The sequence below is a fragment of the Barbus barbus genome, assembly GCF_936440315.1.
Source record: "Barbus barbus genome assembly, chromosome: 19".
NCBI classification, from domain to species: domain Eukaryota; kingdom Metazoa; phylum Chordata; class Actinopteri; order Cypriniformes; family Cyprinidae; genus Barbus; species Barbus barbus.
Genome location: NC_136747.1, coordinates 19185332 through 19246279, shown reverse-complemented (window position 1 = coordinate 19246279; position 60948 = coordinate 19185332). Strand labels below are relative to the sequence as shown.

Below are 60948 nucleotides of genomic sequence, written 5' to 3'. Positions count from 1 at the left end.
TTACTTGATAAGTAAAGGGAAAAAATGCTGGAAAAAATGTCTAAAATGCTGAAAGTAGAAATAAACACTTAATGTGTTTAAATATGAGTCGTGTTTTCCGTAGATCATATGCTATAGTTCACTCCATCATCATTTGCTCATGCTTCTGTCACTTGAAACTCTCATGACTGAGATGTTATGGAAAATGCCCTGCTCTTTTCCATACAACAAAGTGCATTGTGATCACTGGCTGTTAAACTCAATTAAACATAAGTAAAAATTATACACAAGTGACAAAAACAAGTGCATGACATCCCTGAAACAGAGGTTGGAAGTGGCTGGTTTGGTATTGTCATACTGGCAATCAGTTGTTTGTCTTTTCATATGGGAAAAGAACAGGCCTACTTCCTATTTTGCTAAATGTTTTCTCCAAGGTCCATTAAATAATCAATTGTAAATAGCAAATGACACTGCAGTTTGAGAAACATGACATGACCGTTGCACCACTTAGTCACGAGAATTTGATTGGCAAAAGAAGTGTGAATATTTGAACAAGTCGATGACTAAATGGTGTGTGAAAAACAGAACGATGTTGCCCATTTGACATACCAGGGCAAGTCCAGAACATAAAGATCAAACAATAAATGTAATGCAGGTACGATTATTGTTTCATGGTCCAGTTATTAAAACTTCCTGGTCACACTACAGATCACTGACATTACCAACATCATTTCCAACGATGGAGGCAACTGGATTAAAAGGGTACACAGATACACAGAAATGTCTGTTACGTGGAAGTCTTGTTACAAGGTAAAACCCTTTCGCTGGAAAAGTAGGAGTGGTATGTGTGAATCTTTGTTGTTTGTGTATACCTGGTCTAGGAGTCGCATCATGTCTTCGTTTACAGTATTTTACAGTCTGTATTTGTTATGACAAAATATAGGATTAGTTGATTTATGCCAGTTGTGATGAGACGCAACAATTAGCGGGTACCACCTGCAATACTTAATTCATTAAATAATTTATTCAAAATGATTTTTTTTTTAACAAATTTAAATTGAGAAAAAGTGCTTTATTGTTGCATAAAATGCAAGTTTTTTTTTGTTTTTTTTTACATTGTAGCAAGGAAAATGAGATTGTGAAAGTACCCATTCACACTTATTGAAGTACTTTGTTGTTTTGCATGCTGAGGAGGAATAGAAACAGAAAAAAAAAAAAAACGTTTGTAGTTGGAGGTGATGCATCAAACTGAAATAAACCAGGACGCACAGCACAAAAATTCTTGATCTTGTTTGTGCATTTGAGTGCGTCCAGTTGTACAAAGCTGATTAGATTACACAGAAGGAAACAAATTCTTGTACTACCTAAAATAAAAAGAAAGTAGAAAGGTCAGTTACGCAGATAACCTGTCAGTCATTCCACCTTTTTAATGTTGCTGTAAACAAAACAGGTTAAGCAGTCAATCCATGCACAGTTATCTGGAAGTAAACCTGTAGTCTTTTTGATCCACATTAGGTGTGAAATATTTCTAGTGAAGATTGTTGTTGAAATGTATGACAAGGAACTTGTGATCATATGATATAGTTACAGTGAAATTCTAGTTTTATCTCAGCCATACATTTGATTTAGTTAAAAGTGAGGCACATTATCTAAAGTGTCATCAGCTTTTTACTGTGCGACCGTGTGCATATTTGGAATTCACTTGTGACTTTTAATCATGCTTGGGGTTTTGAGTCAGAGCTGAAGAAGAAAAAGCGAAAATGCATTGAAGCGTAAAACTGGCTGTTGAGTATAATAGATAGCACGCAATATTTACGTGTTTATTTATGGCAACAGTCTCTACTGCCCTTTGGACACTCACCCACACATGTATTAGTAATGTGACCTGCCAGTTTCTTGTTTTTTCTTCTTTTCCCCCCTCATTTTTCTTACCCTTTTTTGCTTAGGACATTTAAATGTGTAAAATGAGATATCAATATTTGATGTACTATGTTTCCATGTATTAAATGTACAAATATTAATTGAATACAAATCAAATACTTCCTAAAAGAGACTTGGAATCTTTTTACAAAAAACATTAAATTTTCTTATCATCTTAATTATGCAGCCTTAAATGTTTAAAAACATAAAGAGTAACAGGATATGTGTCGCCTTGGTCCTGTGTGATAACCATTGAATGTTGCTTTTCCAGACCTCTCAGGTTCACTGGAAAAGATGGTGCCGGTTGTACTTTCAATTCTCTTGTAGTCAGAGATACAAAATGACAGCACTTCAAAGTGATTTATGGATAAGAAGTCAGATTGAAAGCAGCCAATCTGGCAATAGCCCAGGAATTTCAATAGTATTCAAATTACACACAAGTCTTTTTGTAAGAGCGCAGTAAATCACATTACTAGAGCATAATGATCATGAAACATCAAACAATTTTTTTAATTTTTATTTGAACTATTTCCTTTAAGGCTTGTGGGTGGAACCAGTTATCTTTGCTGCACTTTTTAAAACGACGTTTCGCGCAATTGACAGGTGTGGCAAATTTTTATTTTAAAACCTTTCCACGTGTGAGCAACGCTGAATTACCTGAGGGGATACTGCAGAATTAGATCATCCATCACATTCCATTACCAAATAACTACCAATATATTTTATTTGGTGTAGGATTAAAGCCACCTTAACACTAATCACATGGAAAAACGGATTGATTTATAGGTTTCATGATGTACCTGGAATCTTCCTTTAGAAAAAAGAAAAGAAAAAAGTATTTACTTTGAAACCATTTCCACTTATTAACAAATAATTACAAAGAAATGACAAGTAATACATTGAATTAAACATGACATTTGAAGTAGAAAGACTAAAATGTGAAAAGGTGTTTGATAATCTTTGTTTTTTTTAGTGTACTTAGTACACTTATCAACTATTTTGTGAACAAAATTAAAATAAATGTTGCATGCCTTCATGGTTATGTAGGTTTTTGAGATATCAACACTAGGTTTTATGCATTTAAACTACTTTAGCACCAGTGCTGCGCTGGCCACTGTTGACAGGAACTAAGCTTCTGGGTTTCAGAGAATGACTTACTAGCAATTACTGAATGCATGAAGTTTTAAGTCTGTGCAGGAAGGCAATGCAAGCACTCTGTACATGTCACACACACACACCCACAGTGACACACACACATACACACTCCTCATGTCATTTACAGCAAGTCAAGTTCCACTCTTTCTTTCTCGGTGGTGTGTTTTCACATGCTTCTCTCTGTTTCTTTCTCCATAAAAGGGCCTCTTGCAACTTCTCCTAAAATGTATTCAAAGTGGTGGTTTGACATGCTGTCAATGACAGATGTAGTCTTTCTCTCACTTGTTGTCTGTCATTCCTTCATACATACCCTGCTGAGGTGTGTTTGTTCTGGTCTGAGGTGTGTATGGCGTGGGGCTCTCCCTTCATGTGTGCACCCTTGAGGGGAGAAGAGGGGAGGCTGTGACAAAAGGAAACAGATAAGTGTCGAACTCAGAGAAGACAGAGAAGCCGTGAGGCATTACTTACTGTAACTGCTTTGTCTTCCGTTCCTGACATTTGTGTTGATCATACCACAGTTATACCTGCTTATAGAGACTAGAATAGCGGTTTGATAAAAGTACAGGTCAGCATTGTGCGGGAATAGTGACTGAGCGCAATGTAAACTGCCAGATAAGTTTCTCAAATCAGTGCTTTGCTTCATATTAACCTCCAGTTTCACAAAGAGAAGAACTGTTACTTTTACATATAATTGCAAGCTCTTTTGAACACAACTCTATTTTTAAGGCTATTTCAACAAAATTTGGCATGTTTTGTTTGGAGCGGTGCAAACCATCATTTAAATGTTTCAGAATGTCCAGATTTAACTTGAACTGATGTCAAAGTTTCTTCAGTAATAAAACAAGAGATATTGTTATCATCTTTTATTATATAATAGCTAAGAGGAGTTCGTTTGAAACCAAAACTATGTTCTTACTGTAAATTCCACTGTAAAGTAAGAGTAGGTAAAGGTTGAAGATGGCTTTATTTTATTATTTTTTTCATGTCAAAATGAAAAACAGTGTTGCATGTGATGGTGGGCATTTTTGATCAGTCCTAGCTGATGAGCAACAATTTCAGTTCCTCTACTTTCTAGAAATACGACCACAGAGATCAACTTTCGTGTGGGACTTTCAAACGAAGAAGGCTGATGGGTGTTGTATGAGTGTGTGGGTGTGGAAACTTGATTCTATTGACATAGTAAAGTCATTAACACCATAAGACAGAAAGAGCGTGGTCTTAGACAAGTAATGTTTAATGTGCTACATTATAAAAGTTTGTCAAAAATAGGTTCTCACATATAAAGTATCAACATCTTTTGGGAGTCAAAAATAAACTAGGATAACAAAAGAACTGTACAAAAAGTCACTAAGTAATGGAACCGTCTTGTTTCTAAACCCTGCTTGTAGCTAACAATCAAATATCCTGCACTTGGATCTAGTTCCTGCTTTTTCCAGTGCTGACATCAAATAAATTAAAACAGCATAAAATATGAACCTAACAATTTAACTTTTTAGTATGAGGTACTGTTGTGTCTGTAGTTCCGTAGTCTATAAAAAAGTATCGCAATCTTCATGATTGGCAAAATCAGTTCCAGCTACATCGATTTGATCATTTTCATAGTGCTAACAATACTTGTTTGGATTAAAGAGACAACAGTAAACATTGGTAGACACAACCAAGTAACAATAAAACTAAGAAAACAGAATATTTATCTTATTTAAAATATTAAATTAAAAGTGAGGCATGTTCTCTTTCCAATGTCAAAAGGGTTTGTCTTCTGCTATATTATACTTAAAAGCTACAGTGAATCATCCTTTGAAAAGATTCTGACAGTACATTTTTATATCTTTTCATGAAGGATCGCATCCAAAAAAATTTAACACCATACACACACACACTCATACTGTACACAATGAATGGAATGGACGGTAAAATCCAGTCCTTTTGGGACTGTCACATAGTGTCCACAGTGGGATTAACACATCATTCCTGAGAATCCCAATATTTTTTTTTTTTTAAACATTAAGTCTCATACACAAAAAAACAGAAGTACACATATATGATACAGTGCTCAAGTAAGAAAAAAACTCAATAAGTTAAGACAAACTCACACAAATAGACTTTCACATCGTTTTGAAAACCAGATGAAGTATGAGGACATTATAATCACATCTTCATTCTATAACAGGTCAGAGGGTAGAAGTGCAATCACGTGACACAAACTTCAAGTCTTTGGAAACACTATTTGTTTGGTGTGGCTTGCATTGGCTTGGCATATGCATCTTCTCTCTAATTTATCTCTCAAACTACCAGGGAAGAGAGGATTTTTGGTGTCAACTAGGGAATGCTCTGTGCATAGATAGCAAAATGTTGTGTTTCTGGAAGACCCGAACAAGCTATATTCTCCCTCATCTACTCCTCTTCAGTCTTTATAGAGGGCCGGTGGCTGAAGTGTACCACGCTGGCTCTCTCTTGGTGATGACCCATGGTGGTTACCCCATGAGGTACTGCAGCAACAGCGTTAAGGAATCCAATGTCCTCCTTCCCCTCGCCGCTCTCCAAACTTCTAGCCAACCACTTTTCTAAGGCAGCGTCCACCTGAGCCTCTCCAGCACTCTCAGGCAGAGCCTCGGCCTCCTGACTGGCATCAAAGCGCTCTACCAGCTCTGCTGCACGCCTCAGCTCTGGGATTTCAGGTCGGGCGGTGGGGCAGAAGCCGGAACGCTGATGGAGGTTCAGTGAGAAGCGATGGATGAAGCCCCTAGTGCAGGCTTGGCAGGAGTGGGGCCGGTCACGAGAGCTGTGCAGTCGACGGTGGAGTTTGAGGTGAATGTACTGGGTGAACTTCACCCCACACAGCTTACACTGATACGGCTTCTCCCCTGAGTGCAGGCGTAGGTGGGTTTTCAGGTTGCTGGTGCTGCTGAAGCGTTTGTGGCACACCTGTAGACATTCAAAGACAACATTAAAAGATCCTGTAATTCAAAAGCAAACAAGAGGCAGCAGACAACAAGAACGGAAGACAGCGTGTCTCTGCTGCCTTACGTAATTGCCTCGTTGTTGCTTTGGTATGCAGACAGCAAGCCAGACGTGTTTTTACACTAAAGGACTGCATTTATTTTCAGTGGTCAAGATGAATGAGTAGCACAGGCTGACGCCACTGTCACACCCTCTCTAGTTACAGTATAACAAAGCGTTTCTCTTAAAGGAAACAGGAGTGACAAGGTAAAGGTTCTGTCAGAGATAAGCAATATTGTGTGTGTGCGTCATCGCATGTTAACAGAGTATAACTGTCATCTGATGCCATTTATCTTGAGTTCCTTTCACAGCATACACACTCACCTGGCACTCATGTGGTTTCTCTCCTGTGTGGACCAAATGATGTTTCTGTAGGTGGGCGAGTTGGGTGAAACTCTTTTTGCACAAGTTGCACTGGAATGGCCTCTCTCCGCTGTGGACCCTCAAGTGCACCTTTAAAATGAACGTACAGCCTTTAGTCTTACTCAGATAATTCCATATCTTTCAAAAACAAGACTCAAGCACAGTCTACTCACTTTGAGGTTGGACAGTTGTCCGAATGTTTTGAGACAGACGTTGCATTCATACTTGATTTTGCCGTTCTGCTTCTTGAGCGGGTACGGGAGAGACTTGTACCCAGGTGCCGGTGGAGAGGACGAGGATGAAGGTGACATGCTCTTGGGTGTAGCCAGGCTGAGGTTGATGGCCTCTTCACATTCAAAGAGAGGCTTCTGGAACGTTTGCTGAGGGGATTGCTTTGGCTGAGGGGAGAGTTCGGGTGTTGCAGGGGCTCCTCGGGGTGGAGTATTTGGGATTCTTTCCTTCAGACCTCCATGAAGTGGGGTAGGATAGGGCAGTGTGACTGGTAACAGACCTGGTTGGGGTATGGAAGGGTAGGGCAAGCCATCTCTACCCAGCAATCCATTGTACCGGAGACCCCCTTTTGAGGGTAACATGGAAGGGAAGGGAGGGGAGTATGGAGGCAGGAGCAGACGTGAATAATGAGGGCTGTATGGTGGTAATAAGGGATATGGAGCTTGCAGGGGTCTAGGTGAGGGCAATGAAGGGTATGAGATAAGACCTTCTCGATGACCATAGAGGCCATGTAAGTGGAGTGGAAGGTCTTGCGGTGGGGACAGGGTGGGATATGGGTGAATGCTTATGCTCATCTCTTTCTGGTTGGGATGTGGAGAATGGACAGGTTCTGGCGAAGCAGCTTCGTGGATCTTCTTGCTGAAATCCACAACCTGTTCATCTGGTGTGTCAGGTGGCGTGTCCCTCTCAATAACCTCTACGTCGATCTTTTCGTCCACCTCATCTTCCTGTCCCTCACTGTGAAGTTTGTTTGGGCTTGAGGGCTGTTTAGGGTAGTAGGTGTACTGAGGTAGGGGCTGCTTCTGATACTCAATATCAGGTATGTACTCTGGAGAAAGAGAGAGCGAGAAGGTCACACAGTGCAAGGTGAACTGTGAACGCTGACAGACAGCAAAGGTGAGAACCCAATTATGAAACTTATGTGTGAAGTCTTGTTTGAGACTTGTTCAACAAATCTCCTATAGCTGAAATTGACTGAGTAGGTCAGAGTCTTCGCAGAGCAACATTGGTCATGTCTGTATGCCTGTATGTCATACACCTACTCATAACCTTCCTCCTCAAACGCTCACTTATGGTAAATGGCAGCTCTTTCAGTTTAAAGCTGACAGGCAGAAGGTATCTGCTGGTTTCTGTTTGACAAAGAGATAGTACTGCTTTCACGCAGCACCTAGATTACAACCGTGTGGGTGTTCGCAGTGTGGGTGTGTGTATGTTTGGGAGGTGGAGGGGCATATGTATGTATCGGAAGAAAGTGGCCTTGTGTGACGGCGATACTTCTTACTCAGAAACTACTCTGACTCACCATAACAGCAGATGTCCTCAACCATGGGAAAAATCCTACGATAACACTTCAGCACTAACTGTTAATTACTGTTATACAGGGAATCGAGATAAGGTCAAATTATTACTGTCCTTTCACTCTAGAGATTGTAAAAAGAAAGCCACAACAGCTAGCTTCTTTCAGTAAACTCTGCAGTGACTCAGACAAAACCTGCTAAATCATGGAGAGTGGTACAAGGCTCAATTGTGTTACACAGCAGTGGGAAGATTACACAAACACATTATAACCCTTGTGGTCAAAGCTTGGTTCCTCAAACCTGATGTAAACCAATCTGGTGCAACATTTACAGGCATCGTCTAGGCATTTCCTAACTACTGCGAGGAAAGTGAAAATGGATATTTGAAACTCTGAAGAGCACAACAGCACAAAACATAATGCAACTAACAAAAATGAATTAATATACGTTTCCAAATTCTAAACGATTGAGGAATACAGATGAACACAAACAACAGGCATTTACTATGTTTTAAGTTAGACTAAATATGAGCATACATATTCTTAGAAATAATCAATATTTATGCCAAAGTCCATAACAAATTTAAATGATGTAATATCACGCTTTCTAAAACTGAAAATACAGATTTCTTTAAACCTCACACAGGAAGCAGAACTTGTTAAAGCAGACTGAATGATACAAAATGAAAAAATTGGCTCTAAAAAGGCTAATGTGCTTCGCACCGCCTAACTTTCTAAAGAGAGATATTTAATAATCAGGTGTACTGTAATTATTCAGTGAAAGCATCACCGGTGACAGGAGTGTACGTGTCAACATGACTCAGGTAATGGTCCTTAACAACAGCACACACAAAATGAACAGACATACATGCATTCTGAGGAGTGAATAAGACAGGAAATAGCACAGTGTCTGTGTGAGATTGAATCAATGTGACATAGGTAGTATCGCATGACATCTCCTTAGAAAGAAAATCCAGATGGTCCATCATTTTGTCAAAAACATACATATGCTCACAGACTGTACACAGTTTCACTTTCATTGCTTACCATCTCTAAAATATCAAATGACATTCAAAGAAAGTGTGTGTGTGTGTGTAGTGTTACATTATATATTAGATCAACCTTAATTTACATAAAATGTTTTTTAGAACAGACTTATCAATGAATAAAAGCCTGGTACCACTTTAACTGTGTGATGAATGCTGCTGTTGGTGGCATAATATAACAATTGTCAAACCTATATAAGACGCTGCCACAAAAAAACAACAACAAAAACTAAAACAACATCAACATCCTCCCTTTATATGCTGTATATCAACACAACTAATATACACAGAAAAACCGATGGTGTCCATTATTTACTGAAAAAAAGTCACCTGATTCAGAAACAGAGGAAAAGACAGAGACCGGCACAGAATAAACACTGTCTTGGTTGAGAGTGCACAGGAGGGGCAAAATACAGTACAAAGGTAGCTGAGGTGACTAATAATTCCATAGTTTCAAGAAAGCCAGGGAGAAATCAATAAAGATATAAAATGAATAGGAAAAGAAGTCAAAGGGAAAAAAAAAAAAAATCACACTTCAATCATATACATAAAAAACACCATTTTATCCAGTTTTTCCCTCCCCAGTGCCAAATAATGTGGGATAATTCTGGAGCTCATGACTCACTTGGCTTTAGGGTGTCTGGTTGCTCTTGCTGGCCGCACAGTCTCTGGGAGAACTCCGGGCTGTACCACACCAACAGCTCCTGCTTGGGCTCCACGGGCCGGATGGTGTAGAAGAAGATCTCCTGGCCGTTTTGACAGGCCACCAGGTTCTGTTCGGCCAGCGATCGTGCTGGGTTGACGTACCGCATCCAGTTGCTGCGGTGGACATCGTAGCCATCAATGAAGTGGTGTAGGTGGCCACCACTGTAGATCTGGATGGAGAGAAAGGAAACCGTGTTAATGTTTCCTGCTAGTCTGCAGAAAATAGATTAACAATTAAACATTACAACTTTAAAAATGGTATCTTTTAAAAAATCTTCAATTAAATTCAGTTAAAATTTTTATTTACATTCATTTCATTGAAAATCTGTAAATATGTAAAAATAAATAAATAAATGTTTCAAATGATTCTTCACCTCTGCCATGAACAGAACGCTCTTCAAACAGCTGTTTATATAAACTCCTCTGTGCCTTCTAACCTGTAAAAGTGTGTGTGTGTGTGTGTGTGGCTTGTCCCGCAGAAGATGTGTAACTAACTTGTGTCAATGATGTCAAGCGCTTTATAAAGCGCTGGGCATCAAAACGATCTACACATGCTGCTAGTCACACGCACTTCTCCACCCCTTTCTCCTCCCACTTTCATTCTCAATTGTAAGTGGGGGAATTCACTGCTGAGACGTGCCAGGGCATGCTAGCTCCCATATCTCTGACACTCCTTTTACTAGTTACACCCTTGAAGACTCAAACACAAACACACTTTCACCCACACGAACAGCCTTCATTTTTACATCCGTCCACCTGCCTTTGGTCATGTGACATGCTGCGTCATTTCATTGCTTTATGGCAACAGGAAACCAGTATGGATTTACAGGAAACGGAGAAAGGAAAGGACAGCTCAGACTAGGAAAACCCACAGTGACACATGAATCGCTCGTGCGTGTGTGCATGTATGCCTTTACTTGCACACTGCTATACATATAAACAAACACACACACATAGATATATCGAGTGCACTTGGCAGGGAGATAAAGAGACTGAAGTTCACTTGTGTGCTGATATAAAAACAGAACCATAAGAACTGAAAAGAAAGTGTGTGTGTGTATGTATGTGTGCATCTGCCACTTTGTCTCAGTCTGTGCAGGAATCCCGACTTCTCTAAAACCTGGCCACAAACCAGAGAATTGCGCTATCCTTTGCGATTTTGATGAAAGGTTTCGAAATGGTTATACATGGTAACTTCTGCTGAGTAAACCATTGTATGAGAACAAAGCAGGAATCTACAACAAACAGGATAAAATCTCTCAGAGCTTCCTCTGTGTTTTCCAAGTAAGCTCCCAAGTGTTCAGCAAACTAAGCCTAATAGAAATAACTACACTGAGTAATTGTGTGCGTCTGAACATATGCAAGTATTTGAAAGAAAGACAATCGTGTTGATGAAGCCAATACATATTTGGATGTATTCAAGCATGAATGAATATGCTTCCGGCTCCTTTCTGCTAAAATTCTGTGGAAAGTCAGTCATGACCGGTTTGGCAGCTTTTCACTCAGTAAAATTAGCGTCCCTGAAAAATTAGATCAACAATGAAGTCACTTACCCTCCAAAAATATTTCCTGTTGGTCTGAAGAGGCACATTTTCTTTGGTGTAAATGACTCCTTGAAGAGGTCCGAATCGTGTACCTTGAGGTATGTACTCTTTGCTGAAAACGCCAGTCACCTGCAAGAATCAAGAGTGGCACTTAGTGAGGGGAGGAATTAAAATAAATGATTATTGATCTGTCTATTTTGAACAGGAAACTGCATTGCATGAGGCGTGCTTGGTTGGTGAGCATCATAGGTGACCTAAAGCAGTACACTAACCTTGCAGGTTAACGAGTAAAGTAAATAGACTTATACTTTCCCTGCTCTACTTGGATCCTGACCTAGAAATATACAGCTGTCCTCAATAATGCTTGACCCCTTTGACCCTGCTGGCAAAAGTTGTGTGGTATTGACAAACTGAGGTCTGAGGTCCTAAAAAGACAAAAAAAGGAAAGCAGAGGGAAAAGAGAAGACAAAGTGGAGCAGGTGGTCCACTCTCAATGCTCTGTAGAAACCAGAAACTAGGCCTGTAAATAGGTCACACTGTGGCGTGGGGATCAGTGGCCCCATTTATACTAGCAAGCCACTCCTGCACTTCTTGAACTATTACGCTAAGTTTACATGCTAAAATTTTAGATCGAAAGTCCACTTAAAGCAATGTTATGATGGTTGAAACCTGATTTGAGGCAATAGAAAGGAATGCTGGATTCCAAGAAGTACGAAGAGGAAGGATGGGTTGGGAGGCACAGTTATTGGCTGGAGACGAGAGCTGCAGTGACAGTAGAATTGTGCATCGTTAGCGTTGCATGACTAATTGGTAAGTCTTTAGTGATTAACTGCTCAGAATAGGTTTAGGGAGTAAGAGGAGGGGGCAGGGGCGTGAGTGTCACCCTTTGACAAGACCAACGGCATCACGCTGCCCCAACGTACACGCTGGAGAACTCAACCCTCCATCCAAACAAGACCCCCCCCCCCCCCCCCCCCCCCCCAAGCTTTCCAAGGATCTTCGGTCCAAACGAAAGTTAATCAGTCAAGCTTAACCTACTTCCTTTGGCTGAGATTCTGTGAGTGTGTGTGTTTGCGCGTTTGTGTCCTTCCCTACCCCATCACAGATCACCCCATCTGCCACGTGCCCCCCTTAGTTAGGCACACTTCTCAAGCTAAGGGTCAGGGAGCATTGCTTATACACCCCCTTTGATTGAGTAAATTTGTACCATTGCCTGCTTACACCTTCTATAAACTTGTTAGTTCTAATTTAGTTAGCAGTTTGAAATTAAAGAGAAAAGTAAAGTAGCAGTGTTTCATGCTCACTGTTTTAGCATGTGCTAGCAGCGCTGCTATCTACTAAAATCAGATAATAGTCGAGAGATAGCAGTCTCTTTCTGTTCTCCCCCACAAAATGTGCATTCGTAATGCATTAAAGACACTAAAGCAGCGATACGCAGACTTTCACAAATACAGAGACTTTGGAATGTGTGCGTATGCATCACAGAAACTATGTAGCGTATGACTAGCAGCCTAGTCACCATGAGACTAGCTTTCTGATATCCCAAAAGTCTTTCATCTCTTCCTTCCAAAAAAAAAAAAAAAAAGTGTTGTCTGCTACAGAGGCCCTCTGGGAACTGACACACTGAAAATGGGGTTTCCTGTCCATAGCTAACGCCATTGCCAACATAAGAGCAATGCTTTTTACAGAATCAGCAGAGATAAGAGGAATAGCTTGCGCAGAAATGGGAAGTGTGTAATGGCTCTCGAAGTATTTGTAAATTTCAACTAGTGCGAGTACAGAGATCTGTTGTTAGTAAAAGTTTTTTTAACGCGTCTGACAGCAATTCTAGTTGTGTCTCAGTCTATCACGACAGGACATATACTGTTGTATGTTTGTTTTTATCTCCATGCTTAAAAAAGGAGAGTCAGCGTGGGAGAAGAATATGAGGGCGAGAATATGAACCAAAGACATAAAAGAATGTGTGAAAGAAAAGGGGAAGAGAAAGAAACAATTTAGTGCAGACCAAATAGTCCATTAGGCGGTCAATGAGAATAAAAAAATAGGGTAACACTTTAGTACTATGAACTAGTTGCTTATTATTAGCATGCCTATTACTAACATACTAGCTATTTATTAATACTTATAAAATCACATATTCTGCATGACTATATTCTACATCCATAATTCAACATCCCAATACCCAAACTTAACATCTACCTTACTAACTATTAAGTCCTAATTAATGGTTTATAAATAGCCAGAAATGCACCTTAAAATAAAGTGTGACCAAAAATGGGTTTATATATATATATATATATATATTATACAAAATCACTCCTTCAATGTTTAACAGTGTTCAGTGTTTTTAAGAAAATCAGGCTTAAAAGGACATGTGGGTAAATAAAGAACAGAACTTTGGCTAACCTTGAGGTCTTAACACAAACTGAAAATTTTTCACACATTTTTCTGTTTTAGCACATTTTTTTTTTTTAGATAGACCAGTGTATATGCATGTGTGCATATGCATCCTCCCTGAGCTGATGACCGCAATTTCACACCTTTAGCGTGAACTTAAAAAGAGCAGGGGCAATAGAAAGAGGAACTGACTTTCACCTGCGAAGGAGGGGAATTGGATCATGCAGAAGACAAACAGAACAGCAACAGAGTGCATGAAGAAGACGCAAAACAAACCACAGCAAAGGGGTGAAGAATGACACAGTCAAATATGTTTAAACAAGACAGAGATAGAGATAAGAACACTGATCAAAAACAGAAAAAGAGAATTTTTAATAATGCATCTTGTTAAATTTCATTGACTGCACTGCAGTTATCTTATTTTAATACTACATTTACAAAGTTTGCTAAATACGCCACAGTTAAAAGTAAACAAGTCAGTCAACAAAATAATCTCAAGATGTTCAGGTAGCAAATATTACAGAAAGCCAAGTACTAAGACGCACACCAAAAAAAACAAACAAATAAATAGTCACTCTCCACCATGTGCAAGCTCATTGAAAGCAGAGTGAGTATGTAATGTCAGGTAGAGAAAGAGTTAATGTGATTAAGCTGTTACCTCATAGTTCCTCTACCTGCCTGATCCCTGACCTACCAATGACTGTGTCATCGTCACACTGACCTACTGAAGCACACCTCGCAGCGCCCCCATACCGCACGAAATGATGTCAAGACATGTTTACATTATCTGATACCTTGAATTGAACAATCCCATATCATGGAACTTTATTTTTATACATCTAAATGTAAAACTCTATGAAGTGAAAGCAGTGTTGCACAAGCTGCTTTAGGTAACAAGTGTCTATTAAATGATGACTAATCAACCGTCTGTTGAAATAAGGGAATTGGGAATGTTGTGTACACAGCCTAAAGCTGCAGACTGTACCTGGTTGTCTGTGCTGTACTGGAAGGTGAGGTTCCGTGGAATGGAGGTCATGGCCTTGGGTAGGCTGAAGTTGGGTTCGGATGCCTGGTCGTGAACGATGTAGGTGCAGTTCAGGGCAAAGTCCACCTCCCTCCACTCGCTCATGTCCTCTAGAGATGCCTCCAACTTCATTTTCTCTCTTTCCCTTTTCGGTTGCTTCTGTGGTATTTCGCTCGTAGATTTTCTTGTATAAGCGGTTTGGTATATTCTCCTTTGGTTTGTGTTGCTTTGGTTCTCTGTTGGAGATGTCCTCCTTTTGCTTTATTTGTTAGTTAAAGATCTAAAGAAAAACCAAAAGATGTATTTAGACATTTGATTTCAGGTGTGCAAAGTTTCGCAATCCACACCTTGCATAATACAATATACGTGCGTGTTCCCGTGTTGCAATATAATATGTATTCTTATAATGCACACCATCCATGTGGCTATAAATGACACATACACCTAGTCAGAAACACACTTCTGTAGAAGTAGTGAACATTAACAATGGTTACGTATAATCACATAAAACAATTAGATGACTAATTAATGACAGAATAAATTAGGCATGACAGATGTAGTAATATGATGCCAAATGTGGTAAGCGTGGTATAAATGTGGTATAAGAAATACATTGTTTCCTTTTATGAGCGGAGTCACAACTAGTCACTGATATATAACATTTAGTGCTGTTGTGTCTGTAGGCAAGAAGTAGGAGTATTTTTTAAAGCTGTATTCAGGGTAATTATATCATATTAATTCGTGATCTCACTTTGACTAAATTAGATTAAGTCAAAGTGCCATGCCAGTGAGGTTAATGAACAAGACCCATTCACAAAAGTTTGTAACTTTATCCAATTACAATAAGGAAGCAAACCAGACCTGAAGATCACAATATGGTTTCTATGAATAAAACAAACAAATAATAAAAAAAAAATATTCCAAACTCACTTCACATTCATTCAGCTGTTGCATCCTCAATATCTTTGGTTAGGTCATCGCTGCGTTCCTGTTGCCCAGTCACTCTGTCATCTTGTTTGATTTATCTCCAGTTTCCATAAAGTCCAAAAAACCTTCCAACAGCAATTCCCCACTGATATCTGGAACTATCTTGCCCGTTGGCTTCTGTTACTCAAACTGCCCATGCTGAGCTGTGCCAGACTTTTGAGTTGCGAAGACTAACCAATCAGCATCTGGCTTTAATCATGTGACCGCCAGGATTAGTTGAAGGTGATCCAATTGGGACACTGGAAGCGTTTCGGACACAGCAAGCCCAAACGTACACATCAACACCTCCAGCAGACAAAGGATGTTCTTGGACAATCTGAATGGAGTTGAACAACTAAGTAAAAAACAGATGGTTGGATCACTGAAAACACACCAATGGACTTTTGCTTGGATGGGCTTTTAATGAGCAATCTGGTCCCAGTCCAATTAGACCCCCCTCCCTCGAAACACACAAACTCTAATGAAAGGTTAGATGCACTACAAGCACCTCTGTGACCTAGATCTAGACCTGGCCTGGTGTGTGATACTCTGCTGTGGCCAGTAGTGGAAGAGACGGAGACAGGAAACAAAGCAGGTCAAATTGAAGAGCTTCTCAGACACCTGTCTGAAGGGTTTCATCACCCTGTCAGGATGCCACATGTACCAGTTCTGACACAGAGACCTCGGTCCAGTCTAAACTCATCAGTTCTGATCTGGAACATTCGGTCCATAGAAATTAATCAACCCTTACATGAAAACTCGTGAACATCAGTCAGCTATGCTCTGAAAGAAAGGGGAAATCAAACAGCATGAAAAAAGAATGAGTCTTATTAATTAAGAATATTAATATTTTTTTTTAAATATAAAATTTTTAATAATATTTTATCATTTAAAGCGGGGTCCAAAACTTCTGAAAATGTTCTGAAAAATTTATCGAAATTGAGTTTTTCCTTAAAACAAGAAAAAATACCTGCCAATGGGATAAGAAAAATAAACCTTTGAATCAAGTTTTCTTTACTATACTATTGGCAGACTTTTTTCGTGTTTTAAGCATAAACATGATCTATTTTTCAGTAAACACTTAATATCTTCAGTCATTTTGCTTAAATGTAAATGTATCTTTTATTCATGTCTTGTACTGGAAAACACAAAAAGTAACAAATTTATTTTTTTTTTTCAAATGAAAATTAACTTTAAACCTAAATAAGACCAAATATAAAAACAATAATATAGAAAAAAAGACAGTATGATAAAATAATCATGAAAATATATTTCAGATTTTGCACTATTTCTAGGTTACTAATTTAATAAATGTGTGGCATTAAAGCACAAAAGGTTCTACTCAAAACATGCTGGAGAACAAGATCACTACTCAAACTGTTATTGTGATAATATCAATTAAAATAAAAAAAGAAGCAACATTTATGTATTTAGGCTTGTGGCCTCAGATTTTTGGACTCCACTGTAACTGTATATGCTATATTAAAAATTTAGCTATATTGATGAAAAGTAAACATACACCTGTCAAATGAATAGGAAAGGGAAAAAGAAAACCAGCAGAAGGGTGAAGCATAAATACTTTCGTTTTGATTGATTGAAGCAGTGCCAAATGTGGTATGGAGTGGCATTCAGCAGAACTTTTGAGGTGGGTGGAAATGTCAATATTCGCATGTTATGAATTCATGCTTCAGAACAAAGTGAAAGAGCTGCTTCATGTTAGGAACGTTTGTGGAAATTCTCTTCCTCATGTTTCACCACCTAATAAAAAACTTCTTGTTACTACCCATAAAAAGTAAAATAATAATAAAAATCTCTTCTAAGATTAAAGAAATAATCGAAACTGTTCATCACACATCAATAACTTAACTTCAGGCAAACAATTTCCTATAGTCCTGTAATATTGGAACGGAAATTTTACATTAAAAACAATAACAAACACAATCTCTACCCTGTTCATTAACATCAACTGCATGTCCATCTTACTCGTCTTCACCCATGAAGTGAAACGGCCAGTAAATTGGCTGCCATATGGCTCTTGTGGCTATTTTGGAGATGCATGTGTGCCGCATGGCGTAAGTGTGCCTCTCTTTTCACTGGGCTAATTTCTCTAATTTGCAGACAGTCTGGGCTGAGGCTCAGCCCGGCGCGGCGTGAGCAGAGCTGATCATCCAGGGCGTCGCTCTATTTGCACTTTTACAGGGGAGGGTTGACTGGGGCAGCGTGAGGTCAGGTGGTGGTGGTGGTTAAGGGGGTCATAAGGATGGAGGGAAAGAGACATGGTGAAAAGCAAGGAGACAGTCAAAAGAGAGAACCAGCTACACAACCTGTGCGTACTAATACACTTTAACACACAGCACACTGTTTTGACGGCCAGTTATTTGTCACAGATATTTGAGGTCTCGCATGTTTCAGATTCATACACAACATGGTAACTGAAAGCAGCATGTGTGACGTTTGTGACAACACCCACTATGCTAATGGTGGAGTTTAGGAATGCAGCATTAACAAGGTGACAAAACCGATTACTTTAGTTGTGCAATGGTTCTCCAACCGCCAGTTGCTTATGTGAATGACGCCACATGGTTTTATTCAGTAAAAGAGAAATCAATGATAGAAACTGAACAATTGTATATTATACAATTGCACTGTCCTTGGAGCGGACCTGACTTACATTTCACTGCTGTCTGCTTGTGAGTCAGCATGTTCAATTCTGAACAAATCAAGGTCATTTAGCGTTCACCAATCCTCTCAAATATCCGAGAACTGTTTGTGCTCCACCAGGTGAAAAATCGCAATAATTTCCAGACAAGGAAAGGCTCGCTTTTTTCCTGACTCATTGGGAGGGTTACTGTACAAAGAATTTTTACCTTTAAAATGCATTTCTTATATAAAACGACAGGTTTTATAAGATCTTTAAAATGTTATTCCACGTTTTTCCTACTGTAATCTGTAAATATCAGCCTTAACATGCTAAAATAACTCTACTCTTCTTTTTTTTCCAATAAATTATTATTATTTTTTTTTTCAAGACCAAATCAAATCTATTTGTTAAAGTTGGTTAGTCAGTTTAAAAGTATAGCCACGTATTGGTATTATTGTTCCCTGTTTATGTAAACATAAATAAATGTGCTTATTTAAACACAAAAATAGTTATAAAACATTACTTGTAATTAATAATTGTAAATAATGTATGCATAATTGATATATAATATGCATATAAATATATATAATAATAAATAAACACAGAACTGCTGTTTGTTTTGCTTTCATGTTAAAGTTACTTATAATAAATAAAATGGATATGCTTGTCCCTCCCTTCGATTTTCTCATAATATGGTCTCTTTAAGAAAGCAGATGATAAGTCTTGTTGTATGACATGCTAGAGAGCACAAACAAACACACACACACACACACACACACACACACACACACAGAGAGAGACACAAATCAAGTTTCCATCCAGATTTTGCGCTGTTTTGTTATCGACAAAGAGATATGCGTTAAAAAAAACTTTGCTGTCTACAGCCTGTTTCCATCCAACTGGCCTTTTACCGATAAAATGGTGTGCGTCATGACGTCATCCCTAAAAAAAACAGATTGTCGCATAAATGTTGGTGTATAGCAAAAAAATGTTGCCCTTGAGCTGTTTCCATACATAATTTATCCTATTGCGTAAATTATAGGCTAGGCTAGCTGTTCTTCATCTATTTGAAAAAAAGAAGCCTATAATAAATTGTATAGGCCTACATAAAATTATTTTTATTAAGTGTCATGAGTTTTTTTTGTACTTTGTTATAGACTAGATAGATAGGCCACTGTTGATAATCAAGCAATGATCATAAACAGTTGCAGTTGTATTATTATAATTTTTCTGATTAACGTTTATAGGAAATATGAATGTTCTTTCTGGTTATTTTATTTCTCCTAACCGACGGTCGTTAAGCCATATTAACCGTTAACCGACAAGATTATGTTAAATTACAATTAAATTAAATTTAAATTGATAGGTGGCTTGACCCATTACTAATACCTAAATTTGTTTTCCAGGGATTAATTTTATACACGCAAAAAGCAGCATAAACAACATGAACGTGAGGATTCACGCACATGCAGTTCTTCTGCGAACGTACAAAAACATAAGCTATTATATATAAAAGAAACAGGCCCATATGCAAAATATTAATGAATTAACAAAACGAAAAAAAAAAAAAAACTGCAACAATTAGCAGCCTATATGCAGAATTTTGGGTTCATTTTTGTGATGCACTCTTGATAAAGCGACAGTTTTCCTTTATTTCACAAAAATACGTTTTGTTTTTTATTGTGAATGTACACAAATAAAATAAATATTTTGAATAGTTTTGAATACTGTCTTACTCTTATATGACCACAAATAAAGGAGTATGGTGCGCAAGTTGTTTCCCCTTTTACAAAGGGGAAAAAAAGACACAAGCGATCGTGCCGGCGCCTCACGCGCAGTTAAGCATAGCCTACTGACTCGACAATGCAGCCTGTTCATGTCATAATAAAATACAGTCAGTCAAAAATATTGAAGAAACATGAAAGCAATATTTTATTTCCCTTCACTCCACAACAAATCTACTCACTCCAATAAATTTAATGGTAGAAAGAACTCAGAACAAAGCAAGAATAAAAATGTCAGAAGCTAACAAGCCAAAACGAATTAATTTAAACTTTTGTACTTCACGTTCCAATATGTAAAACAAAATATGCTTGGCATAATATTACGGGGTTATGGTGGTCAAGCTGAAAGGCACGGACTACATTCTATTTAAACTGAACAGTGCACTGTAAAAATAAAATAATAATCATGTAAACGTAGGCTAGCCTACTAACACCAAATTAAGATATGTTTGAGAGGTAACTCGTCTTTTTCTTACCATGCATAAAATAATTTTAGATACAATTTAATAATATGAATATGATTTAATGCACTTTTGAACTACAGGGAAACGGTGCTTTAAAGTGAGCAATACCATGAACACGGACGCTGCCTATAGGCTAATTCCTTTAGAGCTGGAGATGAGGAGGGCCTGAAGACAGCTAGGGCCAACCTATCCCGCGGCATCAGAGAGGCCAAGAGACAGTACTCCAGGAGGATAGCCCATCGTTTCAGCGACAGCAGAGACACGCGGAGCCTGTGGCAGGGGATACAGACCATTACGGATTACAAGCCCCCACCACAGACCTGTGACAGCACCATCCCCCTGCTGAACGAGCTGAATGCCTTCTTTGCTCGCTTTGAGGCACAAAACAGCACCACTGCACAGAAGACTCCACCTCCTCCCGGCGACCAGGTGATGACGCTGTCCCCGGACAGCGTGAGGAGGTCCCTCAGCAGGATCAATGCACGCAAAGCTCCGGGTCCTGACAACATTCCTGGGCGTGTACTGAGAGACTGTGCAGTGGAACTCACTGATGTCTTCACAGACATCTTCAACATCTCGCTAAATCAGGCCGTTGTCCCCACATGCTTCAAAGCTACCACCATCATTCCAGTCCCGAAGAAGTCATCTCCATCCTGTTTCAATGACTACCGTCCAATAGCACTCACTCCTATTCTCATGAAGTGCTTTGAACGGCTAGTCTTGCACCACATCAAGTCTGTCCTCCCCCCCTCACTTGACCCCTTCCAGTTTGCATATAGGTCCAACCGCTCGACCGATGATGCCATCGCCACTGCCCTCCACCCAGCCCTCACACATCTGGACAAAAAAGACTCATATGTCAGGATGCTGTTCATAGACTTCAGTTCAGCATTCAACACAATCATCCCTCAACAGCTCACACACAAACTGGTCCAGCTGGGGCTCAACACCTCTCTGTGCAACTGGCTGTTGGACTTCCTGACCGGGAGACCTCAAGCAGTACGGGTTGGCAGTAATACATCCAGCACCATCACACTGAACACTGGGGCCCCCCAAGGATGTGTGCTGAGCCCCCTCCTCTTCACTCTGCTGACCCACGACTGCACACCGTCACACAACTCTAACCTGATCATTAAGTTTGCGGATGACACAACTGTGGTGGGTCTCATCAGCAACAGAGATGAGACAAACTACAGGAGCGAGGTGAGCCGCCTGGCCGGGTGGTGCAGTGACAACAATCTCTCTCTGAATGTGGAGAAGACGAAGGAGATTGTTGTTGACTTCAGGAGAGTACACACTCAGCATGCCCCTCTGACCATCAACGGTGCGACTGTGGAGAGAGTGAGCAGCACCAAGTTCCTGGGTGTGCACATCACAGAGGACCTCTCCTGGACTAACAACACTGTAGCACTGGCCAAGAAAGCACAGCAGCGTCTCTACTTCCTCCGCAAACTCAGAAGAGCCAGAACCCCGACCCCCATCATGTGCACCTTCTACAGAGGCACCATCGAGAGCATCCTAACCAGCTGCATCACTGTGTGGTATGGCGCTTGCAACGCATCCTGCCGCAAGTCACTTCAGCGAATAGTGAGAGCAGCTGAGAAGATCATTGGTGTCTCTCTCCCCTCCCTCCAGGACATCTACAGCACCCGTCTCACCCGCAAAGCCCTCCGCATTGCAGGTGATCCCACCCACCCGACACACAGCTTCTTCAGTCTGCTGCCATCAGGGAGGAGACTGCGGAGTCTCCAGGCGAGGACCAGCAGACTGAAGGACAGCTTCATACATCAGGCTGTCAGGAAGCTGAACTCCCTCCCGTCCCTGCCCCCCCTCCCCTCTTCTTACCCCATACAACACTGAACTCTGACACTATGAGAACCCCCCCCACGGCTCCCCACACCCCCAGGACCAGCCACCTACTTACAAACTGTGACCAGCACCTCTCACTTGTGCAGCATTGGACTGATCACTACCTCATCCAGCATTGACTGCAAACTACCTCCTCGGATAGTCTCATAAAAAGACTGTTCTCCTGTCAATTTAACAGACTGACAAGCTCTTTTTGCACTACACACATATCTGCACAGTGTTTGTTTTATTTAACTGGTTTGCACTCTATCTATTCTGCCATGTCACTTTATCTATCTTTTTTTATTTTTCTACAATGTCCTCAGACTGACAAGCTCTTTTTGCACTATACATATATCTGCACAGTGTTTGTTTTATTTAACTGGTTTGCACTGCATCTATTCTACCATGTGCCTTATGTCACTTTATCTATCTTTTCTTTATTTTTATTTTTCTACAATGTTCTCAGATTGATAAGCTCTTTTTGCACTACAAATATATCTGCACAGTTTTGTTTTTATTTAACTGGTTAAATTAAATTATTTAATCTGCCATGCGCCTTATGCCACTTTATCCATTTCTTTATTTTTTTTCTACAATGTCCTTACTTGTATAGCTATAGAGTTGTATGTACATATGTTTAAACCGTATTATCTGTATTTGAACGTGTTTAATGTTAACTGTTTACACCAAGGGTCTGAGGGTAACGCAATTTCAATTATCTGTATGTATGTGCTGTACATGTGGAAGAATTGACAATAAAGCAGACTTGACTTGACTAATTCTGTCATGTGACACCACATTTATTTGCGTTGGACTGTTGCTCCATAAAGCCCCTTTTCTCAACAAAAATTGTTTCCAAACAAATTTTTGCGACATTTGAAGTATCGATATGGAATTTATGCATTAAAGTTAAACGGAAAATATTTTGTCGACACATGAGAAATTTAATCGATAATTGGCATTTCCATCAGCTACATCGTAAATATTTTAAAGCGCTAAAAAAATTTTTTTTCGCAAAAAAATCTTTGGATGGAAACCTGGTTACAGACAAACACAGACACTGGGTTTTCATGTTTTATGGGGACATTCCACTGGCATAATGGTTTTTATGGACTTGCAGAGGACAGAACATCTAATTTTATATATCCACTTTTCTTTGACCATATTACTGGAATGTTTTTACGCCGTTGTGCTGACTAATGACTGAAATAATAAATTGAATAGAAAAAAAAGTGATACCTGTCTTGATAATCTCCTGCCAAATTTCATCAGGGTAACAACCTCAAATCCCAGACTGGGTCCTTCAGAGTGAGTTAAAGGCCAAAACAGCTTTGAATCACAGATGTTTCAGCTTCCTAGAAACTTTCCTCCAGCTTGCAAATAGCATAAAAATCACGAGAAGAGGCTTATCAGAGTAAAACAAATAACAGAAGTGGCATAACAGAACAAACACTGAAGAATATTCGATCAAAAGAAAAGGAAATTCCTCCTGAAAGTAAAGCATGAAAAGAAATTTTGTTATTTGTGCATCATGGTATGTGCTTATGATCTAGTCATGTGTCCCAGATCAGATCACATTCAATGCATGAGGCTCAAAAAGCCCCCAGTGTCACAGGAAGGCCCTTCAATTAAAAAAATAGCTGTAGGTGTCCAATATAACAAAAATAACACTACCAAAAGTAAAACATGTCATCCTCTTCTATGTTTTTCCCATTTGCTCCTCAATAGTAAACAGACCATATTCCTCAAGGGAGATTGATTAATATCTGTTTATGTATTGTTCTCTGCTTTACAACTATTACAAACCCTGTTGCCTCCCTGGCAACAACCCCACCCACTGCAAATACCGTTGGCCAGTGGTTTCACAGCCAGTGGATGGTGCGTCAACACGCCGTTTAAACACTTTGTTTACGGTCTTTGCTCGGCTTAAGGCGAGCGCACATGCTGCTAAACACAGATTATCTGCTTCCTCGGACCCTAAACACGTATGATTACATTGTTCACTCTCATCGCCAAAAGTGCTTGGGGTTTTTTCATTTCATTTTCTGCTCTCTTTTGGCTGTTGTTTTTCCCTTGTGATGTTGACATGTTTTTGAGGAAGTTCCCCTCTTTGTGAGGAAAGAGAAGATGAGTAGCCTACAGTAAATATGACTCTGACATAATTGAGGAGACAGCAGCGACATACTAACATGCACCGACATGTAGTTCAGTTAGATTGTGTAAAGGAAACCAAAATGAAAAGCAGTTTTAATATTATTATCGTCGTTATTGCAAAGGCCTGCTTACTCAATAGTGTCACAGTCATGCTGAACTGACTGCTTATCATGTGTTGTGGTGTAAAAAAGCTTTGTGGGAGAAATGCCCACTGTCATGAGGATTGTTTTACCAATGCATATGATTATTATAATTGTAGTCCAAAAAACTTCCTCTTCTATGGCTTTTATATAGATGAAAGGAAAGTCATGCACTATATATCTCATTTGAATCTCATCAAAAGCAAAGCAATTAATTGTCAAATGCTGTTTGGGTTTCTAGCAATTCATCATGCACACATCTCGGAAACGAAGGGGAACGAACAAACACGGTCTTAAAGGGACATTTCACACAAACCATGTATGACTTCCTTCTTTCTTCTGTGGAACACAAAAGAAGAGTTTGTGTGTATGCGTATGTGTATGTGTGTGTGTTTGTGTGTGTACAATGCAATTCAACAGGGTCCTATGTTGTTTGAACCAGAGTTGCTATTGTTAACTAAATAATTAAAATCATTAAATCATTAATTGAGAAAAATTATAAATATATATATATATATATATATATACACATACATACACACACACACACACATATACATACATACATATACAGGTGCATCTAAAAAAATGTGAATATCGTAAAGTTTAAGTTTTCTTGTAACTATATTTTTATATTCTTGTAATCAATATATTTTAGATTGATTACATGTAAAGTAAAACATTTCAACAGTTTTTTGTTTTGTTTTAATTTTGATGATTAGAGCTTACAGCTCATGAAAGTCAAAAATCCAGTATCTCAAAATATTAGAATATTTCCTAAAATCAATCAAAAAAAGGATTTGCAAAACAGAAAAGTTCAAGTTCTTTAAAGTATGTTCATTTAGGCACTCAATACTTGGTCGGGGCTCATTTAGCTCTTAAATTCCAGCATCAGTGAGGTGTGGCATGGAAGCAATTAGCCTGTGGCACTGCTGAGGCACTATTGAGCCTTCAGCTCATCTGGATTGTTGGATCAACTGTTTCTCATCTTTCTCTTGAAAATATCCCAGATATAGATTCCATATGGGGTTCAGATCAGGCATGTTGGCTGGCCAATCAAGCACAGTAATATCATGGTCAGCAAATCACTTGGAAATGGTTTTGGCAGTGTGGGCAGGTGCTAAAGTCCTGCTGGAAAAGGAAATCAGCATCTACATAAAGCTTGTCAGGAGATGGAAGCATAAAATCCCAAATCTCCTGGTAGACGCATGCATTGACTTTGGACTTGATAAAAACACAATGGACCAACACCAGCAGACGTCACGGTACCTCAAATCATCACTGACATCGGAAACTTCACACTGGACTTCAAGCAGCTTGGATTCTGTGTCTCTCCACTCTTCCTCCAGATTCCAGACCTTGATTTCCAAATCAAATGCAAAATTTACTTTTATCTGAAAAGAGGACTTTGGACCACTGAGCAACAGTCCAGTTCTTTTTCTCTTTAGTCCAGGTAAGATGCTGACGTTGTTTCTGTTTCAGAAGTGGCTTGGTAGCCCTTTTCCTGAAGACTGAGCGTGGTGACTCTTGATGCACTGACTCCAGCTTCAGTCCACTCCTTTCGAAGCTCTCCTAAGTGTTTGAATCAGCTTTGCTTGACAGTATTCTCAAGCTTAGTATTCGGTCATCCCTGTTGCTTGTGCACCTTTTCCTACCCAAATTCTTCCTTCCGGTCAACTTTGCATTTAATATGCTTTGATACAGCACTCTGTGAAAAGCCACACCTTTCAGTAATGACCCTCTGTGACTTACCCTCTTTGTGGAGGGCGTCAATGTTCATCTTCTGGACACATATATATATATATATATATATATATATATATATATATATATATAAATAAAACACATACACACACACACACACACACACACACACATATGCTATTTTTAATATTTTAATCACAAGCTAGTTGCCAAGGCAATGCCGAATCTAAAAATACAATAGTATTTCAATAGCATTTCAATAAACAATAGTATTTCAATAAATATTTGAACTTTAAATCTCTTAAAATGTTTTCTTTTGTGTTCTGGAGAAGTCAGTCAGTCATCCAGGTTTAGAATGACATGAACAGTAATATGTAACAATAAATGATTGTCAATTTAGGGTGAACTATCCCTTTAATATTTTCATCATCTGAGAAGCCTGCGTGTCAGCCTTTGGAAATGGTATCTTTTTTCTCAAGGGCTGGCAAACAAACACCCACAACACCACTGATCCATCTTTTGAGCCAAAATCTCCATCTGTTTCATGATTGGCATCATGCGCTGGGAATAGTTTTCCTGTTCTTGATCTCTTCCTCTGTCTTTGCTCTAATTAATTTTTCTTAAGTCTCTGAGACCCCTTCACTGGGACAGCGCAGTCTGAGTGTCATGAAGGGAAGCAGGGCACAGGCTTCTCTGAATGGAGGAGAATGTAGTGACGTAAAATGAAGGAAACATCTGGAGTGAAGAGGAAAAACAGAAGCTACATGGAACACATAACACACCTCATTCATCAAAATGGATTAAGCTGCCACTAAGCAGATGCGACAGAGGGATACAAATCACAAACACGCATCTTAAGCACAACAATCTAATTTCTGAAATAAAAGTCATCCAATTTATGTATACATATTTTTAGTGCTTCTTATCATTTGTCAAATTTGATTACTAAACAGAAAATGCTAGAAAATTTACACTAATTTATGGCTTGACCTTAACTGAATACTTAGGTCTATTTTTGATTTAACAAAAGAAAATGACACTGAACATGCTGAAATCTGAAAATACTAAAAAGTATTAGAAAAGATATTGCTGAAGCACTGTTTGCTAGTACACAGTAATTATTTTGAAATAGAAGATAAAAGATTGCTAGAGTATGTTTTACAAAATTAAAAAAAAAAAAAGTTATTTTTATTGCACAATTTCTGTGTAAAAAACTGTTTCTACACCATTTTTTCAGTGTGTTATCAATTGGTGAAATTGTTTCCTGTAAAATATTACTGAAAGTTACTGAAAACAATGTTTGGTAAACCTTCAGTATGCAGAAATTACAAGAATATAGTTGTACACAGCTAAGATACTGTCTTCATATTCAGACCAATGCAAATGTGATAGTGCTTCTACAAAAAGAAAAGTGCTAAAAACAATTTGCTAATAAAGCGCAAGTTATTTGGCCATTTGGCATGTGGAAATCTGGAAAGTTTTCATAAGTGCACACTTAAAATTTAAAGGGATAGTTCATCCCAAAATGAAAATTTTGACTATTTACTCACCCTCAAGTTGTTCCAAACCTGTATAATATAGAAGTCAATGGCAACCGTTAACCAACATTCTTCAAAAACAAAAGAAACAAATTCATGCAGGTTTGGAATAAGTGAAGGGTGAGTAAATGATAACAATTTTAATTTTTGGGTGAACTATCCCTTTAAGAACCCCCTTGAAGAAGTTTTCACTTTTCCCAGCAGAAGGGCACATTTCCTGCTTCTGTCAAACCAAATGAGCTATACGTCAGTGCTAACTCACACTTTCACACTTTAACAGACACAAACAACTAAAAAAAGGCAGTGGAGGCAGCAAATCATGAGACAGTCGAGCAATAGTCCTATCAGCTGCAGAATTCACACCTTCATCTGAAAAGCGAGAAAGAGGAAGTCTAATCATATGATTTTATCTCAATCATCTGCAGTCGGTTTACACCGCTCAAAATATCTCCTGCAAGCTCTCAGACTGGCTCCTAAGTTGAGGCCGCCAGCAGAAATACTGTCTCCATGTGAACAGAGTTCTGGACTGTGACTGGGTTTGTGATTTAATAGTGCATTACACACTTTTCCTTGTATCACTCTTCCAGTTACTTTTGTCCTTTTTACCCGTCTCTACACTGAACACAGCAGGCTCCTGATCTTGAACCTTCACCCACTGTAATGACCCTACAAGGGAGAGTTTTAATTCGCAGTATAGAATCAATATTTGCAGAAAAGTCCTTAGATTGTGATTCTAATATTCTGTCATACAAAAATATGTAAACAAAGCAAATTTAATACATCTGCTCTGAAAATCATGGTATTATAAATATTTTAAAGCTTCATACCTAGATTATGGTAATTAATGTGCAAATTAAGTAAATTATATATATATAATAATTAAAATAATCTAGTTATTTGTATTATTTGCTGATATCGTTGATATTTCAAACATTGAAACACAAAATTATTCAGGTCACTGCAAGCCCAGTCACTATATATTCATCATGGACATTACTGAGAAACATAAACTAGCTGTAAACACTCTACCGGCCTATTGAAACAACAGATAAAACAAATAAAATGCCTTATGCAAAACACTTGCTGTAAGTCTATGGGACTTTCATTGTTTACTGTTTTTTTTCCTGTCACAACATTGCCACTGCTTTGCTATTTAAAGCAATTAGTCATACATTTTTTCATAGCCTTAAATGGTTAAATCCCTCTACAAGCTTTAGCAAGTTACGTATGCTTTTATAGCATCTATAAGCAAACGAGGAAGCAGCACAAAGAGACAGAGCAAACCTAATGCACCCTAATGACTAATTGTGCAACATATTGTGAGGGGCAAAGCCTTGATTATTCTGGTGGTTGCACAGTGTGCAACAGGTGGGTGAGGGTTGGCTAGGGGGCAAAGACCCCCCTCCTTAGACCTCCTCCCAAAAGATTTGAACACCGATCCGTCTGACAGACAAGAGGGATTTTCCTTAAATCCATTTGAATCAATAAACATGTCTGCTAATTAAGATAAAGCGGGGGAGAGGGAGTGAATAAGGGAGGACACGACACACAAATAGTGTATGCGGTGCTGATTCACAGACGTCTAGACCAAATAAAGCCTACAAGCAGCCACACCTGTAGAGCAGGGCAGGTACAGAGAGGATCAGGGATTTTACCTGGAATGCTCACACTGAAAGTTCATCTGTTTCTGTCAGTGAGGGTAAATTTAGCGCGCATGTCCTTTATTTCTCGCTTTCAGACGATTATTCATTTCCGGTTTCCAAGTTGTTACCACCCTAACTTTCCAGCAATCGACACACCCAGACTGATGGAAACTGGTTGAAATATATATATATAACTTATTTTATTTAGGCTATTTGTGCCAAGGCTCATTTTCATTTAGTTTAACTGAAAAATAAATATAATAAAATAAAATAAAAATGAATAAAAACACACAACAAAGTTACTAACACTTTAAAGTGAAAACAAAAATGGGGAAATATCAAATAAAAACTAATTCAAAAATATATTATTGCAATAATTTAGTATTTATGGAAAACTATTAGTATTGCACTGATACTATAACAACACATATCCTTATAAATCACATATTCAAAAAAATAAATATATTAATTTATTTTCAAAAGTAAATACATAAATGAAATAAGTAAATACACTTTGGAATTTGATTTCACCATGCACCTATTTTCACCAACACTATACAAGATGAGTTTAACTGGAAAACCGGAAACATACATACATGTCCTAAAGGCCTAAATGAGAAATCTGATTAAAACAAAAGTCACTACCAAATCATATTTGCCATCTAAAACGTGCTTCCTCCTTCTTATACTCTCTCTTTCTTCTTAGACTTACAGTTAGGTTCTTCCAACCTTGATTCTCCATCCTTCCCTCCCTCCCATTTCTCCCGTTCATTACTTTGACCTAATTCTCTTTATTTAATCTTCTCTCCCTCCCAGTTCGGACAACAATCAACCCGACTAATTGCCCCCATCCTCGCAGTCTTTAAGTCTTGCTGTCTCGAGTACAGTCAATACAAAACAAACCCTAGCCTGATGCAATCAATACATCGTGGCCGCAGTATTTTTCTTACAGTATCTGTGGCTCCTAAAAAGTTAATGTCACACCTACTGACGGCAAATTCATCTTCATCATCTGGATTATCAAAAATGAAACTATAGGCAAATATCTACTCAACAGGAAGAAGAGGAGTACGAAACCGTTTCACAATGATGATATGCAGTAAAACATAGCGTGACCCAATAAAAACTTGCGACCTGTTCAAAGTTCCCGTTCCCAAGGCCAGTAATAGAAAGCTATACGACACTGATTTTAGAAATACTTCCCTTTTTCTGATTCCATTTGGGTCACCCAGTTGCCTTTTAATCTAATTTCATTCGCCATTTTCAACTTTTGCAAACAACAACAGTGATTGTTATTCTATATCAGCATTTTTAGGCATTGCAATTACTTTCAAGCATTGAAAGAAAGATGGGGAGGATGAATGTAAGATGATTAAGTGGCAATAACTACATTGATCGTCAAGTTCCAAGGATTATAGAGCAGCATTATTGCATGTGCCATCTGCTCATGTGGTCATCAGTGTGTAATTGAACGTGTACTCATGTAAATAACATACGGATGTAAAACGATCAGGAATATTGAAAAGAGTCAAGCTTTGATTTGATAAGACCTTAAAAAAAGAACACCAGTTTTCTATAAGTGAAGATCATAAATATGTTTATATACATTTTTCCATATTGTTCTCTCCATACCTCATGGTCTTTTTAACCCTCTCGCCACCAACCCACACTGTTGGACAGTCCCATTCTATCTATAAGATGATTGGCTTACACAGCCTAAGATTGCCAGGATACCTGTCTCTTTAGCTCATTAGTCTATGTGCATGGCATTATGGGAGATGTGTCTGTCTGAAGCCTTTCATAATGGTCCATCTGCTAGCCTAGTCCACTTTCTAGTTATCCTCTCACCTGTCTAGACACAAATAGCAAAATAAACAAGTTTTATTTCTCCTTTAATTATCATCATTAAAAGACCAAAATGCCCAATAGATAAATATTTAAATGAATGTGTATTTAAATAAAAATACTTTTAAATAGGAAAACTGATAAAAATGTATATTTAGATAAATATTTATGAATACGTAAAATATCAATAGAATAAAATGTAGAAAAAAACTATTTAAATAAACATACAATTTGTATTATAATTTAAATAAATAAATATATTTAGAGACATAAACAACTCAAAATATATAATATATAAACTTGTCCTGTTCTGTCCCCATTCACTTCCCCTCACTCTACTATTCCTAAAATGAAGATAAAATAAATAACAAAATAAATAACATGTAAATATTAAGATAAATAAACATGTTTATTTATTATAAAAAATATTTAAATAAAATGATTTAAATAAATGCATTTAAATTAAAATAATAATAATAATTTCAATGCAATTTAAAACCTCTCCATGAACAATATTCAGTAAGGACATTACTTTTGGTTTCCTCTTACTACCTCGGAGCTTTAAAATAAACGAACCAATTTCTCAAAATGCTTCTGTCATATTACATTTCTTGAATGAGGTCCTCAAACCACTTTTTATAGAAATGAAAGTTTAAATGTGAAATTGAACAGAATAATTTAAGGCTGTGACGGAATTCAGCCACTCGTTTACTCTCTCTTCCTCATGTGCCCTAACAGCTCACAATTAGCAGATGAGAAACCGTTTGAGTTAAGATGCTCTTCCCACTTCCCAATCCCCCGTCTTCCACTGGACACCTTTCCCAGTCACTGAGATTAGGCGGATTAAATGTCTGAAACTCAAAACCGATTTTTCTTCTTTTCTCTGACTTAATGAATTAGCCATCTTAGCATTTGCAAGGTTCAACAACAACAACAAACCTTGTGCCGTGCACTCATTGTGCATGTTTGCCGTATAGGTTTAGTCTGCATGTTTTGGTGGTTTCCTTTTAAAGAAATATTAAACAGATTTCACACTGAAACACACTCACCCACTCTTTTATCTACAATGATAGCAAAGCTGTCAGAACGTGTGAGAACAGAATTTAGAGCGCCAGACAAAGAACTTCAGACAGCCATTCAACGATTTTTTTGTTATCTTTCACGATAACTTTCCTGACTAATTGCCTAAACATACTGAAAGTGCTGAGTTGTTGACTGTAGGTGTGCAAATTGACAGAGTGATTTATTATTATGTGGGAGTGGTGAACTATTATAGAACAGGTGACTAGTCTGAGTCATTATCAGAGTACATGACATGTGCTTTCCACTGTTTCTTAAAATGATAGATGACTTCACTTCCTGTAAGGTGAAAGGTAGAAGCAACATTATAAGATAACAGATATGCTTCCTGATGCAAACGCTTCAAATTACCTAGTTGGACCAGTTTTTAAGGCAGCACTGCACGTATCGTTGTGGAGAAAAAAATCCCAAAATGCATTGTGAAGAGCTCAGTGCAAAAATAATTCAAAGATTGTAGACGAGAGAGATGTAGATTATAAGTAATTAATCGGTAGGTATAATTAAGTGTTATTACATATTATTATATTAATATAGTTGTAGAGCGTTCCAAACCTATCACTTATTAGGTTTCTCAGTGGTTAGGATGCTCTCTTACGGTGTGGTCACATTTACCATTAACTAGTGAAATGCAATTATTTCAGTAGGAATCGAAAGATTTCCCCACATTGATTTTGATTGCCCAGAAAGAATGCAGGCCATAAAGGGGAAACCACAGAATTGTTTTGCCTCGCAGCAACATCAGATGAGAGAAACTATCCAGACTGACACATACAAGGAAATGTATGCAAAATATTTCGGTAACACTTTATTTTGATGGTCCCTTTTGAACATTCTGTCTATAATAAGTAACTTTGCAACTACACGTCAACAAACTCTCAATAGAATATTAGTAGACTGTCTGATTAATATCTGCTAACTCTTTATTGTGATGGCATCTCAATAGACATTCTAATGACTATAAGTAACTTTGAAAATGCATGCACTGTAAAAAAAAATGTTATTTGAACTTAAAATAATTTGTTACCCTGCTGACTTAAAATTTTTAGTTTAGTCGACTAAAATATTCCAGTTGTCCCTTAAACTAACATTGAGTAACTTAAAATTTCAAGTTGAATAAACTGAAAAATTTAAGTTATTTTAAGGTCAAACAACAATTGTTTTTTACAGTGTGTTAACTTATTCTAACCCTAACCCTACCAGTCTACTAATACTCTACTATCACTTTAATGAGAGTCGGTAGCTATTTAGATGCAACGTTACTTATAGTCAACAATGTTTTAAAGGGACCATCAAAATAAAGGGAAACCAATATTTCTGACAATACTAAACAATGCAAATACAGGAAGCAAATACAAAAGCTCTTTTTAATGTTAAGAAAGTTTACAATTTAATGTTAAGAAATATATTTAAATTTGACCTGAAATGGAAATGTAACCCACTTTCTAAACTCTTGACCTTATTGTGAATAATTAAATTCTTTAACGTAATTTTTATTCAAAACTCAATCTTCTGATAGATGACTTTTCCATTTATTTAATATACATAAATCTTTCCCCTTCTTATAATCAACATTCAGGTGTGCCTCCATTCAATCATCAACCGATAGACAAAAGCAAGCCTTTTTCTTTTTGATAATCCATTTCACTCTGATGTGTCACATAACGGAAGAAATGATCTGTCACTACTTCGGTTACATTGCGACTTTAAAGACACCAGCTTTACTGGCTTTTTCTTTCTAGATACATTGTTTCCAAAAGGTCTTAATCAATAGATTGTTTTATTGAAATGGGTTGATTTTTTTCTCTCTTTAGGAAGCCACTCCCTCTATTAGAGGAGCACACCTGTTGCCTATTGTGTATGTTCTCTTAAAATACTCTTTTTAGCTGAAAACACTTAATGTCTGATGAAGGCCTTGATTTTGTCCGAAACATTATTGTTAAAAAAAAAAAAAAGTGAAGTTTATTTTTGTAGAGTGCATGTTGCCATTTTTTCTAGGATCTGAAATTTACTACAAAAATAAGAAATGCATTTCAATAAGATATTCTGTCAACTTTAACTTAGCTAAAAATAGTAACAGACACTGATACTAAGAACTCAACAAAAGCATCAGGGCCCTGTGGCTATAATGGTTAAGTTGTACCGAAAGTCCCAAGGGCCCTCCTTGGCCTTACTTCAGCCCTTATAGTCTAGTCCATAATCCAGCCCCGGCCACATTCAAAGCCACTTTAATATAGCTAACATACTCCACAATAATCCACATTAATGTAACATTATTCTGTGACTAAAGATCAAACAAATTCTGTGTCAATGCAGCAAGTTACTTGACATTCTAGTTAGGCAAATGATCTCCTTATGTTTGTCCTAACCTTGCCCTTTTTCCATAAAGAATTACCAAACAGTCTAGTTCAGAATTAACAGTAATATTCATCCTTGTGTGACCACTACCACTACTACCTTGTCTGTGTATGAGAAATATGAGTATATTGTGCAATTCCTGTTTTCAGTTGTTGATGAGTTCCAGACAAGTTATTTAAGAGCGAGCACAGGTTGACACACAAACCATTGATCTACCGTAGGTTACTCAGTTTGGGACTCTCCAGGATTGGTTTCAACCCCAGAGATGTTTGGAAAGCAACAGAGTTCGTGATACATGTTCGTGTTTGAAATCTCACTCCCTGTCTGGAGCCTTCAGATTCTTCCCATAATAAAATCAAACCTGCTTCACCCACTCATCTCAGAATCGAGCTTCCCATCATTTCAGCTGTATGGATAGTATGGGATTCCCCCTTGAATCACATTCCTTTGCAAACACAGTGTTCATTTCTTAGTCTCTGACACTTTGACCCTCGGCTGCCATATCATTTCAGGCCAGAAGATTGGTTACAGCTTGTCTTATTGTTTGCCTTCAGCATATGTTTTGCTGTTTTGCAACAGGTTACCAAGAAGTCAAGGCAGTTAACCCCTTAAAGGAATAATCTCGTCCATTTCCAGCTTCTCATATACGCGCTCTCGCGCCACACGTTCATTTTTTTACAGAGTGAAAAACATCGCAGAGCAGAGAGGACACAGACAACGAGCTGACGGACACGACAGAGCAGGTCATTTTTGATAATAGGAAACAGTCTCAGCATTCAATTTCTGTTAGTTTTATTAAGAATTTCAAACAAATACAGGTTTGGAGCTTTTTAGTGGCGTAATGGATCATGCGCACTCCCGCTTTGCCTAAGTTCAAGCGAAGCAGGAGTGCATTTCTATTAGCATGAAGTAAACATTGAATGAACAGTCGATCCATGTTGAATGATACAACTTACTGAATGTATAGTGTTTCATGTAATCACTCAATGAGTGTTTCAACCGTGGAAAGACAGCAGCTAGAAAACCTTGTCACATAACAGCTGAAAATCTAGTTTACACTCGAAAAAGTGATGTTGACTTGACTTAAAAAAATTGAGGAAACCCCTTGCCTTAAAATTTTTAAGTAAATGATCATTTAAAAAAATAAGTTAAGTGAATTGTCAAGTTCACTTAACTTATTTTTTTTAATTATTAAAATTAAGTCAACTTATCACTTTTTACAGTGTACACAAACTAGTGAGAAAAATGTACACTAAATAGAATGTTGCAAAAATTACATTTATGCATTTACTCATAACTGCTCTTTTTTATTATAATTAATAAAATGTATAAATATAATGTTATTATAAAATATGGTCTAATATGAACTTGTATACAAATCAATTGTTACTTTTAACCTTAACAATAGGGTTCCCTATTTAGATTCATTTACAAAAGATTTAGAAAAAATAAAGTGTACCAGTCAATAGGTTTTGAACAGTTTAATGAAATAAAAAATATTTTTACTATTTAAAATAACTGCTTTCTATTTGAATATATTTTAAAATGTAATTTATTCCTGTGATCAAAGCTAGATTTTTCAGCATCATTACTCCAGGCTTCAGTGTCACATAATCCTTCAGAAATCATTCTCATATACTAAATGCTGTTCAAGAAATATTTTTTTATATTATTATTATTATGATCAATAATTAAAACAGTTGAGTACATTTCTTTTCAGGATTCTTTTCATGAATAGAAGGAGCCAAAGAACAGCATTTATCTGAAATAAAAAGCTTTTATAACATTATACACTATACCATTCAAAAGCGTGGAGTCAGTATAATTTAATTTTTATTTTTTTTTGGAAAGAAATTATAGAAATTAATAGTTTTATTTAGCAAGAATGCTTTAAATTGCTTTACATTTTCAACAATAATAATAAAAAATAATTTTGAAAGGAAATTTTTTAATTTTTTAATTAAAAATTTGAGCAGCAAATCAATGATTTCTGAAGAATCATGTGACTGGAGTAATGATGCTTTGAAATCACAGGAATAAATTAGATTTTAAAATATATTCAAATAGAAAGCAGTTATTTTAAATAGTAAAAACATTTCACAATATTACTGCTTTTGCTGTATTTTGGATCAAATAAATGCAGGCTTGTTGAGCAGAAAAGTATTCTTTAAAAACACATAAAAAATCTTACTGTTCAAAAAAATGTATGACTGGTAGTGCACTTAAATCGCAGGCTTGTTAATTATTCCTGAATAATTCTCACTCCAGGTTGCTCCAACCACTGGTTAACGAGGTCATAGAAGTAAGAGAAATCATTTTCAATAGACTAACATTTGAAGTTATGGTAGGAATGTATAGCTAATGTGGGGTAATGTTAAGTAATCAGCAATAGTAGGATTTATCCATGCTTTTTATGCCAAGTTGGAGTTATACACTGATATTCTGTCATGGCTCATGGACCCCCTGAATTAGCCTTGGCCACCCCCTGTATATAATTCTAGCTCCGCAACTGTTGTGGAATAATGTTGATTACTACAAAAAATGTCACTGTTTTCTTTACAAAAAAATCTATGAATCAGAGTGACGGTGAGGCGCTTACAATAGAAGTGAATGAGGCCTATATTTTTAAGCACTTAAAAGAATAAATGTGAAGCTTATGGTAGTACTTACCTTCGTTTGATAAATCCTCCTCGCAGAAAAACTTACATATGGACCCTATTCACTTACATTGTAAGTGTATCACTGTAACCCAGATTTTCGCTTTTTTTAAAGAAAAGTAGAGACCAGATAAAAACTTATTTGTGCCAATCAACATAAGCCACATGTTGTCAACTGAGCTTAATTTGCACTAAACTTTGAATTGTCCATCTTTTCTGCTTTCATGTTGTTATATCTTTAGAGATATTACTCTTACAGATTCACTAATAAAAATCTAAGGATGATATGATGATGATGCTAAAGCAGAATGAAATTTTCATGATAGGAAATATGTCAAAACAAGCTTTTGAAAAGCACACCGGAACCATCTCGGGGTATGTGATTATTTGAGGGTTTGTGTGTGTCATTAAAGGTCTTGTCATAGAGGGATATAAATGGAGAGCAGTGACAGCTATCACACCGCAGGCACGTAAAGTGCGACTTAAGTCCACATAAACACGCTCAAAGTGTAGGATACCTTTTACACACCTGCTGAAAAACATCACTTGCCTTGTAATTAAGTGCTGGACAAAACATTTTCTCTTTCTTTCTTTCATGCCTTGCGCTTTCCACACTCTATTTTGTGACGAGAAAGGCCGTCTGTCAGCATATGCCTGTTTTGACTGAGCTAAACCTGTATTACTGCCGGGAACTCAAATGCATGTCAACAAAGCTCTATGAACAAATGCACAGAATAGGCTGGGTGTGAAGTTTTTGTGCATGTCAAAATGGTAACATAATGATGTACAAATGATTGCTTTTGTAGAAGTAAAAGTAGTAGATCATCTTCACAATCCCTGGTGACATTAAAGTTTAAAAGCCGGAGACCAAAATCTCTATGCTTATTTCCAGACTTAAAATATCCCTTTTTTTTGTTCAGTCAATAAGACCACTACACAATGGATGAAGATCACTAAATCATTCCTATTTCCACTGAAATTCAAAGGTGTGATCAGTAATGTTTTGTTTATGTTGCACGCCATTCTGAAAATGTTCCATTGGCAGTCAGCCATGATTTAATTTATTCCACAAACAAAAGTCTCCAATAACAGTGGTGTTACAATGATAAAGCTCTTAGTATTGTGATCCAGCGCGGTTACTGTTCACTCTTAAAAAATAAAGGTTCTTTATGGGAATCTGTGGTTCAATTACAAACCTTGAACATCCATAAATGTTCAGATGTTCTTCATACTAAGAAAGTAATGGTCCTGCGATTAAGCTCTTTTGAGAACCAAAAGTGGTTCTTAATTAATAACAGGATTAAGAACCACTGTTGTACGGCATAACTGGAGAAAAAAATAAATTAAAATTAAAAAAATTCAAGTGTTAGCTAAAATGGTTAAAAATTGGTTTTGTTAAAGCAGAAGTAAAACAAATATGATTATTTGAAGAAAAAGAAAATTAACTTTACCTTGACAGTTAACTGAAATAAAATAAGTTTCAGTTGAAATAATAAAATTACTACAAATGAAATTTAACTAAAAGCAAATAAAACAAAGCACATAATAAATTTACTAAAACTTAAACTGAAATTAAAATGAAAACTAAAATATAAAAATACATTTTATACATGGTATAAATAATATAAGACAATACAGGGACGGCCCTGAGGTTATATAAATACTGCTACAACATCATAGCTGGCTGCAGATTTTGAGATAACATTTAATACATTATAATATATGAATGATGTGAAAACCTAATTGCTTGAATGAAAAATTAACAGAAAATGTAAAAACTTACTCAAAATATTTAAAAACGTACTTATTTGATCGAATTAAATTTGATCATTATTTAGCACGTTTATTCAAAATGTAGTAAAATAAAATAAATATACAATAAAATTAAATATATTTGACAAATAACATTTGCTCAAAATTCACTCAGAAATATTTGAAAATTCCAAATATGCATTACTCATTGCTAATGATCTCTGTACACATTGCAACTGACGCAATTTGGCAAAGCAGGCATGGTTCTGGCTGATGCTGATCATTTCAAAATTGTCAAATATCTGCTGCCTCTGGGTGACTCTTAATGTTAGATAAAACACTACTGATATGACTGACATGACATGTACTGTAAATCATTTTATTATGTCTTTTTTTTTTTTTTACTTTTTATATTACTAATTTCTTTATGTAAGAAAGTTTTTAATAAGTAATGTGTAAAAAAAATTGAAACTAAAACATATTAAGACATCACAACACAACACAAACACTGTAGTGAACTGTGTGAGATTCTAACTCCGCCCAGTTTGGGTTGACCAATCCAGTGTAAAATCATTTCCTGCCTGAAGAGCTGCCTTGTTGTGTAATCAGGAGAGTGAGTAGAGAGAGAGAGAGAGAGAGAGAGAGAGAGAGAGAAAGCGAGAGAGAGAGAGAGAGAGAGAGAGAGAAAGCGAGAGAGAGAGAGAGAGAGAGAGAGAAAGCGAGAGAGAGAGAGAGAGAGAGAGAGAGAGAGAGAGAAAGCGAGAGAGAGAGAGAGAGAGAGAAACAGAGAGCCATGTTTGATTTCACTTTCACTTTTCAGAGCTGACTCACCCGGGCGTGAAACATACAGACAAACACACAAAAATATACACAGAATTACCAAAAAACCCTATCAAAACACACCCAGCATGGCTTTCACATACCCTGAAGCACGGAGGGATGACAGTAAGGTCAGTGGTACTTTCATTGGGGTTTTGCACATCTAGTCTTTCATTCATTCGCTTGTTCTTCCTCTTGCTTTAAGACACATGAAATGCACAAACAAAAAGCGCAGACACGAAAGATTAACTGGAACACACGAGTGAGCTTTGGCTATGAGAGTGGAGGAGTTTAGTGTCTGTGAAGATATCTAGTGGTTATGTGTCAGAAGTTGCATATGGTAGCTGATTGCATTACGGTTTGCTTTCAGCACGGGTTTGCCTCAAGGCCTGGTTTAACAGATACGCAACTACCAGGAAACCGAATGTGTATTGTTTCTATTTTCTCCTAGTGCAGACATGCCTGCTGCTCCTAACTTTGGCGTTTTGTTTCAAAGGTGGATGATTTTCATGGAGTAAAGATCTCAGATCCATACCACTGGCTCGAGGACCCAGACAGTGAGGAGACTAAGGTGACCCACACACGTGACCCCCCTTTATATCACGATGGACCTTTTTTTTTGTTTTTTAGTTTTGATGGGCTTTTCATCATTACAGGGATAGGATAGCGGAGGAGTGACAGGAAATGATGGGAAAAAGAGGGAGGGCTAGTATGGGGAAATAACTGGAGATGATTTAAACTTGGGTCACCCTCAAAATATTGGAAAATTTGCACTTCTCACCAGGCAACCTCTCAATGACTTCTGTAGTGCTTTGACTAAAATTACTACTCCCTAATAACAGATAACTTTTGGCATTTTTTCATATGAAACAGGATGATGACTGATAGTACATACATGAAATAAGACTCAAGCCCTATTAGGATTGTAACTGTTTCTCATGGGGACATCAGTTAAAATAAACTCATGTGCTCAGTCACATGATTGTCAGCTGTAAACAATATATTTTATTGCTAGGGAAATTCATATTTTAATATTTAATAATAGGAAAATATATTCTATTTAAAACCAAGAAAACTGACATGCTACAGTCTAAATGGCTTCAAAATGACGGGTGTCATTTTAAAAATGTGGAAATTTGCAGAAATGGTTAACGCAAACTCTTAAATTTACATAAGGGAAACATTTGACCTGGTTACTTGTTCGGCTAGTGAAATAATTCATTGTGGAATCCCTAATTTAGATAAATGTATATAATTTTTTTTTTTTATTACTGCACACCATAATAATGGCCCATTTCAAAAGTTTACATGATCTTTTTTCCCCCCTTCTTAACAGCTCTCGCTCACTGTAGTGGAGAGGTGATGTAACAATTTTCTTGTTAACAATTTCCTGCATTTCATTAATAAAAATGTCCATATTAAAAATGTGTGCATATTATCACAAAGTGCAACAGTTACCATATGGTGCTTTGCAGTGTTTAAAAAAAAATCATTTCTTGTAAATGCCACAGAGATGTGGATTCAGGCGATAATTATATTAACACATGACATTACCTTGGTACATGTCCAAAAAAAAAAAACAAACATGGGTGGAGGGAGAAAACACCAACGTTCTGTAGACAGGTGGCACTAAAATCACCAGTTAGCTCCTGTAAATGTTAAATTTACCTTGCGTCTCCATGAGAAACAATTACTGTTCGAATAGTGCTTTAGTGGCTTTATGAAGCTGCTTGATCACTGCTGCACTGTTGGCATTTGGTCAACAGCACACAAATTTTCCTCCAGTATTAGTTTTAGTAAAATGTTTTATTCTGCATAAAGCAAGTGTCTCCTTCATGGGCGCTGCCATGTTGACATCCCATGACTAGCTCATGCAATTCACTACTAATGCCACAATCAGTCACTCACTTTCCAGCATAAACCACCAACAATCCACCAAAAACATCATTAATACTGAATCCAAGAATGTCCATTGTGTATGCATATTATAATAGAGAGAAAAACAGCCAAGTTTGTATACTAACGTCATGCATCCAGCCCAACAGTTGTCAATATAGAGTCCAACAACACTGGTACTGAACTGTATTAGGACAAATAAGACACAGCTAAACGCAAGCAAAAATGTATTTCCCATATTCCCACAGTGCCAATTTATAGTATACTTAATTATGAGATTCAATACCCAATCAAATAAAGATGAGATTCAATACCCAATCAAATGTTTCACTGTTTACAACCACACACAAATTCTATGCTACAAATGCAAATCACATACAAATTGCAATAAAAATGCTGTTAGGACTGAACCAACTAGTTTAACAAGCATTTAATACTAGAACTAAATTCTGTATCATTTTTTTGGTTCAACAGCATATTTGCATTACGATAAATTACAGCAGAGTTTTTCCAAACTGGAGTTTGCAAACCCCTGTGGTTCATGAGTGGTTGAAAAGCTAAAAATTAACAAAATCATAAAAATGTAAAATTAATATAAATAAATAAACAAGTCAAAACACCTGATAAAACAATATTTAATAAAAAACTGATATATATGTTTTGGTCATGTGAACATTAACTGAGCTCAGAGTACCACAAACATGCAAATGTTTTGTGAAATTATTAAAATATGAATATCTCAAGGAGACTTTTAAGTAAATAAAGGGGTCTGGCTGACAATGCAAATCCTTGCAAAACCCTGTCATTGCAGTAATGATGTCACACTGACTGACAAAACAGTTACAAGTTTTCGTGAGCTAAAACGACTTATCGGACAAGGTAAACAATGCATACCACCATTTACGTTGTATTTTTAGGCTTACCCTGTTTTGTTTCCTGGTCTCCACCCATGGCCCACATTACCGGAACAAAGGAACGTGTAGAAACATTTACATATAAACAAGTTCTCTGTGTGCATGACAACGACCATTTTAACAGTGTCCCTCACCTGCCCTGCAGATGTTTGTTGAAGAGCAGAATAAGTTGACCATGCCATTCCTGGAACAGTGTGTGGTCAAAGAGCAGTTTCACCAGCGCCTCACAGAGCTCTACAACTACCCCAAATACAGCTGTCCTTACAAGAGAGGAAAGAGGTAGAGAACAGACCAACAGACAACACCAAACACAGCCCAGGCCCACCGCACAGAACACCAACTTCTCACACTGACAAGCATTTTCAAAAGAGTCTACATTAAAAATAACAATAGCACATATAAAATGTCACCTTGTGTAATGCATATATACCATCGTATACTTACATCATTGAAATTAAATACATTTAATCAACATTCTATTTTAGATATTTCTATTCCCATAACGAGGGTCTGCAGAACCAGAATGTGCTCTATGTGCAGGACTCTTTAAACAGTCCCGCATCTGTGTTCTTTGACCCAAACACTCTCTCAGAGGATGGAACTGTGGCTCTCAAAAGTAGGTTTGATTGATTGGTTGGTTCATAATACATTTACACACACCTGTAATGCACTTACTGTACACTAACATCCTAGTTTCTCCTTTTCACTCTCTCACAGCCTCTTCTCTTTTATCCTTTCTTTACATGTCCTGACAGGTTTCATTCCTGTTTAAAAAGAGACAAGATATCCAGAGTTAGACCACAAACAAATAAACATAGATTTGGGGAATAATGATAATAAATGAGTGCATAATAACAACACAATTATAACTACTTAAAATGAAAGAATGTTAGAACATTATCGAAAGAAACCAGTTCGAATGAAAGGCTTTTAAAACATTATATACTGTACTAATGGATTCTATAAATAAAAATTATATACATGAATACATCACAGCCTGACTGTATATCTCTTGATTTATGCATTTTTCTCCTTTCTATTTTAAGTGTCTAATTTTACAGTAGCTATCTGGCTATGTAGGCTTTTCTCTGCAAATATTTTTAAAACAGATTATTTGCATAAATGGCAAACCAGATTACTTTCCCCTCTCAGTCTTTTCCTGGGGCGGCTGCTATAATAGTTCATTGATGTCTTTGTTGAACAGGTTTGGAGGCAAGCTTCAGCCCTGAGGGACCGTGTGCCCTTCAGTAAAATACACAGCTGGAATGTTTAAGTTATGCATATCCGCACTGCTTAAAGGCAGATTCATTTATGACTCGCGCTTATGAAATCAATTCAGTTCAACTGCATGTTCATATAAGTGACAATGTTTTTTTCTTTAATCATTGCCTGTAAATCTAATGTTGATAAACTTTTGATAGCTGAGGAATACCTGCAGCTTTTTATTACTGTAAACCCGACAGCACGTCTGTCAAGAATCCTTCACATCACTGTATTTTACAGCTTTGTCTTTCCTCATTTGTTTGTCTTTCATCCCTTTGACCTCTTTCTATCGGTCTTTCTTACTCTTTTGCACACCCTCTATCAAACAGCTGTTTTGCACACATAAATATTCTTTATGTTGATATTTGCCATTTAGAGTGCTTTATAGCTTCAATCGCACAAAAAGTTGACAATTCTGTGCTTAAATGACCAAATTTGGATTTCATCATAGCGTGTTGAACATTTTCATGTCTGTTTTCTACTTGTTGATGTCCAGTGGGTCGCCTGTCAGAAGAATGTGAGTATTTTGCATATGGCCTGAGCAGCGCGGGCTCTGATTGGGTGACTGTACACTTCCTGAAGGCTGATGACCTCACCAAATTGCCAGATGCTCTGGAGAGGGTAAAGTTCAGTTGCATGGCATGGACCCATGATGCCAAAGGCATCTTCTACAACAGTTACCCTCGACAGGATGGCAAAGCTGACGGTATGTGCATGTCACTGGCAAATTACTCTACTTTCCTTCTTCGCTGACATCACTTAAGCTATTTAGCTATACAGCCATTGTTTTACGAAACCATTCTCACTATTAACTAGTTGTTTATTAGCATGCCTATTATTAACATATTGGCTGTTTATTAGTACTTGTAAACAGTGTTGGGGAAAGTTACTTTTAAAAGTAATGGATTACATTATTGCATTACTCTCTAAACAAAAGTAGCTAATTTCGTTACTTAGTTACTTTTTATGGAAAGTAATGCGTTACGTTACTTTTGAATAACTTTTTAAATATGGGCAGGGCTTGCTTGTTTGTTTTTAATATAAAAAAAAGTTGAGCCAACTACAAATTTTAAGGCAACCAGCTTCAGCAGATTTTTGAGTTCTCAACTTGTTGTTTATACATAGTTTATACAACAAAAAGTTGAGAATCTTCTACAAAAATAAGTCGAGAGAACTCAAAAATCTGCTGAAGCTGGTTGCCTTAATTTTAAGTTGGCCCAATTTTTTTTTTTTTTTTACAGTGTTCTTTTACAAATGTAAAAGCCCTTTTCACTACAAAAGTGAAGTGAATAGGCCTGAGGCAGAAGGAAATGTAAATTCATGTCTGTACAGTAGAGGGCACAGCTCAAACAAATTGCATGAAGAATATGACGCAGGAGAAGAAAGTTCAACACTATTCAGCAATAACAAAAACACTGTGCCATTTTTGCTTAGCATGGTTGAATTGGATCATCGAAGATCAGTAGCAAAGACAATTAAAAAAAAATGGGATTAAACAAATTAATTATATTTGTCTTATTTAACATTTAATTACTGTAGGTTTGTATAATATTCTAAGTTTGCAATTGACTGCTTTTATTCATTTTGAGAAATACTGAAACTGTTTTTGTGCAGGTGAGTTGAGTAAATGCATGTTCACCTCTGGGCTAGAACAACAGTGACATCATGTTCACACAGCGTACTCTGCACTTTCTCCCTATTTCTCTCAACATGGCAACACGAGAGCTGTCAGTCAAGACATGGGAAACAAAGTAACTGGCATACTAAATTACAAAGTAATGTGTTACTTTACTAGTTACTTAAAAAATGTAATCTGATTACGTAACTCAGGTTACTTGTAATGCTTTACCCCCAACACTGTTTAAAAAGCACATATTCTGCATGACTATATTCTACATCCCTAATCCTACACAATACCTAAACTTACTAACTATTAATAAGCAGCAAATTAGGAGTTTATTGAGGCAAAAGTCATAACAAATTGAAAGAATTTGACCTTAAAATGAAGTGTGACCAAAATGTATGTGTGATAGAGGCAACCCACTCTGTAAAAGAGGTTCTGAATGGTAATTCTTGTTGATTTTCAGTGATTTACTTGTGTTATATCCATTCTAGGCACTGAGACCACAACAAACCTAAACCAGAAGCTTTACTACCATGTTATTGGCACAAGCCAATCAGAAGACATCCTGGTGGCAGAATTTCCTGACAACCCAAAATGGCACAGTAGCCTTACTGTAAGAGAACACCAAATTCATACAAAACCCACTTTTTGGGAAGATAGAATTATGCAACTTGCATATTCTTATGATTCACACAATGTGACAAAATAATTATAAAGAATTTGACAAAATTACCTAGCCTAAATTTAATTGTTCTCCTTTTTTGTGTGTGCGGTTTTTTTTTTCTTACACAATCTTTCCACCGTTTCTCCTTTTCTCCTCGTCTGTCCAGGTCTCTGATGATGGAAAGTATGCAGTGCTGTCCATCACTGAAGGTTGTGAGCCAGTCAACCGTCTGTGGTACTGCGACCTGCAGCAGCTGCCCAATGGCATCACAGGTCAGTCTGCGTGTGGAAATGCTTGGGATGAGGGATGCCTAGTAGCAAACTAAAATTAAATGAATAAGAATAACAAAAAACTTAATTAAAAAACATCGAAAGAACCACTATATTATATATAAATGTTTATAAGATGGGGTCTGTAAGATGTCAAAGTCTCTTTCCTGCTCAGCAAAGCTGCACAGTAATATTACCAATAATAAAAAAAGAGTAATAATGGGGAATATTATTACAATTAAAAAAACTTTTTTTTTTAAATATATATTTTAAGGCGAGACACTGCAGGTGAAAAAAAAGGTAAAAAAAAAAAAAAACTAATAGCAATCGCCAGCTGATTGATTACATTGATAATTGCAAACATTTTTTGTATTACTAGTTTTCTAAAATGTTAGGTTTAGATATGCAAATGAGGCATTATTTAATGAAAAATGCCCTAATTTGCATACATTTCTAGAACAAAAATCTAAACACTGGATGATGTCAGTTTCAAAATTCTTGTTTAATTTTTTTTGACATAGTCAAAAGTTTTTAAAGAGGGAATTTTGGGTATCTCATTTTTGTCACTCTATAATTCAGAAAATGCTTAGAAGGGACAGAAAACACTATATTTTCACAATTTGGGGGGGGGGTTAAAATGTTGTATATAATCAAGCAAATTATATATGAACAAATCCCTCTGTAAAAAACCTTCAGGATATAGACAGGAATACAAATGTAAAGTTTGGTGTATGTAAGTGCTACTGAAGTGGAAATGTATGGCTCAGTGTAGGAGGAAAAAACTCATTTTGAGAAAACGGCCTTTAAAAATATGTATTGTAATCGAAATCCACTGACACAGATAGATAAAGTGCTAAAACAGAAACACTTAACGGTGTCTTTTGGATGTTTTCTTTCCACTATTGGAAATAGTTTACCTTTTGAAAAACCAAAAAGCCCAAAATCTCAAACTTGACAGGTGCATGAAAAAAACAGTGTTTTTGCCAGCAGTGTCTCCCCTTAAAATGTCATTTATTCTTATTTTCAGCATCATTACTCCAGTCTTCTGATCCTTCAGAAATAATTCTAATATACTGATTCAGTGCTTAAGTGCTTATTATTATCAATCACAGTTATGCTGCCTAATATTGTTGCGTAAGCCATTACACAGTTTTTCAGGATTTTTTGATGAATAGAAGTCAATTTATTTGAAATAGAAATGTTTTGTAATAATGTAAAATCTTTACTGTCACTTTCAATCAATTTGATGCATAGTTGCTGAAAAAAGCATTAATTTAATAGTAATGTTATTCAAGGTTTGCTGCCATGGGTGAAGCTGGTTGACACATTTGAAGCACAGTACACATACATCACCAACGAGGGAACCGTCTTCACGCTACGCACCAACCTGGATGCTCCTCGTTACCGCCTCATCACCATAGACCTGCAGAAACCAGAGCAGATACACTGGAAAACCCTCATCCCCCAGCACGAGAAGGACGTTCTTGGTAAAAGAACATTATACTCTTGCCAACAAAAGAGAACTTTCTCTGTGGTTTTCCAACAGAATAAAATTCTATGGGTTTAATAGAGCAAAGAAAGCAAAGAAAACAACAACAAAAACCACCACCATAAATATTAGTATTGTAATTTTACTGTTGCTATAAATAATCATAATAATAACAATAAATAATTACAATTTTTATTATGATGAAATACTTTTCTTCACTGATTTAATTGTATAATTTGATTAAATAATACTATTAATAAATAATTATTATATTTTGATATGTAATATTTATTATTATATTAATTAAAAATAACTGTTAATTAAAAATAACTTTTTTTTGTTTAGTGTTTTTATGAAATAACGCACATACTTAATGGTTGGGTATAAAATATTTATGGCTTGTCAATCTTCTCAAGTCACCAGCCATTGGGAGGTGTGCAAAATGTTAGTTTGAGACACTGGAAACCAACCTTAATATCTTCATTACAAAACAACAACAACAAGAAAAGCTTAAATTATTTTCACTATTATTGCTCCAGAAAAAAAATACAGTTCACAATTCATCAAGCAGAAATTACAATTAATAAATAGTATATGATTGAAACACATAAAACTACATTCAACATGTAGCTGAAACCAACAAACAAAACAACTGCCAGGAACAACACACATTTGTGTAATTGGACCTTTATCTCATAGTTAAAGAGTCAACTAGCCCTGGCTACCCCTACATTTTTCCCTGTAGAATGTTTCAGTTTTAACATTTTGGAAACAGAGTTAGCTCATATTTTCTTGGTATTCACAGTAGACAGTAGTGAAACTGTCACAAGCCTCTACACACACACACTTCCTCTTCACCCACACTATCATTAACTCATTTCCAATAAAAACAGAGAAATGCAGCCTGATGGTGTTTATGTCTTGTCCGCAGGCTTCGTGGAGTGTGTGAACCAGCGCTATCTGCTGGTGAATTATGTGCATGACGTGAAGGACATCTTGCAGCTTTATGAGCTGCAGTCAGGGAAACTGATCAGAGACCTGCCGCTAGATGTGGGCACTGTAGTCGGCCTCAGCTGCAAGAAGAAGCACCCTGACTTCTTCTACAAGTTCACTTCATTTACTACGCCAGGTAAACACACTTAAATCATCAAATCATGCCAAAATACACTACATAACCTCAAGTATAAGGACACCCCAGCATGTGCATTTACTTTGGCAGTAAAAAGGAGATCACATAGATTTCCAGAGCAAGAAAAGTGTTTTTATTCTTCATATCTAATCGCTCAGGCATAATCTACCACTGTGACCTGAGTCAACCTGACCCAGAGCCGACGATCTTCAGGCAGGTGGAAGTAAAGGGCAGCAACCCGAGTGACTACCAGACAACTCAGGTCAGGCTGCAGTCTGTCCCGAAATAACACATGAATCACAGGCCACAGGAAGTTTCAGTCTTACAAATATATAATATGTACACTACTGATCAAAAATATGGAATAATTTAATTTTTTAATGCTGTTGAAAATAAGTATAAGTTTCTTATTTCAATACTCCAGTCTTCAGTGCCACATGATCATACAGAAATCATTTTAATATGCTGATGTTGTGCAAAAAAACAACCCCCCCTCCCTTTTTTTTTTGTTATTATCAGTGTTGAAAACAGTTTTACCTTGTTTATTATTTTTGTGGAAATTTTCATAGAATCCTAAATCATAATCCTAATCATAATTTTCATCATAGACTCCTGAAATTTTTTTTCACAAAAAGATTAAGCTGTTTTCAACATGGTTGATAATAAGAACCTTATTAATAATCTTTAGCGAATCAGCATATTAGAATGATTTCTGAAGGGTCATGTGACACCGAAGACTGGAGTAACGACTGCTGAAAATTAAATTACATTTTAAAGATATATTCAAATAGAAAACAGTTATTTTAAAATATATGCAGTCATGGTGAGCATACGACACTTCTTTCAAATATGTTTTACAAAATTTAAATTACTCAAAACGTTTGACTGTAATAATACACCTTATGTATTTGTGCATAACAGGTGTTTTACCCCAGTAAAGATGGCACAAACATCCCAATGTTCCTGGTACATGCACGTGGCATAGAAAGAGACGGCTCTCATCCAGTCTTTCTGTATGGTTATGGAGGCTTTGAGAACTCAATTCAGCCATATTACAAGTTAGTAAAAAGCTCTCTGTTTGTGTTTGACTAAAGATTGCAAATGGAATAGGATGGAAAAGGAAGAGAGTATGTGAAATATGAATATCCCAAGCTATTAACCAAATATTTCTCTATCTGTATGTCCAGTACTGCATACCTGCTCTTTATTAGACACCTGGGTGGGATCCTGGCTGTAGCTAACATCAGAGGAGGAGGAGAATACGGCCAAACTTGGCACAAAGGTATCCTCACTTCATTCATGCTCAAATGTGTCCTTTTGAAAGATAGATGAAGGAATGAATAAATAGAAAGTGAATTCAGAGCAACTTTTTAGTCAATTATTAGTCAACATTTTTCACACTAGTCCAATTTGAAAAAGGACTAGTCTGAAACTTGCAGAAGGCATAAAAGTGAACTTAATGCCGGCGAAGTATCTGTTTGAGTCACTAGTCTGACGATCTCTGCCCACAGAATTATGTGTTCGAAAAGCAGAGTTCCTGTACAGGGCTGAACTAGAAACTAACTGTTTGAAACCAAAATGTGTGAACTATTAAGACTGGCTAATTTAGGTTCATGACCCCTCTTTTGTATTCGTCCCATCTGTTTTTAACATTAAACTAACACAAACATTTTTACAAACTGACAATCATGTTATGCATTAAAGAAGTGAACACTGTATACTGTTAACCCGTTTAATCCCAATTTCTTTTCAGACATGAAAATATCCAGATGATGTGTCATTAGTAACCGTTTGAAATGATCAATAATTATTCTTTTTTTTTGGAAAAGTGTGTGAAAAGTTATGTTTATGATTATGTACTGATTATGTCTGCAGTCATACAAATTTGTATTAATCTCAGCTATTTTAAACTCACATTCTTACTATCATGCATAAAAACCCTTGTGTAAAATACAAAAAATACAACCATCAACACGTTTCAAAATTGTTACTTTATTGTAACATATATCATAAAATTGTTATATTGGTGCTACCAGTATTACAACATCAATATTGTAACTTATTTGTAACATTTTAACTTTTAATTTAGTGCAATATTTTAGTGCAGCTTTCACTAACAACTGCAATTAGATTTATATGTATACCTAAATTCACTGTTATCCCACGGTCACAATTATGACCACCAACATTTTTCACTTATTCTATGACAACACTCAACAAAACTTAATAATTGTGAATTCATATATTAATACCAGGCACCTTAAAGATAATGTGGACCAAAATACTTCACTAGCCTTTTGTTTTGGAGCTTCGATGCAGTTATCATCTTTTAATGTGTAAGCAGGAATTAAACTGCTATTGTGTTGTGAAAATTTGCACTAATCATGTGAAACTGCACATTTTTAATTGAGACCCTTTAATTTTTCCATATTTTCAGAAAATGCACTAAAACATCAGTCAGTAAGATTTTTAGAGCTTTATAAATGAAAACCTTTTTTATGGTCACAATTGTGACTGATGGGATTAAATGGGTTTTAATCTAATAATAATAATAATATTTTCTAATTCTTGTACTTGCAGTCTTTATGAATCAATTATTATTATTATTAAAACTTACCATTGCACAGGACTATATAACTGAATTGCAAAGGCAAAAAAATGTTTTTTTTGTTTTTTTTCTGAAAACTTTCAGAACAAATGGTGACCAGTTATAATACCTAAACCTTTTGGCAAGTGTAGCTATGTATTTAGAAAAGGCCTATCATATGCAGGTTTTAATTAAGAAATTCACATGATAAATGTGGCTATAATAAATGTGGAAATAATAATGACTGACTTTTAGTCCAAAGAGCCAATAAACGTTTTTTCTTTACATCATTTTTTTAACCACATTCAAATACTGCAAACCTTTTCTGATCTAATGCAAGTACTGTACTTTGCAACATATTAAATATTCTGCAACATTAAGTATTATTTGAATAATTTAATATAATTAGTTTACATATAGCCAAAGGACTTATATTACCCTTATATTACATTTTTTTTGAGAAGTCATATAAGGCTCTAAAATAAATATTACTTAATACCTCTTCCCCCTTGACTTCAGTACAAGTGGCACAGTTTACCCCGTTTCCCCTACCATGTTCTGCTTCAAACTGAAAGGTTTTAAGAATGATTTCTGATTTCAGCTGGCACTCTTGGGAACAAGCAGAACTGTTTTGATGACTTCCAGTGTGCTGCCGAGTACCTGATCCAGGAGGGATACACCACGGCCAGCCGGATCGCCATCAACGGAGCTTCCAACGGTGGCCTGCTCGTGGGTGAGTTTCTTGGTTTCTTGGTGAGTGGTCTGAGGAAGTCAGATAGACATGATCACTTTCAGCTAATGAAGAACACAACCAATAAGAATCAACAGTCTTAGCACACATACGCCTTCGCACATGGTTAAATTAGAGTGGAGCTGTAATGGAAACGTATGGACGTGCAGCTGTGTGGCTCTAATGATGTGTGCAATCTGTGCCGTTACTCACAGCTAGCTCATCCGTTGAGTAAACATGACATTGGCATTCAAACTCAGAGCTTTCTCACATACAGTATAGTCGCGCACAGCAGCATCTGCGAGAGGCGAAGAAGCACTCGCTCCTCACTGAAAGACTTTGTCACTCTCATTAAACAGCACTTTTAGTAGGAGATGCAGTCGTTAGACGGGCGGCACTCGCCAGCTGCCAGTGCAGATACAGTTTCAATCTCTGTCTTATTCATAGGAGAGACAGGATTGAGTCAGTGCAGTTATTGAGTATATGCAGGATTGTGCAGAATTCATGTGCGGTTGATCGTGGGAGGCACATGGAATTTGTTTTGACGTTTTACAGATTTTTCGCAGAACTGAACACGTCATTCAAAAGGTTCTAAACGTTTCTAGCCTGTTGTGTTCATTCAGATGATTTTATTTTTGCTTTAAAGTGCAACTGTGAATACTAATTTGAAATTTGAACAATCGTATATTTGTTTGTACAGTATGTATGTATATACAGTCATACCAAAATTTTTTATAATTTAATAATTTTTGATTTTTTACTAGTGGGTGCAGGACACTAGTTCCTAAATGTAAGTGAGGATAGCTAAATAAAGTGAACTGTGACATATTATACCCGAAAATTCTTCATACAGTGCACTACCAGTAATTTTTGTTTTTAATATTTTATTTTAAGCTTTTCACATTTTCGAGAACAATCCCTCAAACTGAATGAAAAATTTACAACTGTAATGACATTGTAATCAATGTACTGATGCACATATGCATACACCCACATATAATATACATATACACCTCTATAAATATACATCGATCATACTCGTGTATGTAAATTTCTTCCATATTTAACATTACTGAGCTCTGTGAGCCATGTTTCAAATTTAGGTGCAAACTCTTTGTTCCACATCAATAATTGTCTTTTTTTGCTATGGTCATCCCATATTGAACTGTTTGGATCTGATTGAGACTATATTTCTCTAAGAAGGGGGCCCAGCCTAATATTGCAATAAGAGGAAAATCTTAAAGTACCTTCGAGTAGTAAGAAAAAACCTCAGTCCAAAATTGACACATTTTTGGGCAGAACCAAAATAAATGAGTCAATGTACCCTCATTGGACTTGCCTTTAAGACACAAAGATGACAGAGGGATATAGGGAATGTAATTTGGTACGAGAGCAGTGTAATCAATGGGCAATTTTATACTGAATCAACTGCAAATTAGAGTTGACGAAACAAGACCTAATACCTTGGAGGGCATTAATCCAGTTATCTTCTGAAATATCTATCCTAAGTCCTTTTCCCAAGACATCTTTAAGTATTGCGTAGAAGGAGTTCTAGAATCATTAAAATATTCAACATATTTAGAAACAAGATCCTTCGAGTTGAGTTCAGAGATCATAAATAAAGATATTCAGGGGACTTGTAAACTTCAAAATTATAGATATTACTTTTAACATAATTCCGTGCTTGTAAATATCTGAAAAAATATAAGAGGAAGGTAGCCCAAATTTTTGTCTAAGCTGAGCAAAAGAAGCAAATACATCTTCTATATATAAATCTCCTATAGACAAACTACCAGTAAAATTTCAGATCAAAAAATTATTCAGACACTTTGGCTTGATGATGTTTTGCAACTGTGTATATACAGTCAAACCAAAAATTATTCAAACACCAGATATAATTTTTTTTTACTAGTAAAATTATAAATCAACCTGACGCTTTTTCTTCATTTTCAAGTATGCAAATGAAATAATAAAGAAAGAATAATAATAATAATAACAATAATATGATAAAAAAATTAAAAAATAAGAAGGTAAACTAAAGAAAATTATTGGATTTGTTTTGTTAAGCATCATTTGTTTTGTTACACAAAAATATGTAGAAAAACAAAACAAAACATCAACAACAAAAAAAGTAAACACCTTGCCATTCGGGACATTCACGAATATCATGTTGTATTCAGCTCAGCTTACCACATTTGACCATGTTTTTCATTCTGCAAAAATGTAATAACTTTCCCCCTGAAATTCTGAACCAAAAAAAATCTGCAGATTCCATCTGCACCTGGCTGTGGGTTACTGGTGTGTGTGGATGTGTGGGTGTGAGGTAACAATCAGAACAAGATGAAGGTGTGTAGGCGGTGCACCGGTTTGAAAACATTGGCAGTGAATAAATTACTAAGCATTTGAAAAAAAGCTTCTTTATGCTGAATGTGTTCGCTAGGTTAGTATGTCTGTGTTGATCCCTATGTTTAGTCACAGTGTAGTTACGTGGCCTTTAAAAATGTGAGGTGTGTCAAATCGGGCTGTTCTATTTGAGTAATCCAAAACATGTTTAAGCCCACTCATTTAAGAACAGGTGTGTGAGTCAGTGCGTCTGGTAAATGTGGACTGTGCTTGGCTATTGTATGCAATGGGAGAAGAGTGATCTGTGAATTTGTTTTTTCAGCGGCATGTGTGAACCAACATCCTGAGCTCTTCGGCTGTGCAGTAGCTGAGGTTGGGGTCATGGACATGCTCAAGTTCCACAAATTCACCATCGGTCACGCCTGGACCACTGACTACGGCTGTGCCGATGATCCTGAACAGTTCAAATGGCTCATCAAGTAGGGATTCCTGTTTTCTGAAAGCCCTAAACTACTGGTCAAAGTTTGCAATAATTAAGATTTTTATTGTTTTTAGAAGAAGTATTTTATGCTCACCAAGGCTGCATTTATTCGATCTAATTTTCAGCAGAAATATTAATATTGTGAAATATGAAAATTTAAAAAAATACATTTTTTCCCCAAGCTATTACTTCAGTCTTCAGTGTCACATGATCCTTCAGAAATCATTCTAATATGCTGATTTGGTTCTTTATTATTAATGCTTAATGACTATTATTATTATCATCAATGATGAAAACAGTCTTTTGCTGCTTAATTTTATGCAAACTGTGATATTTTTTCGTCTGCGTTTCTTTGATGAATAGAAAGTTTAAAGAACAGCATTAATTTTATATAGAAATCTTGATGTTTTTTTTGTAACCCTACTATAGTTTCCACAAAATATTAAGCTTCAAAAACTGTTCTAAACATTGATAATAATAAGAAATTGTTATTTAGCACCAAATCAGCATATTAGAATGATTTCTGAAGGATCATGTGACTCTGAAGACTTAAGTAATGGCTGATGAAATATCAGCTTTGCCATCACAGGAATAAAATACATTTTAAAATGTATTCAAATAGAAAATAGTTCTGTAATTGTAACAATATTTCACATATTTCTGTTTTTAAGTTTTTTTAAATGCAGCCTTGCATTTAAAAAAAAAACTGAATTATTCTAAACTGTTGACCACTATAACTGCATAACAAACAAGTTACTGTAAATGTCATACTACAACACATCCAAAATGCAAAACAAAAAACTTTGACCTTATCCTCCACAGGTACTCTCCTCTCCATAACCTTCCTCAAACCCCTCGAGATGGGACCCCTTACCCCGCGATGCTACTGTTGACGGCTGATCACGATGACCGCGTGGTTCCCCTGCACACTCTGAAGTACGTGGCCACTCTCCAGCATGGCGTGGGCCGCAGCCCTGGGCAAACCCAGCCGCTGCTGGTCAGAGTGGACACACGCAGTGGACATGGGGCCGGGAAACCCACTGCTAAAGCCATCCTGGAGGACACACACATCTTCTCCTTTATAGCTCAGACACTGAACCTCAGCTGGAGGGAATGAAAGAGAGAAAGAGTGAGATGCAGTAAACCAAATTAGCAATTTAAAGAAAAGAGCACAAATTAGCAAGAGATTTCTAAAGATATTTGGCTGTCTTTATGCAGGGACGGAGAGAGGAGAAGGGCATTTGAGGAGTAAGTTTTTTTTTTGGTAGCAACTTGATTTTTGATTTTGTTTCAGCATAGCAATGATCATTAACGTATGGTTTTTATAAAAATAAACAACTAATTTTCTTATCGATCGATTCATTTTTGAATTACAGCTGTTCAATGTTTTGCAATACCTTAAATCTACACTAAGGGGCAGTAAAGGACTACAACAGCCCCTCAATTGCACATACAGGCCAGGGTGGACAACAGGGAACTGTCCCAGGCAAGCGCTCCTTAAGACAGATAATCATTGTTTAAACATTTACTAAAGTGAAACTGCTGTAGTAACAGTTTGTGGCAGAAATCACAAATGAATAATTTTTATAACCAGTTATGATTATGCTTTATTATTAAAATGGTTGAAATGCAAAGACAATAAACTATATTTACTGTAGTAAAACCTATGTTTAAAATTGTATGATTGTAGTACACCATGGCTTATTGGCATGTTGATACTATCATTTGCTTTATAAATATGATTGTGTTTACTGAAAAACAACAACAAAAACAAGTACATAGGTTTTATGGTTGTACTTAAAATATCAAGACATATAGTTCTTGGACACTTTCTGGTTGTCAAACGTTGACCTGTTGTTAAACCTGAGTGACCTTGATGGGAAATGACTTCATTTTGACTAAAAATGAACTTTTTAATTACAGAAATAGCTCAGTAAAGTGAAGTTATCTCTGACCTCTGTAATTACTGCAGGAAATATCACAGACAGTTGAAGCTGTGGTCCGTCATTAGCAGAGCTGACCTGAGATCAGTTCAGATTTGGCCCTCTGGATCTGCTGTTTATAGTGGAAAGATTTACAAATAATGCAGAGAAAATACAGGGGAATGCAGAAAACCCTTCACATTGCATTGTTCATATAGCACATTAACATAATTACAATAGCCATAACTGTGTGTAATTATAGACTGTTCCATAACATAATTACATACCAAGTGCGTGCTATTCATTACTAGTGCGCAGTGCTTTTGTAACTACAATGGATACTTGGATCCTGAAGTGTAAAGCCTGACCTAGTTGGAGACCCGAAATGAGGAGACATGAAAAGAAATCGAAAATCAAAAGCGGGAGCTACTTGTGTTCAACTGTGGTCACAGAAAGTTTAATCTGAGCTTGGCCAAAACCTGAGAATTAATCAGATGAAGCGTGACAGGCTCTCGACGGAGCGGAGACCCCAGCCTTGATGACTCAAACAAGGGTCTCGGCGAGCTAAAAGCTGAAGAGTCGAGATCCGTCTGAAGACTTTGAAGTTGAGTAAGCTGTTAGTTTCTATACAAGTATGCATAACAGCAACATTGCGAGTGTTATGCTGCCTTTACACAACAGTTTAATAAACAAGCAATGTTTAACGTTGAAAAACTTACATTTTAGAATACCAATATTCTGAGCCAATCGATCCAATGATTCAAATACTCATTTGTGAAGAAAGTGGCTGAATTCAGAACTGCATCTAGAGTTTCATCAGTAATGAGTGACCTGGCCACCAGCAAAACGTGTATTTTAAAATAATAATAAATAAATATATGTATTGGATAGGCCTATCTTTACCTGCAGTATGGATCGTTCACATGCTGCCCACGCAAAAGAGCCGCTTCATCGTTCATAAACTTTAAATTATTGAACACACTTGCAATTACTTGCAAACAACCCAGTGAGTAAGTGGACTGTCCTAATATTTCAGACCTTTTTGCAAACCCGTTTGACCGAAAGAGTGATTCATTCGCGAATCTGGCATCACTGTTGTGATTCTAAACGGCTGATTAAAAAAAAAAAAAAAACCTTAAACATGTTATTAAACCAAATGATTTATCAAGAATATTTTACTAAGGGTCATGCACCAGTAAAAAGTATCTAGTGACGCCCCTGAGGAGCATTTACTATTTTTGACACAAGTGGAAATAGTAATGGAGTATTCTATAGGCTAATTCAGAAATCTGTGTTTTGGAAAATTTGATTACAACTGAAGACAGTAAATTACTGGCGTATCGATGTAACATTGAAAAAGCCACTTATATATGCACACACATATATACATACAGTAGGCCTATATATAATTTGTATGTGCATAGGCTATATAAATACACACAAGAACATGTCTGTTTACTTCAATCAAGCATGTCAATCAAAAATTAATGCATAATAATGATTGTTTTTTAGCGTTTTAGTCTCCTAGAGCTTTTAATCACGGTTCACTTTAAAGCCACTAAAAGCCCAGCAGGAATTCCAGAACACACTGTTCATCTGCTCCTTTCACGTGGCCCTCCTCAGAACAGAACTCGCTGTTTGTCACTTAAATACACTCATGCAGCTTTGACGTCTCTATCCTCAGTGAATGAACTGAACTCAGTTTATAGAGCGGACCTCAAGAGACTAAATACTCCCGGAGAGAGGCTAGATCAAGCCCCACTCCACTTTGTTTGTTCACACTTGCTCCCGATCAGGATTAATTTCCCAAATCCGATTTGAGGCCTGGCACTCTAACTGTTTGGATCAAATTTTTGTATTTGGAAACTTTCCCCTTCACACCGGCTTAGAGATGGACCCTTCTTGCTTCTTACTATAGAGTCTTTTAATCTGAACACAAAAACATGTAAACACTCCCCTGCACACACACACACACACACACACACACACACTTGGTGCCTTGCTTTCTCACTGCTGGGAGTTGAAGTATTAGCTGGTGTATTTTCATCTGCACAATCCTCTTCACACTTTCAGTTCTCCCCCATTATTATCTCCAAGGATTTTTTAGTACTAAGATATGTGAAAGGAGAGAAACCCTTTGAATTATTACTGATTCAAATGAGCACTTGGATCCACTAAAGCTCATAGACATCTTTCAATCTCTTGGAATGAATGACAACTTAATATCTAACAAAAGAACCGGGATTAGATACTGTTCATAAAACAGTGGGAAAGACATAACAACATGAAAAGTTAATGAATATTCTGGTGTAATTTCATTCTGTCACTCTCATACAAACATTATCGAGCTGGAAAGAAAATAATTTATTAAAAAGGAACCTTTAGATAAAAATACAGAACAAAGAACACCTTTTTGCTTCATGCTGTTTTTACGGGGGTTGAAAGCTGATGGGAAACGCTTGATTGCCGTGCCTCGACATTGATTACACATGATTAAAATAGACTCCATGCGTGTATGAATTCAGGCAGGTATGCTGGAAGCCAGGAGACCGCGAGCAAACACAATAAAGTCTAGGGTACCTGTATTGTATTTTTTTAATAACATGTTTCAATATTGCAACAGCCATCTGCTTTTCTAACAGGTAAAAATCATGAAAAATTCCAACCAAAAAGAGAAAAATAAAACAAAAAAGGACTTGATTTCAAACAACTTTTCTTCGCGACTCACCTAATTCAAACAATAAGCCATTTCAACACAGTGAGAGGATCTCATTCAACACATTATTATTCAAACAAATTATAAAAATAGATTGCATTTTCAAATACATATTTACAGTATCAAACAGAGATCAGAATGATGCACTTAATGCAAGGGGGGAATCGAGTCTTTTTCGGTAAAGGGCTGTTAAACATTACAGTACAGCATGTCTTTGTCCTTTAGATTTTGAAGTGATTATTAATTCGGGTTATGCCATGTTCAGATATGATATGGCTGAAATAATGACAAATGTGCATCTCTGTATGTGTGTAATTGTAAAACAGAGAGAGTGAAAATGATGCTCTTATCGTTAAATTCCAAAAAGCTTTTGTTTATATCCTAAAAATCAATAACCTAATGAGGAAAAAAACCCAGTCATTTGTTTTGTACTAATATATATATATATATATATATATATATGTGGAAAAATCCAGATCCAACCTGTTTGTTAAGGTCTTTGTTAAAGAGATATGCACCAACCTGTTTCTATGATCAAACTGTAAATTAAGATTTTACTCAATACTGCTTAAATACATCCAAGTCCAACCAATTCTTGTTCACACACTCACATCACACAGTAGTCTAAATTCAATAACACTAGAACAATCTCGTTTAAGAACAACCACGTCCGTTGTGCGAAATGCCAACATCAAGTACTAAACATGTCCGAGAGTATCAGACACCTGCCGTTCCGGCGTGTAATGAAATCTGTGAGTGGGTGAATGTATATGTGTGTGTATACATCCCCGTCGCATTCCACTCACTCACACTCACTCACTCACTTTCAAAGTGCAGGAAGAAATTAAATTACACAAACAAAAATCG

The 60948-nt window shown here is 36.7% G+C and overlaps 2 protein-coding genes across 3 annotated transcripts; one reads left to right on the top strand and one right to left on the bottom strand.

Moving 5' to 3' along the window:
* Positions 1-4262: 4262 nt before the first annotated feature.
* LOC306885854 (PR domain zinc finger protein 1-like) lies at positions 4263-15779 on the bottom strand. 2 transcript variants are annotated; one of them, XM_079442641.1, is made up of 7 exons: positions 15592-15779; positions 14623-14941; positions 11250-11369; positions 9617-9866; positions 6591-7477; positions 6379-6507; positions 4263-5979 (listed from the first exon to the last, which is right to left on the bottom strand). In XM_079442641.1, exons 2-7 carry the CDS (start codon positions 14791-14793, stop codon positions 5449-5451), a joined length of 2088 nt encoding a protein of 695 aa, XP_079298767.1. In that variant the 5' UTR covers positions 14794-14941; positions 15592-15779; the 3' UTR covers positions 4263-5448. The 2 variants fall into 2 exon arrangements, with proteins under 2 accessions (XP_079298767.1, XP_079298768.1); XM_079442642.1 differs by lacking the exons at positions 11250-11369; positions 14623-14941; positions 15592-15779 and adding an exon at positions 10071-10218.
* A 24057-nt stretch (positions 15780-39836) lies between these two features.
* LOC306884917 (prolyl endopeptidase-like) lies at positions 39837-57102 on the top strand. The gene is made up of 15 exons (XM_079441156.1): positions 39837-40185; positions 40551-40625; positions 43010-43143; positions 43350-43480; positions 44624-44833; positions 46243-46364; positions 46582-46687; positions 47980-48171; positions 49105-49302; positions 49461-49564; positions 50224-50360; positions 50490-50584; positions 52491-52622; positions 55285-55441; positions 56266-57102. The coding sequence occupies exons 1-15, from the start codon at positions 40144-40146 to the stop codon at positions 56558-56560; spliced, it is 2130 nt and encodes a 709-aa protein (XP_079297282.1). The 5' UTR covers positions 39837-40143; the 3' UTR covers positions 56561-57102.
* The last annotated feature ends 3846 nt before the right edge of the window (positions 57103-60948 follow it).

Excerpts from the sequence above, each read along its gene's own strand:
- LOC306885854 (XM_079442641.1), bottom strand. The coding sequence starts at position 14,793 with ATGAAGTTGGAGGCATCTCTAGAGGACATGAGCGAGTGGAGGGAGGTG. Across the intron at positions 9,867-11,249 it reads ACAGGAAATATTTTTGGAGG|ATCTACAGTGGTGGCCACCT; the intron begins GTAAGTGACTTC and ends CTCTCCATCCAG. Across the intron at positions 5,980-6,378 it reads AGAAACCACATGAGTGCCAG|GTGTGCCACAAACGCTTCAG; the intron begins GTGAGTGTGTAT and ends GAATGTCTACAG.
- LOC306884917 (XM_079441156.1), top strand. The coding sequence starts at position 40,144 with ATGGCTTTCACATACCCTGAAGCACGGAGGGATGACAGTAAG. Across the intron at positions 48,172-49,104 it reads GCACGAGAAGGACGTTCTTG|GCTTCGTGGAGTGTGTGAAC; the intron begins GTAAAAGAACAT and ends TCTTGTCCGCAG. Across the intron at positions 49,303-49,460 it reads CACTTCATTTACTACGCCAG|GCATAATCTACCACTGTGAC; the intron begins GTAAACACACTT and ends CTAATCGCTCAG.